This window comes from Macaca mulatta, chromosome 4, assembly GCF_049350105.2.
Source record: "Macaca mulatta isolate MMU2019108-1 chromosome 4, T2T-MMU8v2.0, whole genome shotgun sequence".
Lineage (NCBI taxonomy): Eukaryota > Metazoa > Chordata > Mammalia > Primates > Cercopithecidae > Macaca > Macaca mulatta.
In genome coordinates this window covers 1757438-1808718 of record NC_133409.1, presented here as the reverse complement: position 1 = coordinate 1808718, position 51281 = coordinate 1757438, and the positions used below count along the sequence as shown (strand labels likewise).

Genomic DNA, 51281 nt, shown 5'->3' with positions numbered 1-51281 from the left:
CCTGCATGCTTGCTGAGCTTGGCAGAAGTAGAGCCCCCCAAACCCGGAACTCAGGTCCCACCAGACCTCAGTTTGGAAAGACTGAACCATTGATCAGTGGGATACTCCAGCCCCAGAAGAATTCGGAAGGGCTGAGGGGCCTGGGGAGTGCTAGCTCCTTCCTAAGAACTCCCCAGCAGACCCCCATGTCCTGTAATACACAGAGAGGAGAGAAAACACCACTCAACCTGTTGTCCATGGGGAAGGCACCCTGTGGTTTTGGAGAGATTGCAAGATTCCAGACCCAGTTAAAACAGCACAATTCTACCTGAACTCAGGGACACAGGGACGCAGGCCAAGTAAACCTGGTTTCCCCAAATCTACCTGGTTTTCCCAAATCTTCTGCAGATCCCACGTCAGAAAAAAAATGGGGCCACACTTTCAGGAAGTAACTCATCCCTAAGTATGAAGCATCTGAAGTGGGTTCTAGAATAACCAGTTCACCAAGAGGAAATGCAAGTGAACCATGAACATATTTTTATAGGTTAACTTCACAAATAATTAAAATTGTAAATGGTACCAAATTTGCAAACTTTTTTAGCATGTATATTTATTATTAATATGATAAATATTATAGTAAATATATTTATAAATATTCTATAATGTTTATTTGGTATCTGTATTTAGAGTTAGCAAGGACACAGGAAACTGATTGTCATAAACTACTGGGGTTACACACACATGTTCAGATCTTGGGAGGACAATGTAGCATATAATTGAGAACTTTTCAAAGGTTTGTACATTTTAACCCAGTAATTCTGTTTCCCAAAATTGATCTTAAAGAAATAATTAGAAGTTTATGGAACCATTTTTATACGAGCATATTCATCACAACTTTAATTTATAATGTATAACTCCTATTACTTTAATAGGAGTAATAAATAGATGCAACAATAATGATCAATGAAAGGGGGTTAGTCAAGTAAATTTTAGAACATCTGTATAACTGAACACTTTCTAGACATTAAAAAATCATGTTTTAAAGAATATTTAATGACACAGGAAGATGCTCACAACATCGTAAGTTAGAAAACTAGTTGCATTGCATGGCAATGAGTGTGCAGCTGACAGTATCACACCACACGCATGGGAATTTTGAGGAGACTGAGCTTTATACTACTTGGTTTTTCCCCACAATTAAAGAAAAGCTACTTACAGAACTGAAGGACCCCAGTTTTGAGAAAGATGTATGTAATATAGGCAAAGAGAGGAAAACTTTAGGGATGCACGTTACATATTAACAGTGGCTCTGTTCGTTTTTTCTTTCTTCTTTTTTTCAGCTAGCTACAACCTCTATTTCCAATTTATCTACAATGAATATGTGTTATTTTGGCTCACTGCAACCTCCACCTTCAAGTGATCCTCCTGCCTCAGCCTCCCAAGTAGCTGGGATTGCAGGTATGCGACATCACTCCCAGTTAAGTTTTTTTAGTTTTTGTAGAGATGGGGTTTCACCATGTTCCCAAGGCTGGTCTTGAACTTCTGAACTCAGGCAGTTCACCTGCCTTAGCCTCCCAAACTGCTGGGATTACAGGCATGAAACACTGTGCCTGGCCTTGTTTCCTGTTTTTACATGTGTCCCATTATTCTACTCCTGAAAAGTTAGCCCAAAGAAGTTAATTTAGCTCTAGAAAAAGAAAATATCCTGTTTTTTTGTTTTGTTTTGTTATGTTATGTTTTTGTTTTTGTTTTTTTGAAATGGAGTCTTGCTCTGTTGCCCAGGCTGGAGTGCAGTGGTGCAATCTTGGCTCACTGCAAGCTCCACCTCCCGGGTTCACGCCATTCTCCTGCCTCAGCCTCCCGAGTAGCTGGGACTGCAGGCGCCCGCCACCATCCCAAAGTGCTGGGATTACAGGTGTGAGCCACTGTGCTTGGCCAGAAAAAGAAAATATCTTTAAAGCAAGTTTATCCCAGAATTATCTGTGAAAGCAAAGAATTTTACCATTTCAAATATTCAAATAAGTATTAAAAGGAAGAAAATGTTAAATAACAGAATATATCAAGTCAGTGGAGTATTACGTACACAAGACAAAGGCAGAGACATGCACACATAATAATGTGAAGCGAACGAATCAAGGCGTAAAGTGACAGCTGTGACCCTAACTCATAGACAGTGGACGCCACGCATGGGAAAGGGAGGAAGAAACACCAGTGACAACTGTGAGCCTAACTCTAAACACAGACAGTGGACACTACGCTAGGGAAAGGAAGGAATACCACGTGGCCAGTGCTGCCTATGCTGGCGAGACACAAATTTTCTTTTTCTACTTGTTTCTTCTCTAGATTGTCTAGAATGAGCAGCAATTACTTTTGAATTGGAACAAATTGTGTTCGTAAGCATAAAAATAACATTTAGATTCCTTTCTGCCTCAAGGAGAGAAACATTTTCTTTAAGGTCAAAGACTTGGAATTCTTCACACTTCCCCCTTGCTGTAGCCTCACAGGTCATAATGGCCCCAACAGAGACCTTTGAGTATGAGGTGCCTGGGGCAGGATCCAGGCCTACAGAGGGCCCAACAGGCAAAGCCCCTCACAGCCCACAGGTCTGCCCCGAGAGGCTCCTCCGTGCAGCCAGGAAGCCATCTCTGAGCCTTGGGAAAGACGCAGGTATGGCTTAAGGTATTAAAACACAAACATTGTAAGAAATCCTACTATTGTGAGGCCATAAATGTGATAACCCTTAAAGAATCTTTGGATTCATTTCTGAAAGCGTGTAGAACACAGGTTTTCTCTCTTTTTTTTTTTTTTTTTTTTTTTGAGACGGAGTCTCACTCTGTCCCCCAGGCTGGAGTGCAGTGACGCAGTCATGGCTCACTGCAAGCTCCACCTCTCAGGTTCATGCCATTCTCCTGCCTCAGCCTCCCGAGTAGCTGGGACTACAGGTCCCCACCACTATGCCTGGCTAATTTTTGTATTTTTAGTAAAGACGGGTTTCACCATGTTAGCCAGGATGGTCTCGATTTCCTGACCTCATGATCCGCCCGCCTCAGCCTCCCAAAGGACCCACAGGTTTTATTTTTCTTAAGGTATGCTATTAAGGGATGCCTACACCTATTCACACATACCACTCCACACACACACACAGCACCTTCAGTCAGCACACAAGTATACAAAGACGTGCTCACATATATGCACGGCAGACGCCAGTCCTTCCACATGCAAGCACACACCAAGCTACATTCTCCCTCCCCAGAGTCATACTCCTTTCAGTGAAACCAGAACGTCCTCCCGAGAAAGTTGCCAGAGTGGAATTTCCACCCCCAGAGGTCACGGGGAATCGGGTCTCTCCTCTGCCCGCTGACCTTCCGCTGAGGAGTCTCAGATTTGCAAGAACTTCCTTCTGGACACTTGTGATGACGGACACTCTAAACTGCGTGCCGCCTGAGCTCATAATAAAGAGAGGGTGAGCGTTTGTCTTAGAATGAAAACAACCGACTTGGCACAATAGGATGATAGATAATGCATCAAACCAGCATATGAGCCCTTTAGAATCCCACATTTGGAATTGGCCGACATCAATTATTTAAACACAAATTGAATTAACAAAATATTCAACATATGTTCTCTTTAAACTCTGCTAAATCGAATGAGACATCTAAAAGCTGATCTGTGGGGTCAGTCTGCTTCGAGAGGGCGGCAGGCAGCAGGGCAGGCTTCGGGGAGGGCGGAGTGAAGCACAGGAAGGCAGTCAGCTCCGAGCTGTACTGGAGGCCTGAGCTCTCCACTCCCAGAGGAAGGTGATTAATGCCACCACCAAATGTATGCCTGTGCCTAACCCTGACCTCATCAAGCCCTGCTGCCACCATCTGCTGTTTTTAATTCCTCTGCAATATTTGTATTTGCTGCCTCCCTCCGACAAAGAGCGGGGGCGGGGAAGCAATGCTCCCTACTTAGCGACGTGTGATCTGGTTGGCTGGCGGGCCCGGCCAGAAGCATCTGTTGCTGCAGTCCAGCAGCATCTGCCACTATTTCTCACTTTCCCCAGCATGCTGGGAGATACGGTTTCTCCCAAAGGTGGCCTTTCCATGCACACTGTCAATCCCATCATTGTCCGCCCGCCTGTTCCCACGGTGCCGGCCCCGTTGCCATGCTGCCGGGCCTTTGCTTGCTGGCTGTCTGTAATCCAAGATATTGTGTGACTGAGTTATGCCATTAACCCTCCTCCTATGCATCGGGACATTCAATTAAGCTCACCAGGAGAGGCCGGCTGAGAGGGAGGTCTGTCTGCTGGGGAGGGACGGCCCACTTCTAGGAGCATTTACAACAATAATAATAACTGCGACGACCAGCGGGTACTGTCATAAATAGTGCTGACGGCCGGGGAGACAGGAACGGTTCTTGGCAGGGCAGCTTTCTCCTCTCTCACTGGTTTTGTTTTTTTAACTTAAAATGCTATAAAAGGATGCATTGTTTTCTCCTGATTCTTGATACGGCTATTAAGCATTGTGATAAAATGTGTGTGTGAACACTATTATTTCTGTGTCGAGTGTTAAACACCTTCTGCTCATGGGGTGCAGCCTGGCTGTGCATGCACGCAGCGTCCCAAGCAGTTCCTGGGCCTCGCCCTTGGTCAAACGCTGCTGCGGGGACCTTTCCGGGGCGGCGCCTGCATACAGAACCACACTCCCCCGGAAAATGCTCTGTGACCATCCCCAGACATAGAAGGACAACAGCCTGTCAACAGCAGAGCTGCCCTTGGCAACTCGGCTCTGTGTCCGCAAAACGCTCCCGAGAGCTCACAGAGGCCCTGGCGATCTCCCCTAATCACTTCCCGGGAGCAAACGGCCCTCCAGCGAATGGCCAGGTGTCAGGATGGCCCCACAGCTGCACCACCCTCCTCACAGGCCCCACTGTGGCTGCTTCCAGGCGGGCTGAGCTGAGGGAGCACTGGGGTTCACTGTCCCCACAGGACACAGGGCCCCGTGAGAGAGGCTTGTGGCCACCCCAGATGCCCTCAGCTCCCTGTCTGTGGCCACTTTGTCGACTGCAAGGCCTCCAGGCCACACAACCACTTTGCAGATGACATTTGAGTACAGCCAGATTTTTAAAGTACATTCTGAACAGGAAAAGAATTTCTTCCATTAGAAATTTCAGTGCTGACAAGTAATGCCATATTGAATATTCAGGAATTCTGAATATTCTAAATTTATAAATAGTAATTTGCTGAGCAGGGGATGTTGACTGAAGGCCAGCTGTGCACCTGGCAGAGATACACGAGGAGCTCGTTTTCTGCTCCTGCCAGGCATCGCAGATGATAGAGTCTCCCCACTTTACTACGGATGAGAGATGCAGCTAGTGATGTCCCACACCTGTCCTTAGACAGCACCAGCTCCCGGGAGAGCCAGGACAGAACCCATGTCTGGCCTGGGCCTCCTCCTCAAAGGCATTGCTGTCACAAAATGTGGATGAGAAATAAATCCAGGGACACCAGGGTAGAGCACCAAGGTCAGATTGCACCACGGGGTGGGAAAGCGAGGGTAAGCCCCCCTCACGAGGGCTCTCACACCAAGCCTGCAAATGCAACCCCAGGGCCTGGGATTTTCTCACATGCCTGAAACGTGAACCCCTTCCCATGGCCCTTCCTGTGCTGTCCTCCTGGTCAGAATATCACACGGTTGTTCTCCAAGAGTGGTTCCTGCAAGTGGCCCCCGCTGTGAAGCCCTGTGAGGCCCTGGGACCTCACACCCAAGCAGATGCAAGCAAAGCCTCCCTGGAGCCCTGATGCCGGCTGCTGGGTGCCCAGCAGGGGTGAAAGGGAGATGTTTATGTGGCAGGCGTGGGCTCCCTTCCCTGGGCGAGAACCGTGGGAAACCAAATTTTATAAGTGTAGTTTGCCTCATAAACCAGCTTCTGTGATCATCCATTATCATGTCATCCATTACACTGCATCCAATCTTAATCAGAACTTCCCGGCCACACAGAACACGAAGGTGAGCGCTGGTGCCCTTCTGCAGGCCTGCTGTGTCTCTGTCTTGCAGCCGCCCCCAGCACCAGCCCTCACAGCCCCTGCAGCACCCCCAGCACCAGCCCTCACAGCCCCTGCAGCACCCCCAGAACCAGCCCTCACAGCCCCTGCAGCACCCCCAGAACCAGCCCTCACAGCCCCTGCAGCACCCCCAGCACCAGCCCTCACAGCCCCTGCAGCACCCCCAGCTCTGGCCCTCGCCGACCCCAGCAACTGTGCTCACAGTCCCTCTTCTTTCTATTCGTAACTCTTTCCACACTGAGGTAAAACCTGACGAACAGGAAGGACTGTAAACGAAACAGCTTTCAGGGCAGATCTGAGCCACAGAAAATATACTGTTCAGGGTGATGCAGCCTCCCTGAGCATCAACATGGGTTCTGCCCATGTGGCGCTCGCTGGAACCCCAGGATAACAAAGCCAGAATGACTTCACCCCTGGCTCCAACAGGGCTCTGCTTTCTGTGTGTGATTGATGACGCTGGTCTCAGCACCTCTCCTCACACACTCGGAACACTTTTCCTTAGCTGCCACCAGCGTCCGCCAAGGTGGGGCCACGAAGGGGACCCGGGGTCCAGTGGCTGCTCCTTCCCATGTGCTGGGCAGCTGTGACCCATGGGCCACTCCACCCCGTGCACCAGGCTCCTGGACAGGACCAAATCACATCACACAGGAAATGAGCTTGCAGAGGCAGGAGGGTAAGGGCAGCAGCAGACCCAGCAGCAGACTCTGTGGGCTCTTCCCGGAGGCACTGCCCCACACGGGCGCCGTCCACCCAGCTTAGCTCCCAGGGGCTGGGAAGCTTCCACCGGGCCCCTAGAGCCAAGCCCACTCCTGCCCACACCTTCGTGACACATTTACAGAGTGAACCAGTGAATGAATAATGAAACAGGGAGACGAAGGGGCATCTGGACCCGATGCTGGTGAAAACCAAGGTGCTGGTGTACACGGAGAAGAAAACTGAGATGACGGTGTACACCAAGAAGAAAAACAAGATGACGGTCTACACCAGAAGAAAACCAAGATGCCAGTGTACACCGAGGAGAAAACCAAGACGAGGCCAAGTTGAGACCTTCCAACAACAGTCTGTGTGCGGCCCACAGGGCCAGGGGTCCAGCCAGGGTTTCCGGGGGACTCCCTGAAGGCTCACAGCTGTGCCTGGCACTGGCCTGCTGCAGACAGCCAAGGTCTTTACAACACAGGGCTGTGTGGGAAGGGCTGGATTCCCACCTAGAGGAAAAGCTGTTCACCAGCGTCTGTGGCTCAAAGTTACCGCAACGCAGAGCAGGGAGCACTGGCTGGTGTGAGCAGCTGAATCTCACACCCCAGAAAAGACACTTTGAGACAGATGCTGAACCCTGTGGGAGCAGAAACTGGGGCTGTCTCACTCAGTAGCAACTAAGAGCATGATGTGGAAGCCAGCAATTAAACCCCCTCCAGCCTGCGGCAAGGTGCCCCAGCCACACCCCACCATCAGCTCGGAGCGACGCCACAGGGAGAGCAGGGCATGCCTGCAGGGTCGATGGCAGCCTCTGAGGCAGCTGCAGCCTGGTGCACGGCCTGCAAGGGCCGCATCTCCGGCCACCCTCCTCTGCAGCCCCACCCACAGCGTGAGGAACAGACATCCAGAGAAGCCAGCCTCCTTTCAGCGAGGCTGCCCCCAGAGAATATGGAGATTCAGCGAGACGTTGTAGAAGAAGGCAGCTGCAGGTCCCTTGTTAGAGCACTTTAGCCTCAAACAAAATTAAAGAGTGAGCTGGAAAAGTCGACTTTTCCAGTGAATATTGGCGCAAGCTCAGGGACCAGCAGTACAGCTGTCCCAGCGGAAATGGAGGAATGAAGTTTCATTCAGAGTCGCGCTAAAGCAGAGCCAGCCCAGGACGAAGCTTGGCCCAGGACTGAGTCTCGCCTGCGTCCACGCCGCGGGAGCCTGGGGGTCGGGTCTGGCTGCCTGCCTTCCCCTCCCACGGCTGCCCCTCAGTGTGGAGACCCACCCTGCCCCAGCCCCCAGGCCTTGCCGGAGAGGGGTCCGGCCTGCAGCCCTGGGGGTCTCATTCCCTCTAGGGTCTGGCTCTCTGGCAGCCTTCCTGACACGCTCCTTCACAGCGGCACACGCGGCTCTCACACTGTCCCCCACCCCACACCTCCCCTCATCTTTAACTGCACACACGTTCTTCTCCCTTTCCTTCAAGTCCCGGCGGGGGTGGGTGGGGCAGGGGTGCTGTGAGGGTCTGAGAGGGGTCTCTGAAGATTGTGGGTTTTGTCATATCCCATCCATCCCATCCTGGCCACCAGCAGCCCCGAGGTTGGGCCAGTGCCTGTGACCGTGGCAGGTGAGCGAGATGTGGAAATGGGACAGGCATCCCCTCCCCGGCTGTTGGGTGTGACCCAGGGCTGTGGACAGAGTAGGAGCCACAAGCTGGGCTGGGCACAGGCCCCAGGTAGGCAGAGCAGGAGCCACAAGCTGGGCTGGAAACCGGCCCCACGTGGATACAGGATGGACTTCACAGCCCCTCTGCTGCTCCCCTGGTCGTGCTGAAGTGAGGTTGGAGCAAAATCCGCACCTGCCCTGTGCACGGGCCTTGGACCCCCTTTTCACTGCCTACTGGGCATTCCATACCCAGGAGCAAGGCCCGGGAGGGAACAAAGTCTACCCTCCCCAGCTCAGAGACACACACTGCCCCATGCTCAGGCCGCAGGAAACACGAACCAAACCCAAGATTAAAAACCCAGTACCTACAATCAAATCTCGACCTTTAACACAAGCTTTGTTTCTCACCTGAACGGCAGAATTTTACATTTAAATTGGGAGTGATTTCATCCTGGATATGCTCAGATGACTAGTGGGGAAACTGAGGCTGGGGCCATGACATCACATCTTACAGAACCCATGGGAAAGTCCGCACATCCATGGGGGACGCTTTGTGTGTGTTCCTGGAAAGTTGCAGGACTGTGGTTGGAGAGTGTGGGCGCGTGCATGTCCCATGGCCTGGGCAGGAGTTCGCTGCAATGCCAGCCTGGAAAGACGCTGGCCGCGGCCGCTGCCCTTCCCATTGGAATCAGACACCAAAGGGTGTCTGCTTTGCTCCGTGCCTGTTACTCTGAGGAGTTGCCCTAACAGTTCTCCTGAGGGGTGGCCTTGTTAGCCGGCCTTTCCCAGAGCCCCTCGTGGTAGCAGCCACTTGACTCCGGGAGGACCCGGAAAAGCAACATCACCCGTGTGCTGCACGGAACCCCAACCCCCGCGTGTCCGCCCACCTGCTTCTGGGCCGGGACACCTCCAGACTTCAGGAAGAAATGCCCGGTCCCTTTGCACCTCCCAGAAGGAGCAGCAGCACCTGAGGAGCAGACGCAGACGCAGACGCAGACGCAGACGCAGACGCAGACGACGCAGCAGACGAGGCAGAGGACGCAGACGCAGCAGACGACGCAGACGCAGCAGACGACGCAGACGACGGAGACGGAGCCACACACCGCCACTTTCTCTCAAGTCAAGACCACGTCAGACCTGAAAATTCAGTCATCCCATGGCCTGAGTCCGGCACCATGAATGGTGCGCTTTAAACTTTCTTACGGGCTGTGAAAATTTATCTTTTAAAAATAGTTTTATTTACTTAACATTTTAAAAGTTCCTGCTAGGCACATTTTACCAAAAAAAAACAAAAAAACAAAAACCCACACACTCACAGTTCGGGGTGTCCAAAGGCTCTGAGAGCAGCTGCAGGAGTCACCAGGGGCAACACAGGCCTGTGAGTCAGCTCTTTTACTAGGCTTTGTGCTCCCGTATAAATGACCTAATCCATCCGCAGTGTGTTTCAAGGGGGAAAAGGAAAGGGTTTATGAAACCAAGGTTGAAGTGGAGACACCGAGGCACAGCCCCTCCCCGGGACCCGGTGGAGAGTCACGGAGCTGACTGGAGAAGACTTCAGCCGCCATGAGACCCTGTGCATCCATTTCTGTGCGAGCTGTTTTTAAATTAGAAAACCTCAAAGTTTCTCACTGTGACAACAGCCGTCCAGGACGAAAGAGGACGGTAAGCAAGGAGCCATCCTGACACTTCATCAGCTGACTGACAGGCTGAAAAGTCTAGGGCAAAAAGGAAAAGAAAGGAGGACATAGGGCGTCCACTGATAAGATTCGTGGCTTCCCTCGTGTAGCCACTCATCCTAAGGCAAACACGGGTCACCGGGAACTTCAAAAGAGATCACAAGTAATCCTGCATAGGCAGAAATTCAGATGTGTGGCCTCACCTAATCTGACTGGGATTTATAAGAGGTAAGATGTTTGTTGAACTGACTCATCAGTGATAGCTCTTTTGTTTGAGATAAAAGGGAAGTAAGGCTGACACTCACATGCCCTGTGTTCAGCTTGTGACCTGGAACGGGTTGTTCCTGCAGAAGGAGCTGAAGTATTTCTGGAGATTTTCGCCTTGGCTTACTGCGCCATGACCATAAGGTGGACGCCTCTCATCTGGAAACCAGGGTAGTAACATGAAGGGCTAAGATTATCTAGATGTTACTGGAATAGAACGTGGAGAACGTGGACTATCTGAGCTGTAGCCCTTTCCAGGGGCCTGAGCTCAGCATCTGCAGAAGACGCCTGTGTCACGAGGGACCATTGGCTTTTCCCACCCAACATCTGCGGGGCTCCAGGCCCAGTGGCCCCTGCCGTGCCGCTTGGCAGGGACCTGCTGGAGCCCAGGAACATTCCAGGAAGCCCCACAACGCTGGTCCTGCCAACAGACTCCACCCAGTCATCCTCTCCTACGGGCCATCTTCTCCTGAGGAAAGCTTCCGGAAGCCAGGGTAGGCTGCAGACCCGGAAAGCCCACGAAATGCCAGGCAGGAACCAAGATGTTCCTGTGGCACTGTGTGAGCACCAATCAGCAGTGTGCACGGCCCTCCATGAGCTCATGCATGTCAGCCCCTGCAGAGCCCTCCACCTGCACATGGGGTCCCAGCCACCATTAACCACCTCTTATGGTTGACACAAATCGTCCCAAAGCCAAGTGGCCTTGACAGGTCTCAGCAGCCTTGGTGGCTAGGTAAGGCCCTTTCTGGAGAATGCAGGGTGTGTCTCTGGGCTGGACCCACGTGAAATGGCGGTCAGCATCCACCAAGTGAGAAAGGCTCTGGCATGGATGAGCCACGCTCAGGAGACCTGCACCATGGCGGCCGCTGGCACAGGAGGTGCAGTCACACAGCTCAGACCCAGGGCTCGGCTCCCCCTGTGTGAGCACTGATGCCCTGGATCACATAACAGGATGGTATTCTCTAGGGCAGCCCTGCCTCTGGAAGCCCAAGTTACACAACCAACCTGACCCCAGAGTCCTAGGAAAGCAAAAGCCATCTTACCCGACGTGAGCTCCACTGACCCTGAGAACACCTTTACTGTGGGCGGCTGGGGCACGGCGGCCCCGTCACTCGCCCCCACTCGCCAAGCATGTGCTGGGCACCCAGCTGAGCACTCACATCCATTATCTTCTTTAATCCTCCCAGTACCTTATTAGGGAGATATTTTAATCCCACGTCACAGAGAAGGGAAGTGTGGCGAAGTGTACACAGCTATTACAGACGGAGCCAGGCCTCGGAGCCGTTCTGCACAGCTGGGCCGCAGCCCCACAGGTAACCTAAGTGAACTCAACAAATACGTTTTAAACGTGGCCTTTCTCCGGCCTTTGCTCCGCCCATTGCAGCTTTGGCATCTTCATTTAGTACCAGCGTCAACCAGCTGTACTTACCAGGCCTAGAATGTGCATCGAATGTTCATTTAAATGACCACTTGACCCCTCATTGCAGCCTGGATTCGCAGTCCTGACCCACCTGCATGGCTAACAACGCGTTCAAACTGGACAACAACAAAGTTTCAAATGAACGGAAGGAAGAAGCGAAGGTTGGCAGTTTCACTGGGAGTTAAATCGGGAAATGATTCCCTGGGAAGTCTAGAACGTCCCTTCCTCAGGCTGTCTTCAAAGACTGCCGTTCAACTAAAGGGCAAGAGTCCGAGTTCAGTCCAGGTCTTTCCTGGCAGCCGTGGGTTGGGGGGACAACCCCAGGCCTCCACCCTATGCTTATTTTCCTGAGATTCTGTGATTAACGGGAATGTCGGGTGAATGCCTGGATTCTCAGGATTAAGCCTTATTGCAAATCTAGAAGAAATCAGCCCTGCTGAAACACGGCACACTGTCAAATTCCACAGGCACCGCGTTTTATCCAGCCTTTCTTCGGCATCCCTGGATGCCTGGACCTCTCCCTGGAACTCAACACCCCAAGTATTGTGGAGTGCCCTGTTGCCAGGCTGGAGATGCAGATGCATCTCAGGCCACCAGGAACCCGCACTCTGCTTCCCACCGATATGGGCATCCCCCGGAATTGCCCTAACCAAGGAAATGCCACGGAAACATCACCACAGCATCGAAGCCAGCAGCCATCACACATGGGATCCCAAAGCCTGGACACAGGGGCAAAAACAAATTGGTCTAAAACGAAAATACACCAGGATGTGAACATGTTTTCCCAAGGTTGATGAAGGAATCCACAGAGCAAGGGTCAGACCTGACACCTGCACTCACTGAAGGTCACAGGCAGGCTGCAGAAATGCCGATGCCAGGTCGCCACAGGCGCGGGGCCTTGACACAGTTAGAAACTGCAGCCCGCACTGCAACCCTCAGCGTTGCTGTGCCATCTCTAACTGCTGCCCACACCAAAGGTTCCAATTATTGACCCAGCATGTTCCCTGTAAAACACTTGCAGATGCTTAGGTGAAATTTCCAAACTGTAGGAGAAGCAGAGTGTCATCTCCCCTCTCTGTCTGTGAGAGGCAACCTGAGGACCACAGAGCTGTGTCAGCTGTGGGTTGTATCCCCCTCCTGACTCCCTGGCTCTGCAGCCATAAGCTGGCCAGCAGAGCTGTGTCAGCTGTGGGTTTTATTCCCCTCCTGACTCCCTGGGTCTGCAGCTCTGCAGTCACAAGCAGGCCAGCAAGTGTCTTCACTGTAATTACCCCTGAGAAGTCACGGGTCTCAGCCCATGGCAGGACAGACACCACTGAGAGCCACAGGGATCCACCTCTTAGCTGAGCAGCCAGGATAATAATTCAAGAAGTGAATTCAAAAAGCGTTAAGTTCATAATAGGATAAAAACGTAAGCCTGTGGCAGCAGGAAAATGTGCGGAGAGAATGGGGTGTAGTTACTGCTCTTAGCACATGGTGGGCATCATGAAGCTTGTAAATCTGATACAGAAAAAAAAAAAATCTGATACAAATACTAATCAGTATGTCTCATCCTTTAAATTTACTGACCATGTATTCAGTAAGCACCCAGTGTGTGCCAAGAACCATCGGAAAGTGGAGGAAAGCAATGAAAGACACCACAAGGATCCCTGGGGAGCTTGCAGTCCAAAGAGGAGACAGGCACGCCACCCAACAATGACCGGCGATGGAGGGCTTCCCAGAGGAGGTGACTGTGAGCTGGGATTGAAGGATGAATAGGAGTTTCTGTAAGGAAAGTGGTGTGTTCAGAAAACAATTCACACAACAATACCCCTTCGAGTGTGTGCAAACAGGCAGGAGGTCTCTCCAGCCCAGTCCAGGGATGCTGTGTACAGGCTCCATCAAAGTCTCTCCAGCCCGGCCTGGGAATGCTGTGTGCAGGATCCATTGATGTTGTCTCAGGAGTGGCCAAGCCCAGCTGCAGTCCTTCATGTATTCTGACACACGGGGCAAACAGGGCCTTGCCCTCATACAGATGCCTCCTGAGGGCCAGATGAGGCTTTTCACTCCAGAACCCTTTTCCTCCATGGGCCTGGTGGGCACCAGGCTGCAGAAGCTTCTGTGCGGCAGTCTGTCAGCATCCATCTCCAACACGGGTGGAATGCACCTCCTTGTCAGGCTGGATTGTCTGGGCCACCCAGTGTCAGGGCCTAGCAGCCTCCTCAGGGCTCTGCAGCCTCAGCACGTGCTGCCAAGTCTGGCCTCTGCCTCTGGTCATGCCCACTTCCCACATGAGAGTGTGCAGGTGCCACCCTGGGCTCTGGTGCCGTGGCCTCCAGCCACTCGAAATGCCCTGTGGAATGTGCTGTGTGGGTTTAGTGTGTCTTGGTGCTGTGGCAACATGAAGAGCTGTACATTCTTTCTGTAGGAAGCACTTCATATGGGAGACAGAACTCTCTAGAACGGATGACGTACCTCTGAGAAACAGAGAAGACCTGATTCATGCAGACAACAGGTGTGATCGAAGGTGCCCCGTGCAGGAAAATGAACAAGGAAACTCCCAGCCAGTGGCAGTATTTGTACTTTCTGAGGTTTACCGAGAATAAAACCTGATACTCTTACTTCATAATACGGGTCTCTTTCAAAGACCCTGGTGCTCTAAAAACACATTACTGCATTTAAGTCTACAAGATTCTATTGGGTAGATACTGTTGTTGATAAATGTTTCTCAGTTTCCATCAGAAAACTGGGCTGTATGAGTTTTGGAGACTTGCCAAAAGTAACAATAAACCAAAAACACATCTTGCCTTCGTTACCAATATCCATGAGGAACTGCTGTGTTAGGCAATTTTAGTATATCGGAAAGTCCCTTGGGGCACTGTCCACCCCTCCCTGCCCCTGTGTGAGTGGCGTCCACTGAGCTGCCTTCTCTGCAGTGCTGACAGGGAGAGACCATGGAACCGAGCCTCTGTGTCCTGCACACCACACCAACCAGCCGCGACCCACTCCCTCATCGGTGACCATGGAACCGAGCCTCCGTGTCCTGCACACCACACCAACCAGCCGCGACCCACTCCCTCATCGGTGACCATGGAACCGAGCCTCCGTGTCCTGCACACCACACCAACCAGCCGCGACCCACTCCCTCATCGGTGACCATGGAACCGAGCCTCCGTGTCCTGCACACCACACCAACCAGCCGCGACCCACTCCCTCATCGGTGACCATGGAACCGAGCCTCCGTGTCCTGCACACCACACCAACCAGCCGCGACCCACTCCCTCATCGGTGACCATGGAACCGAGCCTCCGTGTCCTGCACACCACACCAGTCAGCCGCGACCCACTCCCTCATCGGTGACCATGGAACCGAGCCTCCGTGTCCTGCACACCACACCAACCAGCCGCGACCCACTCCCTCATCGGTGACCATGGAACCGAGCCTCCGTGTCCTGCACACCACACCAACCAGCCGCGACCCACTCCCTCATTGGTGACCATGGAACCGAGCCTCCGTGTCCTGCACACCACACCAACCAGCCGCGACCCACTCCCTCATCGGTGACCATGGAACTGAGCCTCTGTGTCCTGCACACCACACCAGTCAGCCGCGACCCACTCCCTCATCAGCGACCACGTAGGTCGGACACCTGACTACCCCACAGTGTTTTTAAACAGAATTCTATCTGGTGCCCTCTTCTCAGCTGAGGGTGCATTTTTGTCCTTGTCAGTTTTGTCTGTCTGAGACCCAAGATCTCTCTGGACCATGCGTCTCACCTGAGAGGCACAAACCTGGTGGTGGATTGGCAGAAAAGTGACACAGGTGAGCACCCCAATTGGAAAATCCGAAATCCAGAATGCTCCAAAATCAGAAATATTTTGAGCCTCAACATGACCCCACAAGTGAAAAACTCTACACAGTCCTCACGTGATGTGTCACAGTCAAAACGCAGTCCGCACTTTGCTTCACGCACAAATTATTTAAAATGTTGTATAAAATGACCTTCGGGCTATGTGTATGAAACATAAATGAATTTCGTGTTTAGATTTGGGTCCTGTCTCAAGATATCTCATTATGTACATGCAAATATTCAAAAATCCAAAATTCAAAGCATTTCTGATCCCAAGCACTTCAGATAAGAGACCCTCAGCCTGTGCTGAAGTGGCTGCTGCTGCTCCTAAAAAAGCAGAACAGTTTCTCACAAGCGAAGCCTCAGGAGTGATGCTGGGACCCAGGGGAATGGGGAACGAACCTCAACTGGAAGCCCTCTGTGGCACTGAATCTAACCGCCCGCAAGTCCCAGCCTGAGCAATTTTCCCAGGCCTTTTGAAAGAAGGAAGGCTGCTCTTTCTGGCAAGCCAGGGGAGGACTGTTAACCTGGGGGCTGTAACTCAATGAAACATGGAGAGGACTTCTGTGCTGACCCCACAGCAGTGCTTCTCCAACAAGAATGTGCAAGAAACCACCTGGGTCTGCTTAAAATGCAGGTTCAGGCTCAGGAGAAACTAGCACCCTGGTGATGCTGAGGCCAACAGAGGCTGGAATCTCATCCCTGAATTCTCAATGTTTGCTTCCCTCAAATAAACTTAGTAGAACGATCATGCGTAATACCTGACTGTATTACTATTATGAAGACTGATGTGATATTATATTTTGTATCCTTTAAATGTGTTGGAAAACAGACAAAATGTCAGTTGTGATTGTGAAATGTATTATACTCTAGAATCGCTAGTTCCATTCACTAAAATGGTGGCACCCCAAAGACACGAGAAGGGTTAAAAGTGAGATACTCCTCACTCTTAGTTCTTGTATCTCTCTTTCCTGTTCCTTTATTTCATCTCATGTTTCTCTTCATGTGAAACCATGTGCAAGGTGTAGCTGCACCCCCACCCAGGCCGGTGGAGAGACCCCATCTTCTTTTGGGGGTTATCTGTGAAAGTCAGTGATGCCAGCTACAAACAATAGACTGGCATGTTTATTTGGAGTGGCTGCATCAAACGGAAACTGAGGTCCTGTCTCCAGGCAGCCAGCTGCTCCCATCTGTCTGTGCCCATGGCACAGGTGGGGCCTTCCGTGGGCTGCAACCAGCACCAACCAGTACATCTGGTTGACCACAGTGGGCAAAAGTAAAACTTCATGCCAATAAATGACCAAATCAAAATAGAATTTCTTTTTCTGGCTGATGGCTGCCACACAAAGACCTATCTTCAGAATTGGCTGAGTCAAGCACCCAGACTGCCCTTGTCCAGCCCCTGCAAAGGGAGGTAGGATGGAGCTATCTGGCACGGACCACGTGCACTGGCCAGTGTGGCCTTTCTACCTCCCAAAGGCCAGTACAGTAAAAACAGCATTCCAGTTTCCGGCTCGCGCTAAGGAGTCAGTTTGCAGCTTCTGCTGGAGGACTTGCCACTATTTGAGATTCTGTAAGATATTCCAAGACATCTAACACATGGTTCCTGCCCTCAAAGAGCTTAGAATCTACTCGGGCACAAACATTAAAATGCACACAGCTACATAAGGCTAAATGTAACTCCTGCTGGCTTACTCTGTTGAACAGGCCCTAACTGCTGAAAAATCCCGGCTGGAGTAGAAGGGATTCCTGTCTGGGGTAACAGTAAGCTTCCTGTAAACTTATTCACAGCTGGGATCAGCTGAGCCTTGAAAAATAGACAAAATTTGACTCAGAAAGCACTTTTTCCTGGTGGAACACAGGCAGTGACTGAGAATATGAAGTGTGTCTGTACTAAGCACTTTTACACATATTTATCTCGCTTAACCCTCACAGCAGCACCACACAGAGCTATCATCCCCATGTTTTGAACAGGCAAACAGTTCTGAGAATTTGAATCACCTCACCAAGGGGACAGAGCTAATGGCAGAGTCACGCCGACTGGCTCCAGAGCCACCGCGGGCCCACAGTTGCTGTGCGACGCTCCAGCCCTTCTGCTGTTCCTGTGGTTCTGGGCTCTCTCGGGTCCAGGTCCAAGACCTAAAGAGAAATAAAACACCCTAAGCGATGTGGACCAGGCCCCACATGAGTATCACAAAACCAAAGAGGCTTCACAGTCCCCAGGAACCCTGCCCTGCTGCCGAAAACTGGCCACATAATTCCCTCCAATCTCATCATTAGTGGCCTGCTTGGTTAGCCACGGCCGAAAAGAGGAAATCTCAGGGAAACATTCATTTCCTCTGCCCTAAGCCCTGCAGCCATGATTGCTTTTATAAGCAAATTGTCAGCTTCATAAAAAAGTTTAAAGCTTTTATTGTATTTTTCTGATACACAGTTATTGTTTAAAAAAATCTTTTAATTACAGAAAAAGCACAAAGAAGAAAATAAATCCCTAGGCAACTTGCCTGAACCATGTAAAGTCCATACTTGGCCCAGAGCCTTAGACCAATTGACAACTTTGAAGCTTTAGGTAAAAGATTAAGAAATCCCAAAGGGATAACGGCAAGAATGACATCTGTGTCTCTGTTAGGGCCCAGGGCCAGTAAGAAGAGCATAAGATTCAAGTCGGATGGGTCACGGCACTGCAAGTCACCCGCCACGTCACCAAGGAACGCTTTACCCTGAGTTTCCAGTTTCTCCAATCTGGAGTAAAAAACCTGCCAGCCTTTTAGAATCGTTGTGAGGAGCAGAGACCGTTTACACCAAGCACCAAGCTCAGTGCCTGGCACACAGTCAGCAATGATGTTTATCGATCCAGCTTTCTCACAATGCTTTGGAGGCAGAATAATTTTTCGAGAATTTCCATGAGTCCTCAAAAGTTCTGAGTCCTAATGTGAATTTGCAAAAATGCAATGAATTCCTGGCACCTCCTCCCTGCCCTGGGGCCCAGGAAGCCTCCTTCTGAAAGCCCTCAGCTGCCCCAGGAAATCCTGGGGCATCTGGGCACCTTCGGACTGCACCCCAGTGAGTTCAGGCCGAGGATGACGCAGCCTGCAGATGGCAGGAGCCCATCAACCTTCCTGGAAGTGGAAGTCCTGATGGGAATCCCCACGCTGTCATCCATCCTCCTTATAGAAAGGGTCAGAGTTCATTACCCATTCCATGCCCTGTGGGTTCGCAGAAACCAGGGTCTTTACTTTGGGCTGGCATGATATCAAATCAGATTTGCACACTGGCTGACTAACCCAACAACTCTCTTTACCAGTTAAATGTGACTTCCATCAACCAAATGGTAAAACATTAAAGTAAAAATAAATGCAGGTTCTATGGAAAAAATAATAAAAAATGGCCTTTGATGTTCCCGATACATTCTGACAATCCTAGAGATTTAAAAAGCAGCATAAGGGATTATTTATTACATAAAAAGATCAAACAAATTGATAGAAAAATTTATTGATAAGAAATCCATTAATATGATTTAGATAAACATGAAAGAAAAATTGTAAATCTTAATGAGAAAATAACCAGATTTGCTCATGGTCAAATGATGTAATTAAATAATTGTTTATTTCATTATGTTACAAAAATGTAATGATAAATTGTGGTGAAATGTATCCTTATATATTAGTGATACTGAAGCTGGTTCAATGCCGGGAGGAGAGATGTGGCAATGTGTATCAAGAAACAAAATTATGTTTATGTTCTTTGACCCAGTAATTAACATGGCATGAGGGAGGGGCATATATTGGTCATAGTGTCATTTACAGAAGAGAGGATTTTCAAAATAAATGCCCGATTAATTATTAAGCAACCTTTTACAATTATGGTTTTGAAGACTATGTAGCAACTTAGAAATTGCAGTTGGCATAATGAGTAAAAAGAAAAGCAGGATGTAAAAATCGTTCCTGGACTATGATTGCAACTTTGTAAAAAGTGCACATAGGAAAAAGAAGTACAAGAAAAATGGCAAATGATTGTGGTTGAGAAGATTAGGATTGAAAAGTTCACTTCCGAACTTTCTGTGACATGTTTTTTTCAATCTAGCATTTAAAACAAAAATTATGCTTTACAGCAAAGAACAAGAGTTTGGGTTTTCACTCCTGGAGGTGTTCGGAGGCCACCGCAGCCCACACCGTGCCCAGGTGGAGCTGCCACCTGTGCCTCTGCAGCCACTGTTCCGGGAGCTGCCCCCAGACGCAGCTGTGCAGATACCAGACACTGCTCCTGGTTGAGGACCAAAATATGAACAAATGGACTCTTCCAGGACAGCGTGACAATATAAAGTGAATGTCACATAATGCAAACACTGCACCTAGGTAAAGCCACTTACAAAATTGATTCATTTTGATCTGTTTTAAATGTAAAGGTTTGTAATGTGGAATTACCATGCTGGATAATTGCCCACACACCACATTCTACTGAGTTGAATAACATTCCATGTATAATTCAGAGCTGTATCGAATTTCTTAAACACAACCTGTTTTTTCTCAAATTTATGTCACTCCATAAAAAGCAACTCTTTTCACAGTAACAATTATAAGTACAAAATATGAAAATATTTTCTGTACCTTTTCCCAAAATTTCACTAAATCTTGAAAACAGACCTTAAGAATATGTTTTCCATGCTTATATATCTCTCTTCTCCACCTCCTCTGCTGCAGCTCTTTTGGACTTGAAGGCCTTGGTTTTACTGGGATTAATAAAATATGTTTATATACATGATTTATAAAGAGTAAAACAAGGCCGGGCCTGGTGGCTCATGCCTGTAATTCCAACACTGGGAGGCCAAGGCAGGAGGATCACTTGAGGGCAGGAGTTTGAAACCAGTCTTGGCAACATAGTGAGACCCCATCTCTACCAAAGGAAAAAAAAATGTTTTAATGAGCTGAGCATGGTGGTGCCTGTGGTCCTAGCTCCTTGAGAGGTGGAGGTGGGAGGATTGCTTGAGCCCAGGAGGTTGAGGCTGCAATGAGCTGTGATTGCACCACTGCACTCCCACCTGGGCAATGGAGCAAAACCCTGTGTCTATTTTTTCAAAAGGTAAAGCAAGACAAAACTATGACACCCCATCCTAATATGAGTCAAGTCCTGAGCCTCTGTAGAGGGAGCCCACCATGGCCATGCAAGACCTGGAGAATCAGCAGTTGCACAGGTGCTCACTGCAGCTCCCAGCTGCATCCTGGGAGCTTTGGGTCTTGGACGAATGAGGGCTAAGCCTGTAGAGTCAATTCTGTCAGCCAGAGACCGAAGCAAGGAACTGAAACCACCACCAAAGAACCCTGAGGAAACGGGCGCATCCTCACTCCTTGGGAAAATGTGGATAGTAATGTGACCAGGCAGAATAGTGCAGCAGCCTCGCTTGTGTGAAACCCACGTTGTACTCATCCTGGGGGGTGCCTAAAACTTCACAGCCTCAATTCCTCAATCTCTCTCAGATTCTTGGGAACCAGGGAGAGGGAAGGGTGGTGCTGACTGCCCGAGGCTCAGCCCTCCAGGCCCGCCCAGAGCACCAGGGCTGCCATTTCCCTCCTCGGAGCAGCCTTGCTTGACTCCACGTGGGCCAGGGTTTGAAAATTTGAGGTGCTGTCTCTCAAACTCAGGGTGTGCGGGAGCCCTTGCCCCGCCAGCTGCTGTAAAAGTTTTGGCTGAAGGCTCTGAACTGAACGTCCTTCCCGCGTCCCCTCAGACTCCAGAGGCACACTCACCCCCAGAGTGAAGCCGCAGACAGAACCCAGGACCTTCTCTGCACTCACACCGGAGAGGAGCATGGACGGGAGGCTGAGGCTGAAGCATCCTTTCCTAAAAAGCAGGCGCTCCTCCCAGCCTCCGCACCGAGGCCCTGCCCGAGTCGCTGCCGCTCTTCCCTCAGACCCATCAGCAGGAAGTCGGCTGTTTAAAGAGTTTTAAATCCGCAGTAAATCACAGTTCCTAAAGCTGTAGCACCGATTGCAGCGAACCCTCCAGACCGGGCAGCACGCGCGCCCCTCAGGAGCAGCAGCCGCTGAGACTGTGATTCTCCTGCAGCTGTGGGGAAACAGAAGTCCAGTGTTTATCCAGATGCATCATTTGCAACGATTCACTCATGTGAATTAATAACAAGGAAAGCACACACAGATGGATGGGGGAAGCCTGAGCTTCGCCCCACATGGCGTGCGCCTGCTGTGTGATCTCAGGCCAGCCCTTTGGACTCTCTGGACCTCAGCAATTCACGCTTTTTTTTTTTTTTTCTTTAGGGACAGGGTCTTGCTTGTTGCCTAGGCTGGAGTGTAGTGGCACAATCATAGCTCACTTCAGCCTTGAACTCCCGGTCTCAAGCCATCCTGCCACCTCAGCTTCCCAAGTAGCTAGGACTACAGGCGTGTGCCACCACACCTGGCTAATTTGTGTAACTTTTTTTTTTTTTAAGAGATGGGGTCTTGCCACATTGCCCAGGCTGGGCTTGAACTCCTGGGCTCAAGCAATTCTCCTGTCTCATCCCAAAGTGTTGGGATTACAGGCATGAGCCACGGCACGAGCCTACTCACATGTTTTGAAGTTTCCTTGCCACCCTGACACTCCGTCTTCTATTCTATTCTCTGCACTAAATTATGAGAAAGAATTGAGATTTTTTTCAGGGATCTACACCAAATTGTACAACACTGGTCTACACACATGCCCTGTGAAACAACTTTTACCTTTCAGAGCATAATCGGGACATTGTAAGGTGTTCTATGTAGTTTTAAAGGAGTGGACAAGGTACTCACATCCACTGGCAAAGACAGTAGACAAGGGATTCGGGGCAGGGTGACAATTGGAGGGAAAGGGAAGGGTCCTTCATCCACAGGCCCTGCAGGAAACACTCACGGTGGGAGGTGACCTGGGCTTTGCTCATCACCTCCCTTCCGGTCAGGACCCCACAGCGGGACAGCATGAGCCCATGTGCTTGTGTTCTGAGCAACGTCGCCTCAGCAGATACGCAGTGGCCAGGCGGTCCCAGGCTACACAGGCAGAAAGACTCAGGTTGGGTGTTGGCTGTTTGTTTTTTCTAATATCCACCTCCCTTGAAATCAGGACTTTGAAACTTAGTTTTGCAGAGATTGTGTTTCCCTGCACTCTACTGAGGTAATTACCAGTTCTTTTGCCGTCCTTTGCTGACCCCAGGGAGCGCTTTTCTTCACATTTCCATTCTGGGATTTCTATGATCTCCTGAATCCACTGCCTGCACTTCCTTGGAAAGACCCAAAGCAGAGGAGGCAGAGGGTTCCCTTCTGCAAACACGATGGGCCCCCGCAGTCGCAAGGCACAGAGAGCACGAGGCTCCCACGTCCCCCACGCGGTCCCTGCAGTTGGGAGGTGCAGGGAGTGCATAGCTATTCACATCAGATGGCAAGGGCGCCGACTGTGATTAGGGGACCTGATGAAATGGATTGAGACTCAGTTTCCCCATCTGTGAACTGAAAGGCTGGGAGAGGTGTTTTCCCCACCCAGGGGGCCTCCAGTCCTGGTGCACTGGGGTCATTGTTGGAACACCCAGGGGCCCTTCTAACGGCAGATTGAACATGCACTCGCCGGTCCCTGCCACACAGAACACGGCACTTCTGCATGAGTGCTGAGGGGTCTGGGTGGGAGCCATGGGCAGCCTACGCCTTCGGGAAAAGCTTCCACATGTGAGGCAGGAGGAGGAGGAATACAGCTGCGTGTTCTGAGAGATGCATGCGAGGTGATTTTGTCACTGTGTTAAAATCAACGAGGACACACACCTAGAAGGTGTAGCCCACTGCACACCCAGGCCGTGTGCTGCAGGCCATCACTCCCAGGCTACAGACCTGCACAGTGCTAAATACTGCAGCCAATTGTCACATAATGGTAAATATTTGTACACCTAAACATATCTAAAAATAGAAAAGAGGCACAATAAAAACAAAATATAAAAGATGAAAAATGGTACGGCCGTGTAAGGCACTTGCCGTGAACGAAGCTTGGGCTGGAAGCTGCTCTAGTGAGTCAACGAGTGGGTGGGGAGTAAGTGGGAAGCCGGGACCTGCCTGTGCTGCTGTAGGCTTTATACACACTGCACACACAGGCTGCTCCGGTGAGGCCGGTGAGTGAGTGGGGAGTGAGTGGGAAGCCAGGACATGACCATACACTGCTGTAGGCTTTATACACACTGCACACGCAGGCTGCTCCGGTGAGTCTGTGAGTGAGTGGGGAGTGAGTGGGAAGCCAGGACATGACCATACACTGCTGTAGGCTTTATACACACTGCACACGCAGGCTGCTCCGGTGAGTCTGTGAGTGAGTGGGGAGTGAGTGGGAAGCCAGGACATGACCATACACTGCTGTAGGCTTTATACACACTGCACACGCAGGCTGCTCCGGTGAGTCTGTGAGTGAGTGGGGAGTGAGTGGGAAGCCAGGACATGACCATACACTGCTGTAGGCTTTATACACACTGCACACACAGGCTGCTCCGGTGAGGCCGGTGAGTGAGTGGGGAGTGAGTGGGAAGCCAGGACATGACCATACACTGCTGTAGGCTTTATACACACTGCACACGCAGGCTGCTCCGGTGAGTCTATGAGTGAGTGGGGAGTGAGTGGGAAGCCAGGACATGACCATACACTGCTGTAGGCTTTATACACATTGCACACACAGGCTGCTCCGGTGAGTCTGTGAGTGAGTGGGAAGCCAGGACATGACCATACACTGCTGTAGGCTTTATACACACTGCACACACAGGCTGCTCCGGTGAGGCCGGTGAGTGAGTGGGGAGTGAGTGGGAAGCCAGGACATGACCATACACTGCTGTAGACTTTATACACACTGCACACGCAGGCTGCTCCGGTGAGTCTGTGAGTGAGTGGGGAGTGAGTGGGAAGCCAGGACATGACCATACACGGCTGTAGGCTTTATATACACTGCACATGCAGGCTGCTCCGGTGAGGCCGGTGAGCAAGTGGAGAGTGAATGGGAAGGCCAGGACATGACCGTGCTGCTATAGGCTTTATGCACACTGCACACTTAGGCTGCACTAAATCCATTGTTAAAAATTTCCTTCTCCAATCATAAATCAACCTTAGCTTACTGTAACCTTTTTGCTTTATAAACTTTTTAATTTTTTAACTCTTTAACTCTCATAATAACATGTAGCTTAAAATACAAACATGTACAGCTGCACAAAAATAGTTTCTTTCTTTGTATCCTTATTCTATTAGCTTTTTTCTGTTTAAAAAAATTTTAACTTTGTAAACATTTTGTTAAAAACTAAGACACACACATTATCCTAGGCCTGCACAGGGCCAAGATCATCAATATCACCATCTTCCCCTCCACATCTGGTCTCACTGGAAGGTCTCTGGGGGCAGTGACGCACGGAGCCATCATCTCCTGGGATGACATGGCTTCTCCTGGACGCCTCCCATAGGACCTGCTTGAGGCTGCTTTACAGTTAACTTTTTTTTTTTTTTGAGACAGTGTCTTGCTCTGTCCCCTAGGCTGGAGGGCAGTGGTGTGATCTTGGCTCACTGCAAGCTCCACCTCCCAAGTTCATGCCATTCTCCTGCCTCAGCCTCCCAAGAAGCTGGGACTACAGGTGCCCGCCACCACGCCCGGCTAATTTTTAGTAGAGACGGGGTTTCACCGTGTTAGCCAGGATGGTCTTGATCTCCTGACCTCGTGATCCACCTGCCTCAGCCTCCCAAAGTGCTGGGATTACAGGTGTGAGCCACTATGCCCGGCCTTAACTTTTTTGTAATAAGTAGAAGGAATATACTCTAAAATAATGACTAAAAGTTTGGTATCGTAAATATGCACCCAGGAACAATGTTTATGATCATTATCTGGCTGTATGTGCTGTGCACGATGGCATGTGCACGACTTTTACCCGACTGGCAACACCATGGGCTTGTTCACGCCGGCGTCACCACAGGTGCAGGACCGTGCGTTGTGCTGCGACATGACAGCCAGATGACAGCCAAAGGACCACATGCTTTCAGCTCCGTGACAGTCTTACGGTGCCATGGCCACCTGTGGGGTCTGCCGTTGACCGCAAAGTCCCTGTTTGGTGCTGGGCTGTATCTGAGCACCTCGGCTCATCCACAAGGGGTCTAACCAGTCTGGAAACGCAACTGCCTACACTTCCTTCTGAAACTGGCCCATTTCGTCAGTGTTCTTGGGAAAATGAGGCAAAATGAACCTAGATATTTCAGAGAAAACATTCAGTGTGAGTTAGGACGTTTATCTGACATGATTTACAATCCCTCCGATGACAAGCGGTTGGACAAGGAGGAGGAGGTCAGCCGGCCGTGGCGGGGAACAGGGCCTCCTCTCGTGATCTTTCCCATTGCAGCAAAATGCCCCATTGTGTGGCTCAGGGGAAGCTGAAGTCGAAAGCCTGGCGAGTGGAAGCAGCTGCTCGGCCATTGTTTAATCTGAGCTAACGCAATGTCACCACGCCCAATTATGTGGCCGCAATGTGGGTTACAGTCGCTTTGGTCAATATGATCTCTTTCTTTTTTGTTTTTCCAAGAGGTCAAAGGTTGGGGGCTGGAGGCTGAAGCAGTCAGGCAGTGAGGGGACTGGGGACCCTGAGACTGGTTTCTTGGAAAACACCCCCAGGAAAAAGATACTTCTGTCACAAAATATCAATGCCAGCCAGATGTCACCAGCCTTTTTTTTTCTTTTTTTGCATGTGTTTCTTAACAGCTGGTAAGAATATCAGCTCAAATTATTCGCCACAAGCACACACTTTCTGTTTGTCTCCAGATAAAGAGATTTAAAATCCCGTTTGTCAGCGAGGGAAGGTGGAAACTGTGGAATGGATTTTTCTGAACCAAAAGGCAGGTGATCCCCCCCTTCCCTGCTGCCCAGTCATAGCCCAGAGAGACAGAAAGGTGGAGACTCACAGCCAGGGCCGCATGCAGGCCTGTGTTGTCTGCTTCCTGGGACGGTCCCCCATGTCCAGCACACTCATGGTCAGGGCTACACACAGGCCTGTGTTGTCTGCTTCCTGGGACAGTCCCCCACGTCCAGCACACTCACGGCCAGGGCCGCACACAGGCCCATGTTGTCTGCTTCCTGGGATGGTCCCCCGAGTCCAGCACACTCATGGCCAGGGCTGCATGCAGGCCTGTGTTGTCTGTTTCCTGGGACGGTCACCCACGTCCAGCACACTCATGGCCAGGGCCGCATGCAGGCCTGTGTTGTCTGCTTTCTGGGACTGTCCCCCACATCCAGCACACCCAAGGGCCGGTTTTTAGCAGACCCAGTGTGGCCACCTGTCTGGGAAACCTGGACAGTCGTTCCTATCTCTTCAGTCTTGGCTTTCTGTTAGTATGACACCAATCCTCTACATTGAGTCACCTCCTGTAATTCCCTGCAGGGTCTGTCATCACGTGGCGTCTGGTCTGGGCGCCGGCCACACACCGCTCACATGTGCTGTCTCCAACTCCCCCTAGCCCGACGTGCAAGTTCCCTCATGGAGTCTTTTTTGGGAGGGCCATTTTCCACATCATTTGTACCATCTGGGTGCTTTGAACCCAAAGGGTTCTCGGAAAATACTCACTAAAAAAATGTATAACAGATGCGCCTTTGAAAAATTCATCTGATGGACGGTAATAAAAGGCTCTGTAGTGGGCTGAGAGGTGTTCCTCCAAAATCCATGTCCACCCGGAGCCTCGTGATGTGAGCTTGTGTGGAAATGGGTCTCTGCAGATAGTTGAGAGTGGAGATGAGATTGCGTTGGATGAGGGTCAGCCTGGAATCCAGTGACTGATGTTCTTATAAGAACATGAGACACAGAGGCAAGGGAAGAAGGCTGTGGAAGAGGGAGGCAGAGATCAAGGTGATGCAGCCACAAGCCAAGGGCACCAGGATCTCATGGCACCCGAAGTTGGGAGAGGCCCGGAGCAGAGTCTCCCTGACAGCCGCAGAGAAGCCAGCCCCACCCACACCTGCATCCCGGAATTCCGGTCTCTAGGACTGTGAGAAAATGAATTTTGGTTGTGTAGAAGAGGTAATTTGCCATGGCAGCCCTGGAGGACTCACTTGGTGTACAGGCAGGAGGAAAGTGCCCGCTAGTCCTAATACAGAACAGCCACAGCCGAGGTAAAGGGGCAGCCCCGTACCCAGAACAGCCCCCGCTGCCCCACGGTGACCATCAGTCCTTGTCACTGAATGGGTTCAGAACTCCGCAACCTCACCACCAGCTAAGGAAGCCCCGTGGCCGGACGAGTTGCTGTCACCTAGGTGTGAACCCACACTCCACCCTCGACCTGCAGCCCTCCCAGAAGGAAGGGTGACATCTGGGGTGCCAGGACCCTTGGCCTGTGGGGCAAATGCTGGGTGGAGCGGGCTGACTGAGGCAGGAAACGAGAGCAGCTGTCCAGAAAAGTAGGCCCCCAAAGCGGGAGTCTTTACTAGCAGCCCGAGAGCTGGCTGCTGGCAGTCACTGGACAATTCCCACTTCACTTTGAGCTGATAAATGGCAGGAAAGGTGCCCACCAGGAAGCCTGGGAACTCAGCAGGTGGTTATGAAGACAAGGCTCAGAGACCAGGTCACACTGGCTGGGGCTACTTGCTGACAAAAAGACAGGCCATGACATCCCTCCCTAAAACCCAGTCAGGGTGGACAACGGGATTCTACCTAATGCGTTGGGGACATCAGAGGTAAGTGTGCTCTTGTTTCTTAGGTGACATTCTTTTTTAATCTTAAAAATATCTGTTGCTACCATTTAACTGTATGGCCCTAAGCAGCTTTCATTCCCACAGGTTCAACACGTTGTGAGCAAATAGCGCCTGTTACCGCAAAGGCCTGTGAGGGAGAAGAGCCTGGAGCCTTCCCCACAGGAGCATGTGTGTGGAGACAGCAGGGAAGTTTGTAATCCTCCACCTCAAGAACTAGCTGACTTGACCTGGATCCAGCTTTTCAGGAGGTTCAAAACATGAATGAGAATCAAGTATGGAAACCCTTAGTGTTCCGGTCGCTCAAAGTCGAAGCGCAGCAGTGGGTGCCCACAGAGCCTGCTGGTAATAGAGATCCCAGTCTGGCAAACACCGAGGCCTCACTTTATCTCTTGTGTGGTGAATGCATACACCTCACATCTGTCTTACCGACCATAAACGCTCTCCTGAGAATCATGTTGACTCTGCTCACCGAGCCCAGGCCCAGCACAAAGACACACCATAAACACCTGTGGAGGGAGGGTGGCCAGCCCCAGCCCAGGGACTCCGGGGCTCCTTAGAAGACAGGGCCCTCCCCAGCCATGCCGGGAATGCTGGTGACAGCGGATCAGGAAATGGGGGCAGAAGCCCATGAAACCCTCTGAGTCAGATCACCAGGGCGGGTGCTCGCCCACCCCCAACGCCTGAGGGTGACATTTGACAGTTTACACACAGTCTCTGAGTGCCTGTTTTAGCCTAGGTTTGTAAAGGAGTCAAGAATTCATCTCTGAAAGCTGCCAGTAGAGAACCAAATGCTATTTCAAAGCAACTGCAGGGGTTAGTAATTGAGATTTTTTTTTATCCCTCTATCTTGCTATTCCCTAGTTCTGCGGCAGGCCTCTTGATTCAGCTTATAAATACTAAAACTGTTGCTGTAATAAGAAAAAACAAGAAACATTCCTTGAATATTTCAGAGCAAAATGCTTGTGAAAGCCCTTGGTTTCCCCACAGAAAATGTATTTAAAAGAAGAAGAGCCGTGAATCGGCAGCAGCTGCTCCCAGCACCTGTTCCCTGTTCCCATCATTGAAGTTCTCGTGGCATTTTGGAAAGAACTGAGTAGTTTTCCTAGAGAAGTACTCTGGGTTCTGGATTACACAGTTGACTGCACTCAACTGTTGGCTGAGACAAAGGGGCCTGAGAGGTGCATCCGTGCGCAGAGCTCCACACCCCGAAACCACTCAGGGCATGGACCACAGTGACGTGCTGCCTCCCTCCCAGTGCCCACTGAAGCGTCCTGCTCACTTCTTTGCACGGATGGCAGTGTGGGGTCAGGGGACACGTGGCATCATCTGCCATTTTCACTTTGGTTTTTTGTTTTGTTTTTTGTTTTTCTGAGACAGTCTCGCTCTATCACTCAGGCTGGAGTGCAGTGGCACAATCTCAGCTCACTGCAACCTCTGCCTCCCAAGTTCAAGCAATTCTCCTGCCTCAGCCTCCTGAGTAGCTGGGATTACAGGTGCACACCACCATTCCTGGCTATTTTTTTTTAATTTTATTTTATTTATTTATTTATTTGAAATGGAGTCTCTGTCGCCCAGGCTGGAGGGCATGATCTCAGTTCACTGCAACCTCTGCCTCCTGGGTTCAAGCAATTCTCCTGCCTCAGCCTCCCAAGTAGCTGGGACTACAGGCGCATGCCACAACAGCTGGTTAATTTTTGTATTTTCAGTAGAAACGGGGTTTCACCATGTTGACCAGACTGGTCTCAAACACCTGACCTCTAAGTGATCTACCCACCTTGGCCTCCCAAAGTGCTGGGGGGATTACAGGCGTGAGCCACCACGCCTGGCCGCCATCTTCACTTTAGTAGAATGTCTGGACTAAGTCTTCAAGGCACAAGGGCATCAAGCTCTAATGAGCACACGGGGCCACCGCTGCGGATGGCCAGGGGGGCAGGCGGAGGCCACCATACACCCTCCCTCTTCATCGGCTCACAGCCCCTCCTGCAGAGCTCTCGCTGCCATCACAAGCCGAGTGGCTTACAAGACACACATTCATCCCATCATGGTTCCGCAGGTCAGGAGCCTGACATTGGTCCCACTGGGGTAAAAACCAAGGCATCGGCAGGCTGGCTTCTTCCAGAGACTCCGAGAGAACCTCTTCATGCCTCTTCCCGTTTCTAGATGCCGCCGCATCCCTGGGCTCCTGGCCCCTTCCCTGTCTCTGAGCCACACTGCATCTCTAGCCTTGCTGACCCCCACCCATGCCGCTGCCAAACTCCTCGCTCTGTCCCCTGTACAGACCTTGTTCTTCCACTGGGCTCCCTGGGGAATCCAGGCTAATCCACATCTCAGGGCCTGAGGCTTAATCCACAAAGTGCTGTTAGCTCTGGAGTTGCAAGGCCAGGGGAAGCCATGCCCAGGGGCCTTTCTTCTGTCTTTCACACCATTGATCCAATTATTTTCAAATGATTTCCTAAATGGAATGACTGCCTATCAGCCCATGTCACTGGCTTCACCCCACTGTTACCAGGAGCTGGTTCTTACTGGGCTCTGGAGGCCAAGAAAGGGCTCCTTCCATCTGCCCATCAGCAGGTTGCTTGGCACGGTAGGGTGGGCGCTCCTGTGAGACACAGCCTGGGGCACGAGGCGGCTGCAGGCCCTGGGCCCTGGCTTTGGGCTGGGGAGGAGGGAGGACAAGGCAGACACTGAAAGAGTGGCTGCCGAGACTTCTTTGTCCAGAAGTAACCCGGGGCGAGGAAGTTCCCGTGGGTGAGGACCACGCATGCCCAGTTACCACTGATGTGTGGGAAAATGACAAATGGTGCAAGCCACGCAGGTCACACGCATGTCCTGTGCTAATTGTGGATTTTCATTTCCTCTGGAGACCAAAATGAGAAAGTAAAAGTGTACGCAGGAGTCAAACCCGCTTTCTAGAATGTGGTTAATTTCTAGAGGCAGCTGGGTTTCCTGTGGAGAAGACAGGTTTGCCCACGCGGCATAGATAGGAGACGGCTGTGTGGGCTCCAGCCCCCAGGGAAGTAGGGCCTGGGGGTCACCGTGGGGAGGCTGCATCGGCCGCGGTGGCTCTGTGGAACCTGAAGAGTGTGGTCTCATGGCCACCTCCCCCTGCACCAGCTGTGTGGCCCAAGGTGATGCCTGTGTGCCTTGGTTTCCTGATGCATAGAACGTAGCCAGCTGGAGGCGAGGGGGGCTGTTGGGTTCTTTGTGTGGAGCTCTCCAGAAGGCTGTTCGTGCTGTAGGCAAATTCCACAAGACCTAGGAGCCAGGACCCAAGGTGCTTTGATGCTGTAGGGAAGAACCTGGCTGAGATGCACCTGCAGCTGTTTGGAGCCGGTGACCTTGGGCTCAGCACACCTTCGCTGCTGGTGGACACAGTACCAGCGGTGCCCCTCACAAGCAGCTGCGAGGCCCTCAGGCAGCGGCGCGGGCACCGTCACTTCCTGCCAACCCCACATCCTCATTTCCCACGCTTCTCCTTCCACCTTCCATGATCACTGGGACCTACTGCAGGACACGCCTCAGAGGGACGGAGGGAAGCAGACCACCCTTCTCTTCAGAAAGCTCATGGCCCAGGGAGGGAACGCTGGCTGGGGACAATCACAAAGCCTCTCTGGTGCCCAGCCAGTGGCAGGGACCCTCGGAGCTGTGTGGGGAGAGGACGCCCCTGCCCTGGCCGCAAAGCGTTGGTTTAGAGGTGAGCTGGGGCAGGAGAAGCCACAGGAGCCGTGGGGCACCTTCTCAGGAGGGGCTCGCGCAGCTTCGCCTCCTCTCATCTTCCGTGTGCAGGGAAGGACCAGCTGAGTGACAGCTGGGAGCGAAACTGGTTGCCTCCCCTCAGGCTCTGGGCAACTGCAGCTTTGAGTCTCTCCCTCTGGAATCTTCTATCTGGGGTATAATAATGTTATGACACACGCCAGTTATTGACAGTGTAACATGAAAAGGCAATTTGTAAGGACCGGTCGATCTAATCAGGGCGAATCGCCAGTCTTCTGAGCCATCGCATTGAGTTCAGTTTCCAACGGATTGCTAAATATCTTCACACTGCGTGGATATTGCCCAGCTCTGCCTCCCTTGCTGCGGGTGTCCCTGTGGATGCTGAGCTTCCACGGAGGGGCTACTGCCCCATCTGCCCCCCTGGCTCAGCTTGAGTGCCCCAGTGGGGAAGGCTGAGGGCCTGTGGAATAAGGGCTCCATCCCCTCCCCAAGGAATGAACAGCAGCGAGGTTCCCGTCGCCGAGCCTCAGGGCTGTGCAAGCCGGCGATGGGCCGTGGATGCCAGGCCCCAGCCCAACGTGCTTCCTTTGGCCCCTCCTAAACTGGGGGGCCTTGCGCCCACCTTGCCTGGGCCCTGGCATCTGTCTCACGGGCCTTTCTCACCTGGCATTCCAGCGAGGAGAACCCTGCAGTTTTAACTCCCTTTGAGAGGCAAGAACTTCTCAACCCACAAGAAGAGGTGACCAGGTCCTGGTGACTGTCGAACAAGCCCAGTCCAACTGGGAACAAGTCTTCTGGGCCCTAATTTCCCACATGGTGTTCTTGTCTGACAAAATCACAGCCTCCCACATTCAAGAATCTTCATTCATCTCTCTCTTTCAGCGAATGTTCCCTAAGCTCTCCCATCACTGAGCACTGCGGGCAACACCCCAGCTGCGTGCTACGACTTCGGTCTGTTGGAAAGGACTCAGAACCTCGTGCAAGTGGGAGGCAAGCAGAGGTACAAAGGTATCTTCCGGAGCCAAGGTGGTAGGGTCTGTCACACGAGGGTCTGTCTCAGTGAGATCCCACTGTCTTCCAGGGTTTGACACCACAGCAGCAAGCCCCAGAGTGGCACCACTCCCTAAGATCCACGGCGGGGGGAAAGGGGATGTCTCAGCATGGGCTTGTAACATTGTTCCCTTGAATAAGCCGAGGATGCAGAATTAGGAGCAAGCATTCCGAGGGGTGGTCAGCTGTGGCCTGCAAGGAGCACCTGACCTCCCATCTGCCTTCTGAACACAGCTGCCCCAGGTGAGGTGCGTGGAGCTCCACAGCTGTGATGAGCCATCACCATGGAGAACGGTGACTCACGATTGCTTCGGTTTAAATTGAATTAAGGTGAAGATGAATCAGGGCATAACTCTCTTCTTTCAGCCAGATGTCTTTCTGAACCAGTGTATTTATGGCTTAAAAAAGTCATGGGGGTTTTGGGCCCAGGGATCGGGCAGGAAGGAAAGGCAGTGAGGTGCAAGGAGGGGTGTGTTGGAAATTGTATCCAGAACCGCTGTGGCTTGCATTGAAGAAAGAAACTTTGTATTTCTGCTTCTATTTCTACGACAACACCAAGGAAGGTGTGTGGGGTGGGGAGCAGGTACACACAGGTCCTCGTATTACCAGTGGTCCAGGATTGTACAATTCTGTTTATCCTACCCATCCCACACCCTGACCCCGACTCAAGTCCTGCGACCCCTTGGTGCCCTGAGTCCCTCCCCTGCCTGTTCCCAAGCAATCAGTCACCCTAAGACCCCATTCTAGGTGTCCGCAGATGATAATGAGTTAATCAGATAAATAAGCCATGGGGTAGGTAGGGGTTGTGGTGCTGATTACTGGTCCCTCTGGCAAACCAGAAGGGAGCCACCTCCCCGCAGTCTCCACCCTGTCTCCAAGCTTCCCAGCAGAGCCCCACCTCCAGCAACTGGACCCAGCTTTAACCAGATGGAGGAGCAGCCTGATGTCCTGCCAGCCCCAGAGACAGATGTGGGCACAGGAAGGGGAGGCAGGGAGGAGAGGAAGCCAATAAAAAGCTGTTAGCATCCGTCAGGGTGACCCTTTGCAGAACCTGCGTCAGCCTGAGGACGCAGGGACAGGCTGTGTGGAGAAGCTGCTGGCCTTTGCCGCTTGAAAGCTGGGTCCCTGCAGCCTCCCCAGCCCAGGGCTCCCTTGGAGAAATTCTCACAGAAACCCTAAGCAACATGCCAGGAAAGCACGGATGCCATCCAGAAGCACGCTGAGGAAGAATCCATTCATGTGAACCTCTAGGCTGGTCACAGAGGGCAGATCCACGGCCAACTGCATGGCAGGGGCTTAACCACAGGCTCGGAACCTTGGTGAGCATCAACAGTGGGCACTGTGTTTCCCCAAGAGTGACCCAGGGCGCCTTCAGGCCAGGCGCAGCTTCTACTGCTCATTTATTTCCACCACGCGAGCAACGTGCAGCACAGACGAAGCACTCAGTGAACATTTAAATGAATCTGTGGGACGCACCTAAAAGAAATAGAAGTTTTCCAGAGAATAAGCGGGTAGAAGTTAGACCCCACAGAAAAGATAGGCAGGCAGGCATTTGTTAAGTCCATTTCATTTCACCTTAGGGTTTTAACATCAAATTATCCCTGTAATGAAGAGGCATTTTGTTACCCAAATTATCATGCTCTTCAAGAGGGAGTAGAAAGGAAAAAAAATATGAAAAGGGAGAAACAGTACAGACCTTACCTTCAAACTTACCACCCCCACCCCCCCCACACACACACACACGCGCGCATACACACACACAGACGCACACGCACACACGCGTGCACACACGCACACACACGCGCGCACACACACACACACAGAGTAAATGACATCAGGTATTTATCCAGTCTGCCATGAGACATCTGACTCCACCTTATAAACGAGGGAAGCTTGGGCCAGCACAGTGGATCACGCCTATAATCTCAGCACTTTGGGTGGTCAAGGTGGGAGGCTTACTTGAGCCCAGGAGTCTGAGGCATGGCAAAACCCCATCTCTCCAAAAAAATACGAAAATTAGCTGGGCGCAGTGGTGGCATATGGCCATGGTTTCAGCTACTCAGGAGGTTGAGGTGGGAGGATCCCTTGAGTCTAGGAGTTCAAGGCCGCAGTGAGCTGAGATTGTGCCACTGCACCCCAGCCTGAGCAAAAGGAGTAAGACCCTGTCTCAAAAAAAAGAGGTAAGCTCGGTGCTTGGTATGTCAGAGATGGAAAGACAATTTACAGTCTTTATGTCTCATTTGACAAAGTGAAGATTCAACTTCCAGGGCTGCTCAGCAGAGCCAAGTCTGGAAAACAAGCTCCTGGGCATCTCATCACCAGCGCGTTTTCCCTGGAGCCCAGGCTGTCACCACTGTATTCATAATTCTACTCCAAGGGCCTTTCAGGGTGGAGGAGAGAGCTGTGGCCAAAGGCAGTAAGAGGCAGAAGCCCAATGCCAAAAAGCCAGATTTCAGCCTCAGGGAAGAGCCAGTCCCAGCTCCGCTCTGGCCTCACCACCCCGGTGACATCCCAGGCCTCTGTGCAGAGATCGTGCTCAGGCCCAACACTCACGCTGGAGAAAAGGCGGAGACATTCAGAACCCAGCAGATTCCAGGCTGCCTTCTCCACAAGGGTCAAGTTTGTGGAGGAGAAAGGGGAAGATTCTCCACCCACCAGGCGCCTCCTGGACTGTCAAGAACTAACAGGGACTAGATCACCCGAAATAGCAGATCAAACTGAAACAGCATACTTAGCTTTTGGAACGAACCATGAAGCAGGCAGGAGGACCGGAGATTGCAACATACTGACCTTCCGAGTTCTGTTTGGGTCAGTTTGTTAAAATTAGTTTGTCCTCCCTGGAGACACGGCCAACGCAGCCTTTTCTGTGGCAGGGGTCCAAACACAGTCTCTGCTGCTCTCCACGAATGGCAATGGGAAGGCAGCCCTCCCCCTCCATCACTCCTGGGAGCTCATGTGCGGACAGGGTCCTCTGTAGCATCTTTAAATAGGAGGTGACTTTGTGCCGTTGGAGCCGGGGGCAGAGTCAACAGTGACCTGAACAGTTCGGACCAGGATGAGTTCCTTCTGCTGAAAGAGGATGTTAGGATGAGAAGTGCTTGGTGGGCACGGTGGCTCATGCCTGTAATCCCAGCACTTTGGGAGGCCGAGACGGGTGGCTCACGAGGTCGGGAGATCGAGACCATCCTGGCTAACATGGTGAAAACCTGTCTCTACTAAAAATACAAAAAAAAAAAAATTGCCGGGCATGGTGATAGGTGCCTGTGGTCCCAGTTACTCGGGAGGCTGAGGCAGGAGAATGGTGTGAATCTGGGAGGCGGAGCTTGCAGTGAGCGGAGATCGCACCACTGCCCTCCAGCCTGGGTGACAGAGCGAGACTCTGTCTCTAAAAAGAAAAAAAGATGAGAAGTGCTTTTAGAGCACTTAGAGCATTTAGAGCAACGGGATGATTAATTTCATTTTCCATTTCGTTTCTCTGATCGGGCCTCATCTTAAATATTTGTATTTCTTTCTCTTCCTCACCTTCCTGCCACCAGTCACTGCCCAGTGACCTTGCTAGGTCAGGGCTAGAGTGTAATCATGACAAATAAACTGGGGGTTTCATGACATTTCTGACACCTGTTTGACTACAGAGACACTGAACTGTCCTCTGCCAGGTCCGTCCTGGGCACTGGAGCCTGCGTCTGAGGCCCCTGCCCCTGTCCTTGGCAGCAGCTCCAGGAATCCCCCACCTCCCTTCCCTCTCCTGTGTCAAAAGTATTGACTTTGAGGATCAGAAAGGGTCCTAACTGAGGCTTTTTCATTTTAACTAAAACTCTCAAATTTAGAGTGTTTTTCCCTTTTCAATATGCCTTTTTAATATTGATTTTTTTTTTTTTAAGTTGAAGTCTTGCTCTGTCCCCCAGGCTGGAGTGCAGTGACTCAATCACAGCTCACTGAAGCCTTGACCTCCTGGGCTCAAGCCGTCCTCCTGTCTCAGCCTCCTGAGTAGTTGGGACTGCAGGTGCCACCACCACACTCAGCTAATTCTTTTAAAATTTTTTTGTAGAGACAAGATCTCACTCTGTTGCTTACTGCATTTTTTTATTTCAAATGTTTATACCACATTTTTTGCTAAGCTTCTAAGAAAGAGCTGAAATTCACAAAATCAAATTCATACAAATTCTTGAAGAAACAATACTTGCCTTTCTGCAGGTGAGCAATTCCTGTTGTAAGCATCTGACACCAGACACCCTTCCCCACTTCTTCCTTCCTTCCTCCCTCCCCCCACAGGTCAGGGTGGGACGGTGCAAGAGAGAAACATGGAGACACCACCAATCCTGTCACAAACACTGCTCAGGCCACTTCCATAAAAGTGTAAGAGGCTCTAGGCATCAGGCTAAAGTACTGCTGTTGAGATCCATGGTGTCTACACCAGGTGCCACTTGAGGGTTTGGAAAGGCAGGCTGAGGGGCAGGAAGTAGCAGATTCTGATCCTGTTTCTGAAAAGTGATTTCATTTGTTGAATATCCCAGCACTGTTGTGAATTAAGAGTCACTAAAGCAATCAAGGTTCTTGTAAAATATTCAGGACCACAAAGCAGACATATTTTTCCTTATGGATCAATAATTTTTAAAGTTCAAATTAACTTAAAACATTAACACACTTTTCGTGAATAGTGCTTTGACCATGGGTTTAGACACCAAGGAAGCAGAGGAAGTTGGTGCACAGGAAACAGCCTGGAAGGCCCTTAGCAGCTGAGGCACACGTCTGCACCTCTTACCATGGAAGGTTGGCTCGGCTTCGAACAGTTGTATCCGAGGAAAATTCTAGCACTTCCTTGATAAACCACTGACATCCTTGAAGTTTCCTTCATGCCTTGATCCAATGAGAATCCCCCGTCCTGCAATTTTAGATTATTTCCTCTTACACTGACCTTATTTTCTTTGAGAATGTAATTAATGACATGAGTCTTGTCATTTTTCTTTTCTGTGCTTTAAAAAAACCAAGAGGTTCTGATGCTCACGTTGCAATATATTTTAAAATGCTGTTTCATTCTGGCTTCCTCGGGTACCTCACTCCGGATTCTATTAAAATCGTAATCTCTAGAAGATGGATTCAGCAAATGCCAGGCATGGAGCCATGAATGTTTTCATAAGAAACAAGAATAAGAGAAAGAATGTGTGTTAGCCAGACGACACCCTGATGACACCTCCACCACCTCCCCAGCCCTTCCCAGCAGCAAAGTGATTTAGCTCAGATGGGCTTCTCCAAAATGGAAATAGTCACTTGTTTGAGCAAATAAATGTAATTAAAATTGTTCCGGAAAAATGCTAGTACTCTGCACTAATACATATCATCTTAAAAACTTAATTCTGAATTGTTTCCAATGACAAATGTGTAAAGTTTCAAAGTACTCTCTGTTGTCCTATCCTTGTAGTGGAAGACACTACTTTCAACACAGACCTACTGTGTGCCTCCTGCCTGTGAGGCCTGGTGCTCACGGCGCCTGCCCTTGCATGCAAAATACCACTCTTCATCTTGATGTTTCTAGACATTCAGCCGTTCCTCAGGAAACCATTTACCTTCCCTCCGCCTTTTCTATAAAATGCATGGACTGAGGAATTACTAACTGCATAGCGCTTTGTTTGCTGAATACCAAGTAAACGCACTCTTACCATATACAGGGCTGTATCTAGGCGGCCAGTTATTAGAATAAAAACATAATACTACCTTCACCCGCTCAGATAATCCCTGCGTTTGGCTTCATGGTATGGTTCCAAACTCCTAGTGACATTGTTAAAAGTGAACACGACATGGAACTTATTTCGTGATGAAATGTCCTGAGCGTGTGTCTGTGTGTTCTCAAATTATAGCTCACGTGGACAGAGAACGTTTTCTCGCTCCAGCACCAAGCGGGGATTGGGTTGCAGCGGTGAACAAAGGCCAACACGGCCCGCCCTCTTTGAGGCTGCAGTCTCCTGGGACACACGCCCACTAAACAAACAGCTCCACAAATTAATCATGCCACAGGGCGAGCGGCAAGGGCACCGTCACGTGCGGCAGGTAACCCAGGCGGGTCCTTGTCGTGGCGGAGGAAGGTCACACTGGAAGTCACCAGACAGAGGGAGGGTCACGCTCCAGGTCGCAGAGTGGGGGCGGGTGGAGGATCAGGCTGCCAGGGCGCCGGCTGGAGCCCAGCGGCAACGGACCCGTGGGAGAATAACCAAATGAGGCTCCTGGACAGGCAGGGGCCGCATGGTGCGTGACCGGAGAAGCCAAGCCAAGGATTTTGAACTCCACGCTACAAGCAGCCGGAAGCGTCGGCTGGCGCCAGCGGAGCACATGCGCAGAACTGCGCCCTGAAAAGCGCCGTCCCCTGCAGACCCGGAGGAGGTGCTCCCAGCACCGCTGCGGACACTGCTGTTTCCTTCCAGGGACTTGGCAGAGTGGGTAATTACCCACTCTGCATCAGAACCCCCGAGACGCTGGTACCGACGTCCCTGACCAGACTCCCATTCTCCACCCAGTTTGATTGGCTTAGTTTTGGTCTTAGAAGATTTCTCGTCTGCAACGTACCTCTGCAACCGCAGCGAGCCTCCCTAAGATGCATTCTGCTGTAGGTCACGTCGTAGACACGGCAGTCCGTACACACCAGGAGACTGTGTTTGTGTGTGCGTGTATTCGCTGTATAATCCAGCTTAATGCTTTCGCTTATGGGACGTTTCAAACGTATACGAAAGAGGAAAGAACAGTAAAATGAGCGCCCCCGTGGGCCACTCCCAGCTGCAGCGACCCCCAGCAGTGCCCGTGGGACTCCCCCTGCCACTGTGCCCACGGTGGGGGGTGGGACTCTGGATCAATCCCAGACCTTATATTGTTTCATCCATAAATATTTCAGAATGTTTCTCTAAAAGAGAAGGTCTCTTTTAAAAATGAACAGTAATAACACATCACATCTGAAATATTTAGCAAGTATACTTTAAAATCATTCGGACATCCCAGTCAGTGCTTACATTTCTCCAGTTGGTTCATAAATTTTTTAAACTGTTTGAAACAGGAACCAGATCCAGACGCTGCGATGGATTGACATGTGTCTCTTTGAATCTATAGGTTACCCTTTTCCACTTTCTTGTTTTTTCCTTGCAATTTATTTGGCTACAGAGTTCCCTGGATTTGGCTGCGCAGATCCGTGGGGCATCCAGGAAGGAGTTTTCAGTCCCCTGTGTTTCTGTAACTGGTAACTAGACTGAGAGCTGTCATCAGATTCAAGATTCAATGTTGGTAGCAAAACACTTCTTCTCTTCGCTGGTGTTGCTGGCCTCTGAATTTAATGTGCCCTTAATGCGAGGAGGAAAGGCACAGCAGAGTCCCGTCTGAGGGAGAGTGAACACCAGTCCCTCCATGGAGCTCCTGCTACGTAGGTCGCCCTCTGTCCATCCTGGGAACCGCTCAATGCTTTGAGGTATGCACAGGTTAAAAATGCAATCGCTACCATTTCCACTAGAAGGAACCAGGGCTTAGTGGGGGAAAAGCAGCCAATTCCAGGGCCGGAGTGGGGTCAGTCCACAAGGAGCCCGCGGGGTCCTGCTGAGCCGGAAGGCGGGACATGCTCAGAGACAGGGCCGCCCACCAACAGGAAGCAGAGGAGCCGCTTCCATGACTCCCACACCCAGTCCGAGGCCATGTTGGCGCCAAACGGTGACAAAATCATGACAACTGTCACCCACTGGGTACAAAATAACTCATGAGTCTACACTGACATGAATGAACGAAGGAATGAAGGAATGAATTAGGAATGCTTATTCTTTCTGTGGAAAGAACTAATAAATGCATCAGGGAGATGGAATTAGAAAATCGGGGCTGCTTCATGACCGTGCCTGCTCTTACCATCACCACCTCATGATGGCCAGCAGGCAGCTTCCTGATGGAGCAGAGGAATGGGTTGCTTCTCATGGATCCAGGGAAACCAAAGCCTTGAAAAGAGAAACACCAAGGCCACCTCTGCCCTCAGCCTCTCAGGCCGCAGGTGAGCGCAGGTCCACGCTAAGGCAAAGCCAAGTAACTACGCCTTCTGGTTGTCATTCATAAAATTTATTTTGGAAAAATATTTTAAAAAGGAATTTCTTCATTAACAAAACAGTAAAAAACTCAAATAACATTTGCACAATATTCCATAAATACATTTATATACAAAAAATATAGTCACATAGACCCGAAGTGCCTTTGTACATATTTACCAAAATTTAAATTATAAAAAATGAACATCACAAAATACTCAAGCTTTACAGATATCATGAAAAATATTTTTACAAATCCAAAAAATAACACACATCTTTTCCATCTAGAAAAAGCACATTTTCGTATCAAAAAGGACAATAAAGGCAGTGTTTGTGTTTCTAATTCAAGAAAAGACTGGCTCATAAGAATCCAAAATATACACTTCAGGCAGTGCATGCTTCTTATGCGTAATTCAGTTCACCCATTTAAATATATATTCTTTTAAGAGCAACTGTCCATAGTGCAACGGCGACGTCACGGAAGGCAGAGCCGCAGGCGGCCGGGCCGTGGCAGGCTGTCGGCAGGCGTCGAGGACCTCAGGAGGAGAACCTGCTCGGTCTGAACTCAGTTTCTCAGCAGCAGTCCACAAGGCCTCCCTCCTCTTCAGCAGCATTCGTTGGGGCATATATCCTTGGAATTTTACTTATTTTAAGAGAAACAGGAATCTTGCCATCTCACTTCCATTTTACACCTGGAAGGGCCACAAGACAAATGGGAAGTTAGCCTAAGACGGATTCCCATGCTCCGGCTTCAGGTGCTCCCATGCTGAGGAGGAGCGAGCGGCCGCTGCCTGCACTGACCTCAGTTGCTATGACGCACTCATCCTTCTCCTCAGATATGACGTACACCGACTGGTACTTGGTGTCTTTTGAAGTTGAACAGCCCGAGTCTGGCCTTTTTCTTTCCGATGCTTCTCCACTAAAAGGAAAATAGAGAAAATCCACAATGAATGCATGAGAACATTTGGGAAGAGAAATGGACCAGTGCTTCCAGGAAGATACCCCCATGTACCCCCCTCCTGATGCCCTGCCCACAGCACGTACCCCCTGAGTGTGGTCGGGGTCCCCTTCTCCTCTCCTGAGGAGCCCTGGGGCTGGCACTTGGTGTCACGCTTGCTGTGCGTGTCCCTGACGGTGGCGTCGTCACCCTTGAGGTCCTGCACGAGGTTATAGTCCACCGTGGGGTAGCGTGCCTTGAAGCCATTCTTGTCGGCACTGTGGTCCCCGTGGAAGTCCGCCTTCTTGTTGGTGTTCTTGATCTGCGTGGCCCCGATGACGCTGACTGAGATGTCCTTCTCACGCTGGCAGTTGGCCAGGTTGTTCATGGTCTCCGTCTCCCCCCGGCAAGGGTCGGCTGGGGGCCGGCGCTTCTGCAGCCTCAGCCGGATGCAGACCACCATGGCAGCACAGCCCAGCAGCAGCATGAGGACAAGGACGACCCCGGCGCACACGGCCACCCAGGGGAATGGCCCGCCCTGGCCCTCTAGCTTCTCAGTGAGGTCCACCACCGCCGGGCCTGGGGGCAGCTCGGGGAGCAGGAACTGGCAGTTGGGACCCCCGTAGCCCCGGGCGCACTCGCACACGTAGCGGTGGCCCCTCTCATGGCAGGTGGCCCCATTGTGGCAGGGTGCGTGCTCGCACCTGCTGACAGGGGCACTGCAGTTCCTGCCCGTGTAGCCGGGCGGGCAGGTGCAGGAGAAGTCATTCACACCATCCCGGCAGGTGCCCCCGTTGGCGCATGGGGCGGAGGCGCAGTCGTCCACGTTGTTGTCACAGTGCCTCCCAGAGAAGCCGGCCTGGCAGCGGCACAAGTAGGCATCACCGAGGTCCACACACTTGGCGCCTGGAACACAGGGACATGAGCGTCACGTGTCTCCTCGTAGGTTTGTTCACCAAAAAGTCACTCTGAAGCATCTATCTGTCTGTCACTGTAGAAACCAGACAAACCAAAGACAGCCTGTGGCCTGAATGAGTCAACAGTGCAAGGTGACGTGGTCTAGGACCTCAAATATCAGAGGTGTCCAGGTCTAGCTCTACAAGTTAGAAACCACGTGGCTGGCATCTGGACAGGCGCCGTGCAGAACCTTCCACCCAGTGACTGCGTTAGTCGCCACAACAGCCCGACAAGAGCATGTGCCACTCGACCCAGGTTTCAGATGGGGAAACTGAGGCTTAACGAGGGTGTCCTTGCTCACGGTTACACAGTGAGTGAGAGGAGCAGGCACTGACAACAGGGGAGGGAGGGAGGGAGGGAGGGCGGCAAAGGATGACCATTCCACAATGCTCTGGCAGATCTGGCGCCCAGCTCCCCTTGCTGTGTGTCTGCTTTGGGCAGCCAGCCCCTCACTGCTAGCAGGAGGCTCTCTGTCCTCACTCAGGGACACCCCTGACTATTGTGCTGGATGGCCACACAGCTGGGCCACTCTCCGAAGCTGGAGTGGCCGGGGCCTGTGGGCATCAATTACTGAACCGCAGGTGGCCTCAGGTGCCCTGAGCACCTCGTGGCCCTGAGCAAGTCATACACTGCTTGGTCTAGGTTTTCGCAGAGAACTTCGTAATAAATGCCTCAGCCTCTCTCACTCCCCAGGTCTTTCCAGACTCAGAGTTTCCATCGAGAATTCCTGGCGGTCTGGATAAAAGTGCTTCCTAAACTGGAGGTCACTCACAAATGCTCGTTTTAATGCCATCTCAGTATTGACCAGTCGCCCAAGTCTCTGAGCAATCGCCAGCTGCCCCCTTACCATTAGAACAGGGTGAAGAACTGCAGTAGTCAATTTTCTTCTCACAGTTGAAGCCAGAGTAGCCCACAGGGCAGCGGCAGCTGTACCCTCCATCGGGACTGTCTGAGCACCGGCCCCCGTTAAAGCAAGGGCCATCCGCACAGGTCATAGCACTCAATTCACAGATTTTGCCATAGAAGCCAGGTGGGCAGGTACAGGAATAGCTGTTCTCGAGATCCTACATGATGGAGAGGTCAGAAAAGGCTTTCCAAAGTTGCTCCAAGGAGCCCACACACTCCATTCAACACCAGGGCACCCCAACTTCGGGGTAAGATGCCACGGAGCCTCCAACTCACCGTGCAGCTCCCTCCATTCTTGCAAGGGCTGGGGTCACACTCGTCGATCCCCAGCTCGCAGGTGGCACCTGTGTACCCAGGCCGGCAGGAGCAAGTGTAGCTCCCCTGGCCCGTGTTGGTGCAGGTGGCCCCATTCTTGCAGGGCTTATGGTGTGTGCAGTAGTTCAGGTCTGTGAGGGGTGGGGACAGGAAAAGTAGGAGATAGGAAGCTCGACGTCAAATGCAGGAAGACTTTATTTTTCCAGTGACCAAACAGCCAGGGAAGTCCAGGGCTGCTCTGGAGGGAGCAGGCTGCCTCAGGGAGAGAAGGCTTACCCTGGTTGCAGAAAAGGCCCCCCCAGCCTTCCTGGCAGTTGCACTGCCAGGGCTGCTGGCAGGTGCCATGGAGACAGCCTGGATAGCGGATGCACTCGTCACAGTACCGGCCCTGCCAGCCCACTCTGCACCTTGGAGAAAAGCAGAAGACTCAGATAGAGGCTGACTGTTGCTGGCTTTGCAGTGGACATCCTCACCCTAGAAACCATCCTCCCGCAGCACCAGTGAGCCTCTGGTTCTCCAGGTCAGCAGAACACTGGGTCACCTTGGGAACTGTGGCCTGGCCTGGGCCCCACCAGAGGTTCTGGCTTCGTGGGTATTAGGGCAGCCCCAGTGTCAGCATCTCAAAAATCACTCCCTGAGTGATTCTGGGATGAGGCAACATTTGAGAACCATTGAACGATACTGTCGTTTCCTGGGCCAACTCTTTTTAAACTACTCTCTGTAAATTCTCATAGCCATGAAGGGGCGTAAATGAATGACAACTCCATGACCTCACATGCTGCCAAACATTTATTAAGTAGAAACACGAGAAAACAGCCCCCTGCTCAATCAATCTTACCGGAGTTTTTCGAATGATCACCTATAGGGCTGTTTTTACAAATATACCAGGTGTGAAAGGATAACAAGAAAAGGCAACACAACAAAACACCACCTTGTGCAGACTTACTTGCATTCCCCTGGCTTGTCACAAAATCCATGCTGCTCATCACATCCCGGCAGGCAGATCGCTATAAGCAAAGGAAAAACAGGGTCAAGCCCCACGCCAAGTAACCTCCCAACAGGGCTGCTGCCCTTGGGGCCGGGACACAAGTTGCCGGCTTCAGTCAGCAAATCCCAGCTGAGTTAATCTCCCCAGGTTGTGGAGGACTGACCCCCCCTGCCTAGTAGCCTGGGACTTGACTCAGCCCTGGGGATGAGCATTCTTCTTAACACAGTGGCTCAAGGACAAAAGGGCTCTCGGAAGCCCCCACCCCCACCCTATCCCCTTTTCTTCTAAGAGAGGGTCAGAAGTCTTCCCCCTCCTCCTCCCCCACTTCCCAATTCTATGCACAAAGCTCCACCTCTTAATATCCCAGAAAGTGTGTGTGCAGATAAGAGTGGACAGCTGGTATGCAGGGTGCCAGGGCAGGACAGCTGCTCCATTGTCTGTCCTCTACGGCAGCTGCCCCAGCGCAACAATGCCGGCCTCCCCCGCGCCCCCGGCCCCACCTCCTCACACACACCCCTCGCGTGTACACACACACACACACACACACACACCCCTTCTGCCAATGGGAGCCGGCGGGTGTCCCTGCGCCTATCCCCGGAGAGATCTAATCTACGGCACGCGCGAGCTGGGGGCGGGGAGAGACTTCAGTGTTTGAAGAAAAAAGTCTAAGTTTCTGGCTACCCTGTGGTGAAGAAGAGGCAGGGAGGCAGGGTGGGAGGCAGCAGACTGGCCAGAGGCTCCCACAGGGCAGGGGGTGGACAGTGGGCTTGAGGCTTGGAGCTGGCTCTTGCTGCCTGGTTATGAAACTCATTAACAAGCAGCTCCACAAGTTTTATTTTGTTTTGTTAAAAAAAAAAAAAAAAAACCAGAAGCAGTTCAGGCCAAGGCAGAGCTTAGAAGGAACTCAGTGAGTTCTAGAGGGAATTTGGGAAGCTAAGTAACGAGGACATTAAGGCACTCAGTGAATGGGAAGACCCACCCTCAACCCCAGGCACTACCCAGCTCCTGCCAGAGGTTCTGGGCCTCACAGAGTGCCTCTCCAAGGTTGTCCAGTTCCAAGGAAGGAGAATGACAGTTCCCTGGAGTTTCTGGGCAGCTCCAGGTCCGACCCAATCCCCAGCTGTAGGGAAATCCCATACCAATGGGCTGGGACGGCCATGCGTGCAGATGAGGCCTCAGGAAGCTGGAGAGAGGGCTCTTGAGGTCCCCATGAACCAGAACCAGGAGCCAGCATGGCCCCCACCCTGCCCTAGTCACCTACCTGCCATTAAATTGACATATCAATACCTAATAATCAGGCAGGCAGAACCACCGTCACTATTGGGAAGACATTGCTTTTCCAGACAAGGCGCTGCCTGAGCATTCAAGCCAGATGGGGCTGTGCACCCCTCGCCCACACAGGCCTTGGAGACCCAGCCTCAGCAGCCCACAGGGGCGAAAGCCTGCCCTCTGGCCAGCATAGACAGTGCGCATCACAGGGAGTATCCGGAAAGGCGTTTGCTCCAGAGAGGTCAAGCACACCAGCTCCAGAGAGAAAATGGAACGTTTCCCAGTGTGATGCTGTCACAGCACAGGGAACTCTGGTTGAAAGCGTGCCCCTGACACACAAGCTCTCTCTGTGTTCCTCCCTTCCTTCCTCCTCTCCCTCTCTAATACACACACCCTGAGGGTAGCACTGGCTTTACTTCCTGACCCCTGGCCCTGTCTCTAAAAGCCTCCCTGATTAAGAAAGGCAGTTCCGATAGTGGATAAACACAGTCTTGGATGTTAAAATGTCTGCATTGACCCCAACTCCCAGACTCGCGAGCTGTGACTTATAGCAATCCACTTCTGTCCTCTGGGCCTCAGTTTCCCCACCAGAACATCTCTACAGTCCCAAGCTCCCCCAGGCTCAGGAAGCCTCATCCCTGCCCGCGGTCCGTGTTGGTGGACGACTGAGCCGGCGGTGCCTTCCCAGAGACTCACGCTCTGTGCAGTAGGGCCCTTTCCAGCCAGGGTTGCACACTTTCTCCCCACGCTCCCCACAGGTGAAGTGGCCGAAGGCATCGTCCCGGGGGCGGCAGAAAACAGAGCAACCCTCTCCATAGTAGTGTTCGTCACACACGAAGCGGTAGGAGTACTTGAGATCCGTGCGGCCGCTGCTGTGCAGGTCCTGGGACCACTCCTCGCCCACGGTCAGGTGCCTCTGGGTGGCCAGGCGGCTGATGAGTCTTTCTGGGTTTTCTGTGGGGAGAAGATGTTCCTGGTTGGTTCTGACCGAGAACCTTGAGACTGGGGACAGAGCGGGGGGTGGACCGAGACATTCATTACAGGAAGGAGGCCCAAGTCGCACCACCCTGAACTTTCTGGGGCTCGTGCAGAATGAAAGCTGTCTGGGTTTGGTTGCGGGATGGGTGGGCAAAGTCCAATGCTATTAACTGGGGGAAGCAGTTTTGGGGTTTGGGTTTTGTTTTTACCTGTTGCGAGGTCATCAGGAGAATCTGTGTGGAGAGCTTCAATAATCAGAGAGAAAGTGCCCTGGGAGAAAGGGTAGAGGACGTAAGACAACCCAGAAATGTAACGAAAAGAAAAAGGCAAAAAGCAAAGTCATTCATAACAACCAGGTCAGCAACAGAGGCCTGAAGGCTGCAGGTCTGGGGCAGCGTGTCTGGAGAGGGTCTCCACGCATCTCCTGCCTGCTCTCACCTTCCCTAAGGAAATGGAAGAACTTTTTAAAGAGTGGTTTCCTGACGTGTGTTTTCAGCCTATACTACAGGATATTACGTTGTTTTTTTTAATTAGAGAGAGAGAGAATGCAGGGAGGATAGGGTGGAAGAGGCCCGAGGGCCGTTGTCATTTTTCTCGGGGGATGGGCACGTTCCAGGTGGGAGCGGTCTCGCTCCGCGGGTAATTGCGCCATCAACGCGTCTAGGAGTCGGGAAACCAGAACCTTCCCACGTGAAGGGGCGCCTCTGACTGGGGGCCTGGCACAGAGGCCGGATACGGAAACCTCCCGGGCGCACTCGGCCTCTCCTCTTCGCCCCAGCGCGGTCCCCTCCTGCAGCCCGCGGGGCCCCGGGGCGAGGTCTCTGTGCTGCTGGGCCAGAGCCCTGGGGCCGCCGCCAGGCAGATCGCAGCGCCCACCTGCGCCTCGCGGGGTCCCCGAGGTCCCGCCACCCAGCGCCAGAAGCGGAATCTCAGCGCGTCCTTCCGCCCGCCCCGCTTCAGGCCCGGCCCGGCGCCCGCAGGTGCGGCACTCACCGGCCAGGTGAAGCCGAAGGGGAAGCGGATGGGGTTGCTGAACGCGGGGTCGGCACCCGCGCCGTCGGGCAGGCTGAAGGAGTCGACGCCCAGCACGGGGGTGACGGTGCTGCCGTAGGTGCAGGGCGGCTCGGGGGACACGCTGGCCTGGTAGTGCTTGAGGCACACGCGGAAGAAGGTCCGGCAGGCGCACGGCGGGGGCCCCGCGCCCCCGCGGCAGCAGTTGCGGTTCCCCAGCAGCCCCTTCTTGTTGACGAACTCCTGCAGCTTCAGCTCAAACACCCCTGAGCTCCAGACCTGCGCGCGGGAGGGCGGGGGCGTGAGGGCGCGGGACCCGCCCGGGCGAGGGGGCGTGGGCCCTGCGTGAGGGGTGCGCGGGGAGCCTGGGGGGGCTCAGGGGCCGAGCGCGGTCGCGGCACGGCCGGCGCTGGGGTCCTCGTCCCCGGGATTCACCTTTCGGGCCGTGACTGGCGCGGCCCGTGTCGCTGTCCGCCCCTCCCCGCGCGCTCCTGCCCCGCTCCCCGGCCCCCCGTGCGACCCCGTAGGGCTGCGGCGCCCCCACCTGCCCGCTTACCTGACACAGCAAGGCCGAGAGCACCGCCAGGGCCAGCGCGCACCGACCGCCCATGCTGCTTCGCCCCACGCGCGAGCCTGCGGGGACGCCTCTTTTCTCCTTAGAACAGCGGCGGACGCGCGGGGGATCGATGGGCCCCGGGGAGCGTGGGCAGAAAAGCTCCCTCGCCTCGCCCCAGACCGGAGGACCCAGGACTTCTTTCTTTAAAAGCCGGTCTCCGCCTCTTTCCGAGGCCGCGGTTCTTTATATCCGCCCTGCGAGGTCCCGCCGCAGCCCCAGGGATGCCCGAGGAAAGGCGGCTCTCGGGGGACAGCGCGGCGGCGGCGACTTTCGTTTTCCTCCTTCCTCCCAGTCCCCGAGGAGGTGAGGGTCGCTGGCTTCCTGGTTTTGTCTTAAGCTTCTTCGCAGGAGAGGGAGGGGGAGAGAGAGAAAGAGAGAGAGTCCAGATATTGAGCTTAATTCCCAAGAGAGCTGCAGAGCTTCCTCCCGAGCCGATTAGAAAGCCGCGGTCTGGAAATCCCACGGGCGAGGCGATAATCCGGGGCCAGCGGCGAGCGCGGAGGGGACGGTCGGCCGCGGCGGGTGTGCGCGGCGGCCCCTGCGGATCGCGGCCCGGTGTCACTCGGCGGCGGCGGCGGTCGTTCTGGGAGCACTCCGGGCTCTGATCTCCGGTGTCACAGCAAAGATCCGCGTCTTTCCGATGAATCCAGCCAATGCCATCCAGTACACACGCGCAGGACCGGAGGGGCCGGGCCGTGGGAGGAGGATCTGCGTCGCGGCTGCCCGGGTTCCCCTGCGCTCTGCCCTCGGCCCGGTCGGGTCTCCGCGGGTGCGCGCAGAGGATCTGGCCCTCGCCGGCGCCTGCCGCACTTATATTCCGCCGGCCGCCCGCATGGCTAATGAGATGCAAATCAGCAGCCCCCCAATCTGGCGAGAGCTGTCACAAAGGAGCCACTTTTCCAAACCCTCCTCTCAATGGATCGCCAAATGGTCAGTGAGCTGTAAAATGTGCAACCCTCCTCCCCGCCCCCACCCTTCCCCGCCCCCCCAATCCTCCCCTGCCCCCGCCCCCAGCTCCCCCTTCCTCCCTCACCACACAAAACGCACTCATTTACATTCCTGCAAAATGTTCACCGCAAGAATCCCCCTGCTTCTGGAGCTGGTGCCGCCGCCCCGTCCCCTCCGCACGCCCTCCCGGGCCGCAGACGCCCAGAGACCCTCGGCCACACGCGGGGGGCGGCGCTGCGGGCCCCACTTGAGCAGCGGGACGCAGCCTCCGAAACTCCGGGCCGCGGCGCCCGCCGAGGGGTCTCCTCGCGCCGACAGCGTCCCGGGGGCCTGGGGAGGGCGGCTGCGAGCAGGAGGATGAAGTTCCAGGCCCGAGCTCTCGGGGGGCCGCCCCTTCTTCGGGGCAGGCGCTTCCTAAGGAGGAGTCTCTCGGGGGCGGAGGCGGGGGTGGCGACTCGGGGAGCATCGTAGGAAAGGGGCGGGCGGAGCGGTGGACCGAGGGCTTCTAGAGCGAAGCGGCAGTTTCGGGAAGTTTGGGGAGGTCCGACGCGGGGACATCTCCTGGCCCAGGATGGCGACTGAGCCTGGGGGAGTGCAGAACTGACGCGCGGGCGGGGCCAGGACGCCCCCGGGACACCGGCATCCCCGCGCCTTCGGTGCCCTCTCGTGGTCCGCGGCCACTGGGAGTGGGGGCCCGGGGGCTGGGCAACACATCCCCCGGAGCCAGGAGAACCTGGCCTTCAACTCCCCCCATAGACACGCGCCCTCCCCCACAGGATCCTCGGCCGCCGCCACCTTCCCCGGGTCTCGGCCCTTCTCTCCCGGGTATCCCCCTCGGCCTCCCTCCGCCTGGTAAGAAGTGAGTTTGGTGTGTGTCGTTCGCGTGGCTGTCATTAAGGCAGCCTGTTATTGTGCGAGGCTGAATCAGTGGCTCTTTGTGCGCTCAGCTGTATGGTAATGCAGAGAGCACCTGCTCCCCGCACAATGCGGAGAGAAAGAGCTCCCCTCCGCGCGCGCCGCGGCCTCTGCAACAATGTCCGGCACATGTTCTAAAGCCCCATCCAGCCCAGGCCCCCAACCCACAACCTTTACACAACCGTCACCTTATTAGGTTTTTACACGTCCATCAGACACTAGAACTTTTGTTTTCATTTTTTAAAGGGAAATGAGTTTATTGGGAGGGTCGAGAACACACGTATCACACAATGAATTATCTAAATTGCCCTCCTAGGCACGATGGAGAAGTAAGTTGGGGCAGAGACTCTGACTGTGGCACCTAGCTTTGCACTTC

The 51281-nt window shown here is 52.5% G+C and overlaps 1 protein-coding gene and 1 long non-coding RNA gene across 2 annotated transcripts; both read right to left on the bottom strand.

Annotated features, from left to right (window-relative positions):
* Positions 1-37173: 37173 nt before the first annotated feature.
* On the bottom strand, positions 37174-39330 carry LOC144340241 (uncharacterized). Its single transcript, XR_013416130.1, has 2 exons — positions 38739-39330; positions 37174-38110 (listed from the first exon to the last, which is right to left on the bottom strand). It is a non-coding gene; the product is annotated as an uncharacterized LOC144340241 (long non-coding RNA).
* Positions 39331-41083: 1753 nt separating this feature from the next.
* On the bottom strand, positions 41084-50497 carry DLL1 (delta like canonical Notch ligand 1). The gene is made up of 11 exons (XM_015137769.3): positions 48983-50497; positions 48409-48705; positions 47625-47685; positions 47134-47391; positions 45127-45187; positions 44457-44587; positions 44142-44311; positions 43807-44023; positions 42110-42908; positions 41867-41984; positions 41084-41757 (listed from the first exon to the last, which is right to left on the bottom strand). Exons 1-11 carry the CDS (start codon positions 49034-49036, stop codon positions 41752-41754), a joined length of 2172 nt encoding a protein of 723 aa, XP_014993255.2. The 5' UTR covers positions 49037-50497; the 3' UTR covers positions 41084-41751.
* Positions 50498-51281: the final 784 nt, after the last annotated feature.

Bases quoted from the DNA above. Each gene is read 5' to 3' on its own strand.
- DLL1 (XM_015137769.3), bottom strand. From the start codon at position 49,036: ATGGGCGGTCGGTGCGCGCTGGCCCTGGCGGTGCTCTCGGCCTTGCTG. The intron at 47,392-47,624 runs GTAAAAACAAAA...TTCTCCCCACAG, and splicing joins TCCTGATGACCTCGCAACAG to AAAACCCAGAAAGACTCATC. The intron at 44,312-44,456 runs GTAAGCCTTCTC...CACCCCTCACAG, and splicing joins GGGCCTTTTCTGCAACCAGG to ACCTGAACTACTGCACACAC.